Source organism: Pholcus phalangioides, unplaced genomic scaffold (assembly GCF_987345545.1).
Source record: "Pholcus phalangioides strain wild (caught in Gottingen) unplaced genomic scaffold, Ppha-v1.0 ptg000017l_1, whole genome shotgun sequence".
Classification (NCBI taxonomy): Eukaryota; Metazoa; Arthropoda; class Arachnida; order Araneae; family Pholcidae; genus Pholcus; species Pholcus phalangioides.
The window spans coordinates 37,182,717-37,254,805 of NW_028301610.1; the positions used below are offsets into that span (position 1 = coordinate 37,182,717).

A 72,089-nucleotide genomic window follows, 5' to 3' on the forward strand; every position below is an offset into this window, starting at 1 on the left:
GCAGTGAAACCTGAATATACAGTGCACGTTAAATTATGAAATTATTTTCCGTTCCAGACAGATTTCCGTTTTATAGAGATGCATATAAAAATATATGCAGTGATAGAACCAGTTCAGATAGACAATAAGCATTCATCGTTTTCCCAAGAAGTGAAAGAGTTCGCCTAACAAGAGGGAGATCAGAACGACTTAACTCTTTCCTCCCTTAAATGTCCTCCAAAGGACAAAAATTTGCACCCGGCCAAAATTTCTTTCCGTTTTAGCAGGTTTTGTGTCAACAAATAGAATAAATATGTCTTCCGTTTTCGCGTTCATTCTCGAAAATCATAGTACCGAAATTCATTATCACGAGGCCTTTTCATTATCAGTGCCCCGTGTACTTGAAGGCACTCGGACCATGCTCGGTTGAGCCTATGTGATTGATCATGTCAAAGCAGTGATGTTCTGTGAATCCTATTTTGCAAATTTCTGCAGTTTTCACGAATTTTTGTATTTCTTTCAAACTTTTCTCGAAGTCTGGAACTCCTACGCAAGACAGGCTGTTCAAAATGTTATTCATCTCATAAACTACTGCTTTCACATCCAGAAATAGATTGGCATTGAGGTCTCAAGAAAGCAGAGGAACAGTCACACAGAGTCAGGTCTGGACTGTAATGCGTGCGTTTTAAACAACACATTACTTGAACTAGCTAAAAAAAATTGAAATTTCTACTACAGACGTGATGCAAAAACAGCTCACATGGAACCTGACTCACTCCGTTCCTCACAAAATTTGTTGAATGCTCTGTTGAATTCTGTTTTTGGGCAGTAATTGCCCAAAATTATTTCTGAAGCAACAGCAGACAAAATTACCGGTATCTAAAGCTCATAAAAACTGAACCAAGCAGAATGGTGTTTCCAGAGCCACCCTTACTAGTTGCGAGGACCGGGGGGCGCGTAATTACAATTCCTACTTTCTTAGTAACACAGGAAGCATTAGCACGCCGGTGATTAGTTACTGCGAGCAAAAAAGCTAGCAAGACGTCACGAGAGGCGGAGTTTTGGGCGAAACTGAATTTGAAAGTTCATTGACGAAAAATGAAAGCATTTTTTATTGAATCAGTAAATGATATAGTTGGGAGCTCACTTCGCGAGCCGTCATCACTGTCTTCTTGATACACGTGAACCGCATTTGATTAAATCAGAAACAAAAGTGGAAACATTTTTTAGTAAATCAATAAATGACAGCAAAGATGGGGGAAAAAAAAAAAGTTGGGTTTCAGATCGAATCGAACGTACAATGTTCGGTACCTGAGACTCATACTATAACCATTACTCCAATGGTGGATGTTGGATTCCAGCACTATTAAATGTATCTATTGTTAAACATCGCCAGCAAAAATTTCACCAGGAGTGTGATGTAAAATGGTTCATCACTCATTTCGGCCAATCACGATGCGCTAAATTTCTACAATATAGCTAGAAATATAGGGATTGTTTATAAGCGACCGGGACCAACACCTCCTAGAGATAGAAAGCCTCCGCAGTCTGCTTGTGACTTCAGTAAGTAGTCCATTTTCCCTCAGAATATTCAGGGGAAAAAATTCCCTGCTCGTGCCAGTATCATCGTTGTGAGGAAAAGAAATGATCGGGCTCAGAATTGGCGATTTCTATGCCCCACATCCAATCACTATGCGGCATTTGTGAGTCAATCAAGAAGATTCTACGCCAAAATAAGAAGAAACGAAATAGGATACTGTGTTTCAAAATGTGGCAAACTTGCTAGGTAGTCTGAATGACGTTTATGGCAAACAGAGCAGAGGCCTTCTATCTCTAGGAGGTGCTGCTGGGACGCGTATAAACAAACTCTACATTCCTAGCTACATTATATAAATTTAGCGTATCGTGATTGGTCGAAATGAGTGATGAACCATTACGTCACTCGGAGTGAAATACTTGGTGAAATTTAGATTTGGCGAAGTTGAGTGTGGTGTATTTTTTTTCTCAATCATTTTATTTTTCGAAAAGTCCTTGCACAGGTAGTTTTCTCGATTCTTGCTCTAAATTCTATTGTTTTCAAAAATAACTTTTTTAGGGCCAAATAACTTTTTTCAGTGATCCTTTTCTGAGAGTTTATCAAGCAATCTTCAATTTTAAAAAATTTCTTTGAGAAACGAAATTTCCTAATTTTTTTCCTCTCAGACTTGTTTTTTCAGCAGCAATTCACGTGGTCATCACCGACAGTTGTGCAACTTCGAATTTTAATGGAACTGTTATTTACTCCGAATAATCCGCGGTGTCATAAATATCGGAGATACAAATGGCTATTTCATGAACCGGTTGGTTTTAGAGACAACTTTCAATTAGTAAAACTGTTTTAAGCCATAGAATCCGTCATCTCTTAAATGCCGTTCAAAGAAAAAAAAATTATTAATAAAAAGCTACAAAATTTAAATTTTTATACGTGGTTCCCCCTGTCCTCTAACTTCCTTACCTGCGTGCTAATGCCTCTTGTGTTACTGAGAATGTAGGGATTGTAATTACGCGACCGGGACGTCTCAACAGTTTCGGGACAGATATTCTATAGTCAACGTGACCTGTTGTTCCAAACGAAAGAGGGGTCATAGACGAGTTCAAGTGAAACGTGAAACACCCTACCAATCCTGTCTCGAACCGTTTTCGAGTTATCGTAGACATTCGATTATGGAAGAAAAATGTGTCGGGTCTGGAAATACTTGAAGTTGTGAAGTTTCTGCAAGACTTACATGCAAACTAAGCTCATGTTTGGAAAGAGCAGAAAAAATCCTATAAGGTGACACAATTTTCATTAGAATATCTGAATTTAAGGGCTAGCTACAAACGTTGTAAGGTTGAGGAAGTTCAAAATAGAATTGTTGCCAAAATTTTAAATCGCCATATCGTTAATTCCGCAAATACTCTTCTAGCTAAAACCGGTCAAATTTGTCAAAAACTTGTACATTTCACCAGCTTTCGACAGAGAATACAATAAACCATATCAGTGATCTGGTTAAGGAAAATTTTTGTTTTTTGTTTCCAATACATCACTGAAATCAGCGTTGTCGAAGTAAAAATTTTAGTAGATTTTGGCGGCAGTTGGACTTTACTTCGCCCTCTCAGCGCTTGTAGCTCGCCATTTAATCCAGATATCCTGATCGGGATGGGGGGGGGGGGGTTCCAACATCTTCTATAGTAGAAAGCCTCAGCGTGAAGCTTTGCCGTCACTGAAATCGTCTCACCTGTAGCCATTGAATATAGCAGTCTGACGTATGCGAAATCTTTACCTTTTTTTGCGGTATATCCAACGACTATAGGTGAAATGGACAACTTCAGTGACGTCACGAGCCTCTCGCGGAGGCTTTTTGCTATAGAAGGTGTTGGGGTGCGACCTAATAGGATTTTTTTTTTTTTGCAAAATTAAACTGTCGCCAAAATCTGTAACCTCCAATCTCCTATTTAATTCGTGGCCTCAGATTCCTTTGATCTACAACTGAAAATGATTTTATTCACCCTGGGCCGTAGAGTCCCCTTCGCGAAACGAATAAGTTTCGCCTAAAGCCGGATCCACAACAGAACTCTGCAGCGCAAAAATCGGTTTTGAGCTGTGGCTAGCACAGAGTGCTGTGGTTGAGGTGTGGGTGATTTAAATGGTCGATTTTGCGTAGCCATACCACAAAGAATCACACCTCAACCGGTTTTTTTAAATGTTTTTTTTAATATTCATTTTCTTAATCAGACACCTTGCCTAACAAACTACAAAAAAAATGATATACAGGGTGATTATAGTTAAAGTTCGTTTTTGAAAAGGCTGTAAAACAAGAACCATTGGTCAGAATGACTTTATATTTCACCTGAATATACATGAAGCAATGGGATTTTGTTCACAAGCAAAAGGAAACAATAGTTCAAAAATTGGCCAATAGATGGCGCTGTACTCGTCATAAGATGCAAATTAAAAGACGTGACCGTAAGAAAAATCGCAGAAAAGCAAACAGTGATTGAAACCATCAGGAAAAGGATGTGGTAAATAAGCTGCTACTCAAGAAATGTTCAATATGCTGTCCACCGTTTTCTCTTATGACCCGAAAGCGCACAACAGCATGTTCCACAACAGATCGAAGTGTATCAGGGGTGATGTTGTGAATTGTGGTGCGTAATGCGGTTTTTCAACTCAGCTAAGTTCGCAATCGGACCACTATACACAACATTTTTTAGATGCCCACAGGCAGAAAATTTAAAAAAAATTTAGGGACTTAGGTTTAGAGCCAAAATAATTTGAATAATTTAAACCTTATGTATAGGCAAATGAACTTCCCTGCGTAACTTTTGTTTCTTAAACCGTACCGTTTTGGTGCATAGACTTTTATGGTAACTTTTAAGCATATGGCAATGCTGTTAACAAGCTCTTTTTTATTAATGGGAGCCATAAAATCATCTGTTTCTATCTCTCAAACTTTTCCACAGTGACGAGTAAACGAGGGTTTAATAACATTCTTGTCTATGAAAGCTGGAAGAGCCTGAAGAAAAACGACGACTTAACGAGGTTTTACTGTGTATATATGTATATAAACTGACCTTCGGCACAGGAGACACGCGAAGTATTGACCATCATGTCACTACAGTGGGTGTGGGGGGGGGGGGGGTTTCACGATGCATTGACTTCCACTGTAATGGGTCCACGATATCAAAAAGGTTGGACACATTGGCTTAAGCCAATTAATTTCGGAACTTTGATTTTGGTCTCAATCTGATAATATAATTTTTGTTATTTTCTTCAATTTCATCGCTACTGGATTTGATGAAAAGTGAATACTCAACAGATAAAACAAAAACTACCGACTTTTGATAAGAAGAAACCTCGTGTCTCGTTTCCAATTTGTTTATTTTTCTCTCAGAGAGATATCCATTTCGTCTATGGTTGATTATTCGAACTTGGATCTATAAAACACCGGGTGTCTAATAAATTCGTAAATAGTTTAAAAATTCATAATAATCGAAGAAATTTGTGTATTTGAATGCGTGTCATTCTCACAAAGAGGGATCCCTTTTTTTGTGAAGAAAACGTTCAAATTTTTGTCGATAGATAGCGCTGTACGAAAAATCACAGAATCCAGGGAAAACTACATTTATCTGCAATCAGGCATAGTTTACAAGCATATCACAGCACTAGAGTACAGGGTGCCCCAAAAATTCGTAAATACTTTAAAAGTTTACAAAATGGAAGGAATCGGTATTCAGTGAGACCTCGCTATTATAACGGTACCCTGCGGACAGTGAAAAAAATATCGTTGTAGAGGGATTGTATCGAGGGGCAGCAGTTTAACATTAGAGTATAGACATTTCCATACAAGACTTCAAAAAATATCGTTGTAGAGGCATTTATCGTGATATGGAGTATCGTTGTAACGAGGTTTCACTGTATTTGAATGCGGTAACAGGATAATTCAGAAATGAGCTATTTTAATCGTACACCCTGCATTTTAAGGGCATATTTCGAGTTATTCGCTTTCATGCAGCGCTCTCAACCAACAGAAATTTGAATGAATTTTTTTAATCGTTGCCTGGCAATACTGTATTTTGGTGAAAAACCACTCTTTTTCATGTCAATTGATTGACTTTTTTATTAATTTTTAAAATCTGTCCCGGACAATTCGCCCACCCTGTGTGTCATTTTTTTTAGAGATCATGTCAATATGACACACGCTGTATTACGGTAAAATAACCACTTTAATACATCGTATAATAATGTATTTTTAATAAGTGTCTTCAAAACATCAACTCGCTTAAACGTACATCCCGGTTACAAGGACACGATTCGGCTGAACCTTTTAATGCCGTTATAACCGAGTTTTACTATAAAAAATATGTGCTTAGTTTACATTCTTAGTTTTATACAGTGAAACCTCGCTACAACGATACTCGATATAACGATAAATCCCTCTGCAACGACGTCAGTTCAAATCTTACTTGGAATCACCTATAGTCTAATGTTAACCTTCTCTCGATATAACAATATCCTTTGCAACGATAAATCACTATATAACTATATTTTTAGAGAAGATTTCGAAACCACACACATACAACAACACTACCACGATATTTTTTTTACATTTCACTCAAAAAATATCCTTTAATATATTTTTAAACTCGTCACATATTTTATTTCTTCCGGGTGCGTCTGAAAGAATCGGGATTTGGTACCGATGTGTGTTGATAATGTTTCGGTATCGCTACTTTTTGTGTGATACACTTAAATGTGTGTTGCGATAAACCTCTTTTTACAGGGGCACAATACATCTAACTGAATTGTATTCCATTTAAATAATCGTTTACTTATTTGTTTCGTATACAAACCTGTGAAAGGCCGGTGAGATCTAACTTCACTACGTGCACAATTAAATCAGTGAAATTGGAAGGAAAAAGCGGGGATATCAGAGTAAGAGAACTATAATTGCACACGCGAACATATGCTAAAGGGGAGGGGGAATGCGTAAAAGATGGCACTAATAAATTAGGTTAAAAAATCCCCGAACACATACAACAAACAATAAAACAAACATGTAAGCACAAATAAAATTCAATACATGATGCCTCGGCTACCGAAGATGATTCGTTCCAGAATCATGTTCGTTAACCGAAATCTTCGTTAGCCGGAATATGCTTTCCCATACGAAAAAACCGTTTTACCCGCATTTAATGCTGTTTTTTTCCCCGTTATTTTCCTCCGTTTTTTGAATTCGAATATCTCAATGAATATTGCACTTCAAAACGTGGAATTTTGTTTAGTTGTAGTTTAGTTGTAGAGAGAAAGGGAAACTACTCCTCTCTAATTGGGTTTTTTAAAAATGTATATAATTTTTTTTTTATAACTATACAACCCCTTGCACAATGAATGAAATATCTGAGTACTACACTCTATTTAGATACTTTTTCTAATTGGAAGTATGCTTTTAGGATCAATGGTTTCGCGGTAAAATGCCATACGCCCTGTTAGTTACCTATGCACCCTGTATATAACGACGGAATTCGTTGGATTCGATGATGTTGCTGAGACAAATATGAGAGAAATTCTCAGATACAACTCACCAGAGGCCCCTGATGGACAATGTTTGGTAACACATGGACAATACCATGAGAAATTTAATCGAAAAAAAAAGCGCTCCCAATGAAACTAGAATTTTCATATTCGCTAGAAATATGCAGAATTCTCTGGCTTTGCTGATAAATTTTTTTATAAGGGGACGAAAAATGCTGCTTGTCAATTGAATCTCGATTGTTTCATTAAAAAGTGTTATCAGCCTACCACACCAGGCTCTTCAGGAAAAGAGAACATCTACTATCACTAGAATCAATCAGTAGTATTGAAGACAGAAAAAGTATTAAAATTTAATTCATTAATATTGCCTAAATCTATATGATTTATTCATAAGTTGTAATAATTAATTCATTAAAAAAGAAGTTCCTTTGCTGTTGGATAAAAGTTTTTTTAATCCTTCTAAAGAAAACCAACCCCCTATCCCTATCTTTCCCATGTTAAATTCAACTGACTTTACACGATTTCTTCTTATACGCGACTATTTTGCGGAACCAATTAATCGCGTAAAGCGAGGTGCGCTTGTACGTGCTTCGTGGTCATATTGAGCAGCGGCGGATGTTTATTACGTTGAAAAAAAAAAAAAGGCGATAAATTCGGATGCTTGTCATGTCTCTGAAAAGCAACTGACCAACAGATGTTCTTCCATCATCGGGAAAAACTCATTGAAATGATTACAAAAACCCTCCATGTTCGCAGAATACAAATTAAAGAAAGAAGTTTGATGGTGGGCGTCGCGATTCTTCAAGCCATCTGGCGCTTATTTGTTATCGAATCCGAGACAAAAATAAGTTAGCGGTAGTTCTGTTTCATAAATCGGGAATTCAAATTAAAAGAAACACTCGTGACGTCACTAAAGTCGTCCACTTCACCTCTGTGTAAAAATGATATTGTTGTTAATTTTTCACATTTGAAACGGTCGAGAGCATCCGGAGGGTTTGAAGGCGAAAAATATTTATAAAAACGCATACATGAATCTGAGAATAGAAACTACAACTATAGTGTGTTGAATCACCGGCAGGCAGCTTTTTGGTGGTACGCATCAACTGTCTAACTGTATATGTTTTTTACTAGAATTTCTAAAAAAATATCCTAAAACTTACTCGGCAAGAATACAGCTGTTGGAATTATTTACTCTGGAAAAATACGGGAAATCCCAGGCCTAAGTGGACCACGTGTTTTTTAAAATTTATGTGTTTATCCACTGCAAAACTAACTAGGTTTTCATGGTTTCCACCAGAAAAACTGCCAGCCTCCAACGCAATTTTAAAATTTGTCCTCGAGATTCTTTCTGGTAAAAATTTGTTGACGTGCACGGGTCTCCCGGCTTGGTTATTTTGGGATCTGAACGTAGTTCTGTTCTGAAAGTACAGTAGGCTCTCGATCCCGTGCGATAATCCGACGTTTTTCAGGTGGATTTTCTTAGAACATAAAAGAGGAAAACATGTCATTGTATGTCTGTGCGCATAAGTTTATATTCTTTAAATGGACTATTTTTTCAATTGACTTCCAGTAATCCGGCGATTTCGATAATCCGGCATACCCTGATCTGATATGTGCCGGATTAGTTAGAGATCTCTGTCGGATTAGTTAGAGAGAATCTTCCCTGTAATCTCGTTTTTTTCCTCCATGTTTCACTTGAATGCTCTAACATAGCGGTTCTCAAACTTCTGTCATCCGTATCTCCTTCGCCCAATTCATGGTTCCCCAGTGGCTCCCCAGAATAATTTAGTAGATATTTTTACCTTATAAAAGGACACTTCAAAGCATAGATAGGGTACACAAATCAATATCTCCAGCTCACGTCGACGCCCTTAACAAAGGTTGGCGACGCCCCTAGGAGCTGCGAAGCCCACTTTGAGACACACTGCTCTAACCTACTTGTCATGGCGCTGCCTTCGCTTTATTTTCTTAGAATATCTGCCAGCCTCTACCTGACTAGAAACATATTAGTCTGCCATTTCGAAAACTTATTAGTTGCTTTCGAAAATCATAGTAGTACCAGATCTCATTTTGATGGGGGAATCCTGAACGCACTTGAATTATAATACGATTAACGGGTTCCATGGTACATTTAAATCGGTGCCCGTCTCGAGAATATTATGGGCCCACATAAGAAATTATGTTCAGAGGCCTCTATACCAACCTACCAACATGAGCGGATAAAGCATCCAGAACAGGGTGGGGGAGGGCGAATCATCAAAATTATGCATAGTGAACCACCATAGTGATGTCCACTTTCACCCTCCCTCCTATGCCCATAATACAATTTTTCACTGAACGGTGGGGGGGGGGGGGACAACCCTACTTCTGTATCTTACTGTGCCTACTAATTTGCATATTTATTCCCGAAAAATCATGGTACCACATATTATTATTATGAGGTCTCCGGGTAAAGCCAGGTCCACACCGACCGCATAGCTTTATGCCGAACCAAGCAAAGTCTGGTACGATGCGGGAGCTCAGCAAAGCGTTCACAAACGCGCGTGGGCCACATTCTTAGACATACCAACATTGATGGGATCTGGTTCTTCTGGGCCCAATGCATAATGTTGTAATAACAGGTTCGCGAAGGTAAGAAAAAGTTGGAGGGCACGTTGAGTTACAAGTTATAGAGCCCTGTTAGACCTTCTCAATGGCCAGACTCTTACGGGGTACCAGCATAAGAATACGGGGGGGGGGTGGAAGCTTATTGTTTTTCAAACTATAAATTTTTCATTGAGAGGCCCGTGAGTAATCTTAGCCCGGAAGCACATTAGAACTACGGGCCTGTGGGATTTATGGCTCTTAGGTGTATGGTTATTTAATATATTGGGGGAGATCCCTTTAGCAGAGCCACATCAAGAAATTAAAATTTACTCAGTCATACGAGGCAAGTGTCCATTTTGACGCCCCTCTTATTTTGATTGGAAAAACAGTAAATTCAGCGCCTTTTCTGATCAAGAACCCAGGGCACAAACCTTCCCCCCTCCACCCCGCCCTCAAGCCCAATATTTCTTAGGTATTATCACGGCCGTAACGAGAGGGTGTGTTTGTCTCTCCCGAAATGTGAGAACATAATTGATATATATAGAATGACTATCTCATTACATCACCTAAAGGATTCCACGGATCAAGTTTCTATTGGCCGGACTGCGACAAGACCTAAAACCATGTGCAGTACCACAAATGCGCATTGAGATGCAACACATGCTTTGACGACACATGTACGGTTGGGACATCTCAAACCTGCGATGACTGTCTCAGGATATGCCGATCCGCCGAATGCTTTGCAAGACATGAGAGTCTTGGGAGCAAAAACACCACGTACTGCCAGCAATTCTACGAGTGCCCGTCTTGCAAGAAATTTCTTGTACAAAAAGAGCGGCCACGAGGCAAACACGTATGTGGCGAGAAGTATTGCAGCAACTGCAAAAAATTTCCATCTAGACGAGCATCATCTCTGCTCCCTCAAGAAGAAAGCGGTGAAGAACCCCCTCCTACAAGCTCGTCTTCTACGATTTGGAGACGGATCAATCTTCCGCAGAGCACGTGATCAACTCTGCGGTTGCTCAATATTAGGACGGGGCGGAATTCGTCTTTCTCGAGGGTATAATGCCGTCAACGAATTATGCGCCTGTCTCTTCCGCAAGGAACATAAAGGTTTCATCGCCATCGCACACAACATGAAGGGGTTCGATGGCCAATTTTTGCTCAAGTAAGTTTTTTTTTTTTTCAATATTTTGAAAAAAATTTTAGACGTGCATAAATACCATTTTTTTAATGTGTTATTTTTTTTCTTTATAGATAGCTCCTACAACAAGGAGTCAAACCGTCCAGAACGTCCGAAAGCTGCGCAAGTGTTGACCATTCTAATTCTAATCAAAAATAAGACAGCACGAGGAGATCGTCAAGCAAACAGCCATAAGGAAAGAATTGCGAGTGAGATTCCCTGACCAGTCTTTTGAAAAGAGTCACGTGACTCCGATCCTTTTCTTCCCATCCGCAAAAACACTCATATCAATGAAAAGATATATATTTCAGTGTGGAAGAAAACTTCCTCAGAAAAAAAAAATACAAATATTTTTGAAACCTGAAAGGAGGACAAATGGACGAATTTTTCGAAGCGTAGGAGGACACTCGAAATGACAAAAAAAGAGGACTTCTGGTAACCCTTTGCAGGTATGTGTTTACAAGCGTATCACAGCAGTCGGTGATTCCCCTTGAACCTTCACTCGTTTAACGGTTCAACAGCTCATACCCACTTCATTATCGCTCTGCCAATTAAATGCAGTAGTGCATTGAAGCCACGGTTGGTATAAGAGAATAGGGATGATGACAATTTAAGAGTCATCTCACGCCATCTCTAAGATGGCGAAATATTCAGAAATGTGGCTGGAAGTATATCTTAACCTCGGGAATTGACAGCCACCTCCACAGGAACAGTTGATGCTAACTAATTATATGAGATAATATGATGTAATCTGAATAAATGACAATGAAGTCACCATACGATGAGTAAGATGCTGGAGATTCAACATGTTAATATTGATGTAATTAGTGATGCATTCATATAATAACGTAGATAAAAATAATAATTTTTTATTTCGGTTATTTTTCCTGTTTTTATGAATTTTTTAAGTTTCTACTGACTTTTTGCCCACCCTGTATTAGGATTTCTAGCATACATCCAGGCGGGAGCTGCGTAAAGTAACGTAGGACGTATGATCAATTTATACAAAATGAGTTTGTTTGATAGAAAGAGGGTCATATTTTGCCTGCAAATTTTCCTAAGGGCCTCCCTGGCTTGTTTGGCTTTTTGAATTTCTGGCTTATTTATTTTCTCCAATTTGAGCAAGAGATGGCGCCACTATTCTTCTTTAAAAACCCAGCACCACAATTTTTCCCAACTAAAACAGAACCACTATATATAAGGGAAATTTGCTAAATCCGGTTATCATATGCATAATTACTGGCTATTATGCATAGTTACCAACAATTTTTGTAAGTTTAATAAAAAATATCGCATTTACCGGTGATTATGTGTAATCCTCAGCTCGTATTAGTAAATATGATAAATCCTGACTAAAGTATTTCAATTTACTGGATATTTTGCTCAAATTTCAGTCTAAGATGATCGATTCGACCAGTGATGTTGCTTATGTTTAAGAATTGCTGATAAATGTGAAGAAAGTTAACATTACAATGAGCTGATAATAATTTATACGTTTTTTATTCTCATATAATACTTATTTTCATTTAATTTAGTTTTCATTTCAAAATATGTGTAGAGTGCACCCATCACGTACGGGTGAAACTGACAAGTGATTGAATGTCAGTGATACTGTGACCAGGGCCGCAACTGGGGGGGGGGTGGGGCTGCAGGTGGGTCTCGTGCCCCGGACGCTAGACCCGAGGGGGGCGCAAATTTCATTCAGAAATCTCTCCAACATTATAACATTATAAGGAGGGGCGTCAAAATGCACGCTTGCCCCGGGTGATCAAGCATCTAGTATTCGTCTGGGAATTCCGAGGGCGTTGGTCGAATCGCTGCAAAAATATGTGGGGAAAAAAACACACGCAAACACTCACGTCAATGAAGAGATATGTGTTTCAGAGTGACAAGAATACTATGAAAGAAAATTGTTCGGAAACCTGAAAAGGAAGACAAAAGGATGAATTTTCTAAAACGTAGGAGGACGCTTGAAATGACACCAAAAAGGAGGACGTCCGGTAACCTTATTTGTGGGGCCATGTAAGGGGGCCTTAATCGTTAAGACGTTACCTGTGAACACTAGGATAGGTCAAAGCAGATGAGCTGGAGAAAAACTGCTTCGGTGTATGTTTTGATATATGAACCTAGATGGCAGCATGTAATCAGAGAAAAGAGTGTTTTTGTTATTGCCCCGGTGTAGGGTAGGGTTATATACCAAGTCTCTTTTAGGAGGACATGTCCTCCTTTTTGATAACATTTCAAGCGTCCTCCTACGTTTTGGAAAATTTGTCCTTTTGCCCTCATTTTCAGGTTTCCGGAATTATTTGTCTTTTTTTCTGGGGGAAATTTTTTCTCCACTTGTGAAACACATTTCCCCATTGATATGCTATGATATGAGTATTTTCGTGTTTTTTCCCCCCACACACGCATTCACCAATAGCTAATATCAATGAAAAAATACATATTTCAAAGTGGAGAAAGAAAAATTTTTACCCCAGCGAAAAAAAAACCCCGTGAACCTGAAAAGGACAAAAAGTTGATTTTTCCGATAACATAGGAGGACGCTCGAAATGATATCAAAAAGGGGACGGTTGGTAACCCTATCCGGTTGTCAAACAAGGACGTTAGAAACTACTAAAAAAGTCAGCGTTTCTCCACCTTTTGAACCTAAGGTCTGAAGTAAAATGTCTGAAACAATTTGACGGACCACTGTGTCCTGAAAATCGGGACATTCCTTTAGTTTTGATTTTATTCCGATTTTTTTATACAATACATATTACATTTGTAATATTTACTAAAGTCATGAATGCACAGCGTTTTCATAATGTGCTGTTAAGTTTTATATCAATGTTTCTCAACCTTTCTAAACCCAAGGACCAGTAAAATGTCTGGAAACAATCCGACGGACCACTTGCGTCCCGTATTACGGGACATTTCTGTATTTTCGGTTGTTCTGAATTTCTTTTTATGCATTTATCCCGTTTCTTTTCCAATGATGTTCGCTTAAATTTATAACGTTCACTAAAATCCTTAATAAACAGAGTTTTTATAACTTATGATAATGTTGGGTATAAATACAAATATTCATCTCACATTGCCAAGTTAAACTGGTTTTCCTCGATTTTTCAGCAATTTTAACTACAATTGGGGATTTTGCTGACTTATGGCAACGTTTTTAAAGACAATTGGTAACGTCCCGTATTTTACAGTAATCGGGTAATTTTTCTGTCAAATTTTTGTTTACTACGATTTGTAGCAAACTTCTATTTCCTCACCCTTAATCTCTTTCTCGCAGTAATTAGCAAATTTGTCTGAAATTTCATTTTTGGGCTGCAAATTAGTGATAACCCGTATTCAGGATGGCAATTTCCCGCAATTTTTCTTAATGAACCTAAATATGAAGGTACAGTTTTTATTTGTGAATCCATATGGATATTACTATAATATCTATTACAACAATTGAATAATTTTCCATTCAATTAGAATTGAATTATCAAGACCGCCTGCGAACCATCTCTGGTCTTCAGACCATAGGTCCAGAAACACGGAGTTATATTATGATAGTGACAATAAATATTTATCTCACATATTTTTAAGGTTCAAAAAAAATTTTTTTCGGAATTTTTCAGCAATTTTAATAACAGTTGGTGATTTAGGGTCATTCAAGGATTACTTCAGCATCGATGGGGGTGGGGGGGGGGGTGTCGGGCATGATATTCTACTATGTCACAAAAAAATGTAAAAAAAAATTGCCAATCGGTATATGTGATGCAAAAACAGTGTGTTCAGTTAGTAATATGAGTAATGTGTCCCCTGGATGCCCGTGAACCTGGAAACAGAGAAAAGAGGAAGAAGTGACAATGACAATATATATATATATAAAGGAAGTTGGCCAAAGATCGTTATAGGGTTGAAAATAATAAAAAAGCAATATTTATTATGACTTTTCTCACAAAAATGATCATAAAACAAATGCATACATTTAGATCAACTGATTAGATTTTGCATAGGATTCATGACTTGCGTGTGAACATGTTTTGTAATTTGCACATGTAAAATAGTATAAAAACTATGCCTTCTATATTTTTGAGTTATTTAAATAATTGTGCTCTGCTCTATCAATGTATAAAAACAAAATATCTCCCTCTAAGTGTTTGTCGGTCTTTGCCTACAAAAAGCGAAGCTATTTTTAGCATCCGCCTATTCTTCCAAAAAATCCAACACCTCCAGAAAACAATACCAAACGCGACTTTGTGACGGCGGTCGTCAAACATGCACGCACTAGCGAAGAACCAACGCAGATTACACCAAAAAACGTTGGTTTGAACTGGATGAAACCAGCAAGTGCTAGAGATAGAAGGCCTCCGCAGTCTGCTTGTGACGGCAGTAAGTAGTCCATTTTCCCTCAGAATATTCAGGGAAAAAAATTCCCTGCTCGTGCCAGTATCATCGTTGTGAGGAAAAGAAATGATCGGGCTCAGAACTGGCGATTTCTATGCCCCACATCCAATCACTATGCGGCAGAAACGAAATAGGATACTGTGTTTCAAAATGTGGCAAACTTGCTAGGTAGTCTGAATGACGTTTATGGAAAACAGTGCAAATGAATGAATGAACGCCAGGGTCTCTGCCACCGGACTTATCCCGTTGCCGAGATCTCTTCCAGCCCAACTTCGTGGCAGAGTCTGGAACAAAGTGAGTGTGTACACCTAACAGTCTGAGTGTGTAGTTAGTGTTGTGTATGATATTTCAGTGCTGCCATCTATACTTCAAATTGTGAGTGAAGTGTAATGATTGAATATTTGTAACGTTGTAGGCCTGTTGCTCTCTGTGGCGAGACTTTTTAACGGGGAGATCGGCTCGCATTTGCACCTTGAAGTTGGGAACCACAGAAAACCAACTTCAGCCGACCACCACTATGGGGTTCGAACCCGTATCCTAGGGTTCAGTGCAGGAAAACAGTGCAGAGGCCTTCTATCTCTAGGAGGTTGCTGATGAAACTCACCTCTCATATACACAAGGTCATGCATGGCGCAAACTGGCGAGAAAAAAAAATGCATCTAAAATATCCGAAGTGTGAATTATCGAGCTTTGCTTGGCATCGAGAAAAAGGACAGTCAACATGTGATTCCGAAAGTAAAAAGAACCGTTCTTGGGCCTCCAAGTCAAATACCTTTTTCATATTTTTCTGATATATGTAAAACAAATTTGGAAATCAACGAACATCACGTGTTCATCTAAGTGGGGCTACAAAAAAAAAAAAATGATCTAGTAATTTCCGTGTGAACGATTCTTCGTACAATCATGTGGAAGGTTTCAGAGTGTGCAGCACATCATCTTCATCATCATCAAAAATCAAAGAACTTTCGCCTCCTCTACAACGCTTAATCGACGGTGTAAAGGACATCATCCACCTTGTTGCGACCGACTGCAAACATCAATCCGACAAGTGACTGACATATCATCCACGTCCGAACATCCTGCCGCCGCAAACTTGTGAGGAATTTTTTATTTCAGCGCTAGTTTTTATTATTGTGCACAATAACTTTTTTTTATGATCCCATTGATAGAGCAAAGCACAATTATTTAAATAACTAAAAAATATAGAAGGCATAGTTTTTATAATATTTTACACGGTGCAAATTACAAAACTTGTTTACACGCATAAGTCATGAATCCTATTCAAAATCTATCAGTTGATCTAAATGTAAGCATTTGTTTTATGATAATTTTCGTGAGCAAAGTCATAATGAAAATATTGTTTTCTATTTTGTTTTACTCTAACGATCTTTGACCAACTACCATTTTTTTATTTGTGTTCATATTGTCACTTCTTCCTCTTTCCCCTGTTTAAAGGTTCTCACGGGCATCCAAATGATATATCACTCAATCATTACGCTAACTAAACATACTAATTTTATGACACAACGTTCAATATTAGATTTTCCGCATTATTTATTGTACGATTTTTTTTAGTCAACAACTCAAGCATGTACAAGCAAGGCAACAGTATAGTAAAAGCCGGGTTTTCCTAGGAGCAGGTTTCCTGTGCCGCGCGCAACGTGATTCGCCCAGCGCGAGACGCCGTCCACTCACCAGAATGAAAAGCAGCATGACTGTTTTCCTACAGAGCGCAATACGCCTGACGACAGCACATTACGTCGGGCGTGATTGGCCGACTGCTTCTGGGGGAGTCAAATGCGTCGTGCACCAAGGTTTTGCCGATATTTCCTTCACTCTTGTGTGTTTTCTTTTCCTTCAACCGGAGCATGCAGACGACAGACTAATACAAATACAAATACAAATACAAATACAACGCCACAACAGGCAAAATGCCCAACGAGGTGGCTGATAAAAAGATGCCCATAAAAATATGGTTGTCATATGTTTCAAAAATACAGCAACCCAATTAAAAATGCAATTAACACAAATTACAAACAATATATACACATGATAAAATATTATACGATGCCCATAAAGATTACTTATGGTTGTCTTATTCTAAGAATGGATAGCTTCTCGATTTACCCCAACATGTTTATCGTATTTCTTTTTAAACGTGTCAATTGTGTTACAATTTACTACCTCCGGGGGTAAGCTATTCCATTTATTAACAACCCTATTGGAGAAAAATTCCCTGCGACACCATAACCTTGCATTGTCCCTCACCAATCGATACTGGTGTCCCCTTGTAAAAGCAGTCGATTGGCGGTGTACTAAAAGTTCATGGTCCATCCTATCCATCCCATTGAAAATTTTGAACACTTCGATCATATCTCCTCGACACCTGCGTTCATCCAATGTAAACATATTCAAAAAATGAAGTCTTTCTTCATAACTCAAGCCCTGTGTGCCAATAAGGACACGCGTAGCTCTTCTCTGCACCCCTTCAACCAAGTCTATGTCCCTCTGTAGGTATGGTCTCCAAAACCTTACAGCATACTCCAGTCCAGGACGAACTAAGCCTCGAAAAAGAGGAAGAATGACTTTAGGAGAACGCGAAGAGACCTTTTTGAAAATGAGACCAAGCATTCTATTCGATTTTTTGACAACCGCTGAACAATGTTCAGAAAACTTAAGTCGCTCGTCAATGAGAATTCCCAAATCGGTGACTCTAGTTGCATCCGGGATAGTGACACCATTCAACTCGTAAGAGAACCGTGGGTTGTTCGAACCAAAATGAGCGACCATGCACTTATCTACGCTAAACGTCATGCTCCATTCATTTGCCCATGCTGCAATCTTGTTTAAGTTGGTCTGGAGCAACTCCCTATCGCTTTCATTCCCGATTACCCCCATTAGCTTCACATCATCTGCGAATTTGCTAGTAATTCCATCGATACCCTGATCGAGTTTATCGATAAAAAGTGAAAAAAGTATGGGGCCAAGGACACTTCCCTGAGGAACTCCACTTGTGACGTCTGTCCAACCAGAGAATTCCCCGTTCACCATAACTCGTTGCGACCTATCTCTTAACCACGATTCTATCCAATTCAGCAAGTTGCCCCCTATTCCAATCTCGTGTAAACGCTTCAAGAGTTTGCCATGTTGGACCCGATCGAATGCCTTCTGGAAATCAAGGTAAACAACGTCGACATTTTTGCTCTTACCCAAAGCCTTAGTCACGTAATCATAGAAGCAAAGGAGGTTAGTTACACATGACTTCCCCTTCCTGAACCCATGCTGATTATCCGACAATACATTATTCTCGTCTATCCACTTCACAAACTGCCTTTTGATGATAATTTCCAAAATTTTCGAGAGGGAGCTCGTCAAACTCACTGGACGATAATTAGACACCACTTCTCTACTACCCTTCTTAAATATCGGAACAACGTTAGCCAGTTTCCAATCTCTCGGGACGATACCCTCAGCAACACTACTCCTGTATATCTGTGCGACTGGCCCCAACAATTCATTAGCACCTTCCCTGAGAACCCTGGGATAGATATCATCTGGTCCTGGTGCTTTGCTTGCACATACATTTCTTAGAAGATTTAGGACCTCCACGTCTTCCACTTGAATATCGTTGAGCGTTTTATTACCCCATGCAACACCCGTATATCGAATATCATTATCTCCATTAAAAACCGACGCGAAAAAGTCATTGAAAGCACTACACATGCCTACATTGCTCTCTACTTTTGAGCCTCCTATCGAGAGGGGGCCAACTGTCCCCTTACATCCATTATTGACGTATCGAAAAAATGATTTTGGGTCAGAGCCAATGTTATCTGCCAACCTAGATTCAACTTGCTTTTTACTATCCCTTATCGCTTTCTTCAACAGTCTTCTTTTATCAGTAAACAATGATAGGTCACCTCGTCCACTTTTATACTCTCTGAATGCTCTTTTCTTTTCAAGATAAAGGTTCCGCACGCTATCCGTGAACCATTGAGGGTGTGATGTACAAACACGCTTTTTTCGAACAAAGGGTATGACGTCGTGCAAAACAGAGGACAGCTTCGTACTAAATTCTTCCCATTGACTTACCACCCCTACTGATTCCAACCGGTCTTTGAAAACTTCCGCTAACCTTCTTCGCAAAACATCAAAGTTAGTTCTCCGAAAACAAGGAACCAGTCTTTTGTTATCAACCTTACCCGAGGAAAAGTTACAGAGAAATCTGACGATACGATGATCACTGGAAGAAAACTCTTCCCCCACCGAAACATGTTCAACTAGATCCTCAGAACTAGTAAGAACTAAATCCAAAATAGCAGTACCCCTAGTGGCTTCTGATACATGCTGATACAAAAAATTTTCGAGCACCAACTTAAGAAAGTCTCTTTCATACTGATTTCCAGATGAAAGGTTCTCCCAATCAATACCCGGGTAATTGAAATCCCCTAGTATGAGAACCCTCTTTCGCTTACACATGTAGGAAATTTCATCGTGCATTTTGGCGATGTAGTTTTGATCCCTATTCGGTGGATTGTAACAAACCCCAACAATAAGCTTATGACGTCTTTTGTTCTCAAGTTCAACCCATATGGTTTCAATATCACTTCTCTGTACGTTACACTCTCTAGCCTTCAAACATGATTTCACGTATATCAACACTCCACCCCCTTTCCTATCAGATCTATTTCTCAAAAAAGTATCGTATCCGGAGATGTGTAAGAAAGATTCATCCCCATCGTTTGCCCAAGATTCTGTAATGGCTATAAGATCCAAGTCCTCCACAACTATCATAGTTTCTAAAAAATCTTTCTTGTTACCCAAGCTCCTGGCATTTATTAACACACATTTTAATTTGCCCGGTGGTTTGTTGTCAATCGAGAAGCCATCCAAGTCAGAGGTGGGTAATTCCCCGTCAGTACTGTTGTGATTATCATTAACTAACCCGCATTCCCGACTACGTGGTCTGGGAGTAAAAAACCTGACCTAAGACTATCGTAAACCTCCCAGACCCCTCTCTTATTTAGATGGATCCCATCCGAACGAAGCCACCTATCGGTAAATGCGGGAAGCTCCAAGAACGTGACCCCAAGTGAGGAGCAAATGTCCTTCAGACCTATATTGAATTGGTGGATCCTACTCCTATATCCCCTACTACCCCTTGGCAGCACTGGAATCACTGCCACATCTGAACCCCCCTCCCTAGCGGATAATAGTAAATCCCGGTACTCTGACAGAGACTCACTAATATTCGCTCCTACCTGATTTGTTCCCACCCACAGAATCACCCGCAAGGGCAACTTTCGGCGATGAAAAACGTCTCGAACGTTGCCAATCTTCCCCCCAGGAAGACAACAGCGCTCGAAACCCCGAAAATCCCTACACACTCGGTTCCCAAGTTCCCTAACCATAGAATCGCCGATGATTAAACCCCTATCACTATCCCCCTCTACCTCATCCACGACCACCCATTCGCCCTCTAAAATGTCGTTGTTCGTGGAGATTGCTTCTTCATCAACAGGTGGCTCGACGACCAGAGGGTCCGTTATAACCGGACCCTCTAGCACCCTAACTTTTTCCCGTAAAGCTTCGACCTCGTGTTCCAGCCTTTTTCTATCCAAGCACCCCTTACAATTGAAACTATCAGCTACTATACCCCTAGACCAGGGAAACCTCCCGTCGCAAGCTCTACACAACACTAGTCGAGGTCGAGGCATACTAACACTATTGCTAAAGCTAGATAATAATAATAATACTTAACAATACGAAAATGAGAAACGTTAACTGGAAATTAAAATAATGTAAAATACATTACTATGCAAAATATACGTAAGAGATTATACGAAAAAATTACGTAAAGTAGAATGCTCAGCACTAAATCACGAAGAATAAAATAAATATGTATATAAAGAATACAACACCCTCTAAAAAAAGTATTAAGCTACGAAGTACAATTTATACTTATTAGAATTACAACTCTAACTAACTATCGACTCTAACTAACTAACAACTTAGCTAACTATCTCAAAACACTAACACTACAACAATAGGCCCAAATGGAAGGAAAACAACGTTATTGAGAGTACCAAAACCTACGAACTTATATCAAAGAAGCGAGCGAACCTGGCGAAAAAACAACGAAAATGAAATGCGAACGAGAAAAATAAATATAAGTCGATCGAAAATACACAACGAAAATTTAAAAAAAAATGAGAGCAATATAAAAAAAAAAAAAAAAAAAACCACTTATCTCACAATCCAACGTGCGCTAAAAAAAAAAAGAAAATCACCGCAGAATATGACCCAAAAATAAACAACACGCTAAGTAAAACTCACGAGAACGAAGAAAAACACAAAGAAAGACACAAAATGGCGCACTGGCGTGTCGGTGAGCGGAGCGCGATAATAGCACGTCCGTTCCCAACGACGGCGAAGACGATTCCAAAGCGACTAGCTGATGCCAAAGATATATACGTACTTCATATAGCCGCTATGATCTGATGCGCCTCCCTAGAAAAACACAAACGCGTAGCGTGATTATGTAACACGTTTCTATCTGCGCGAAATACTCTAATTCGGTTCACGCTGCGCAAAAAACCTATTCCTAGGAAAACCTGGCTTAACAGATGAAAGTGTTTAAAATTAACAAAAACGGGCACTCGGGATTGAACCGAGGACACCGCGATCTGCAGTCGAATGCCCTACCACTGACCTACACCGCCGACGTACGCCGCTTTAGATATTCCGGATAATTTATTATACGATTTTTTTAGTCAACGGAGGATACGTACCGCTCACTACGTAAGCAAGGCAACAGTATTTATTTAACAAGAGAGACATTCCAAAACCTAACAACGAAGGGGGTACTCGGTTTTGAACAGAGAACCTCCCGATTTGCAGTACATCGCTCTACCTGTGGGCTACATAAATGACGAATGCCTCGTTAGGTTTCCCGGATGATATATTATATGATTTTTTTTAGTCAACGGAGGATGTGTTCCGCTCACTACGTGAGCAAGGCAACCGTATATGCAACAAAAAAAAAACATTCAAAAACCGTACTCAAGGGATCACAACGAAGGGGGCACTCGGGATTGAACCGAGGACCTCTCGATCTGCAGTCGAATGCTCTACCACTGAGCTACACCCCCGATGTACACCGCGTTAGATTTTCCGGACGATTTATTATATTATTTTTTTTAGTCAACGGAGGATGTGTTCCGCTCACTACGTGAGCAAGGCAACCGTAGATGTAACAAAAAAAAAACATTCAGAAACCGTACTCAAGGGATCACAAAGAAGGGGGCACTCGGGATTGAACCGAGGACCTCCCGATCTGCAGTCGAATGCGCTACCGCTGAGCTACACCCCCGATGCACACCGCGTTAGATTTTCCGGGTGATTTATTATATGATTTTTTTTAGTCAACGGAGGATGTGTTTCGCTCACTACGTGAGCAAGGCAACCGTATATGTAACAAAAAAAAAACATTCAAAAACCGTACTCAAGGGATCACAAAGAAGGGGGCACTCGGGATTGAACCGAGGACCTCCCGATCTGCAGTCGAATGCGCTACCGCTGAGCTACACCCCCGATGCACACCGCGTTAGATTTTCCGGGTGATTTATTATATGATTTTTTTTAGTCAACGGAGGATGTGTTCCGCTCACTACGTGAGCAAGGCAACCGTATATGTAACAAAAAAAAAACATTCAAAAACCGTACTCAAGGGATCACAAAGAAGGGGGCACTCGGGATTGAACCGAGGACCTCCCGATCTGCAGTCGAATGCGCTACCGCTGAGCTACACCCCCGATGCACACCGCGTTAGATTTTCCGGGTGATTTATTATATGATTTTTTTTAGTCAACGGAGGATGTGTTTCGCTCACTACGTGAGCAAGGCAACCGTATATGTAACAAAAAAAAACCGTACTCAAGGGATAACAACGAAGGGGGCACTCGGGATTGAACCGAGGACCTCTGCAGTCGAATGCTCTACCACTGAGCTACACCCCCGATGCACACCGCGTTAGATTTTCCGGACGATTTATTATATTATTTTTTTTAGTCAACGGAGGATGTGTTCCGCTCACTACGTGAGCAAGGCAACCGTATATGTAACAAAAAAAAAAACCATTCCAAAACAGTACTCAAGGGACAACAACGAAGGAGGTACTCGGGATTGAACCGAGAATCTCCCGATCTGCAGTCGAATGCTCTACCGCTGAGCTACACCCCCGATGCACACCGCGTTAGATTTTCCGGGTGATTTATTATATGATTTTTTTATTCAACGGAGGATGTGTTCCGCTCACTACGTGAGCAAGGCAACCGTATATGTAACAAAAAAAAAACCGTACTCAAGGGATAACAACGAAGGGGGCACTCGGGATTGAACCGAGGACCTCTCGGACTGCAGTCGAATGCTCTACCACTGAGCTACACCCCCGTTGCACACCGCGTTAGATTTTCCGGACAATTTATTATATTATTTTTTTTAGTCAACGGAGGATGTGTTCCGCTCACTACGTGAGCAAGGCAACCGTATATGTAACAAAAAAAAAACATTCCAAAACCGTACTCAAGGGATAACAACGAAGGGGGCACTCGGGATTGAACCGAGGACCTCTCGATCTGCAGTCGAATGCTCTACCACTGAGCTACACCCCCGATGCACACCGCGTTAGATTTTCCGGACGATTTATTATATTATTTTTTTTAGTCAACGGAGGATGTGTTCCGCTCACTACGTGAGCAAGGCAACCGTAGATGTAACAAAAAAAAAAAACATTCAAAAACCGTACTCAAGGGATCACAACGAAGGGGGCACTCGGGATTGAACCGAGGACCTCTCGATCTGCAGTCGAATGCTCTACCACTGAGCTACACCCCCGATGCACACCGCGTTAGATTTCCCGGACGATTTATTATATTATTTTTTTTAGTCAACGGAGGATGTGTTCCGCTCACTACGTGAGCAAGGCAACCGTATATGTAACAAAAAAAAAACATACCAAAACCGTACTCAAGGGATAACAACGAAGGGGGCACTCGGGATTGAACCGAGGACCTCCCGATCTGCAGTCGAATGCTCTACCACTGAGCTACACCCCCGATGCACACCGCGTTAGATTTTCCGGGTGATTTATTATATGATTTTTTTATTCAACGGAGGATGTGTTCCGCTCGCTACGTGAGCAAGGCAACCGTATATGTAACAAAAAAAAAACATTTAAAAACCGTACTCAAGGGATAACAACGAAGGGGGTACTCGGGATTGAACCGAGGACCTCTCGAACTGCAGTCGAATGCTCTACCACTGAGCTACACCCCCGATGCACACCGCGTTAGATTTTCCGGACGATTTATTATATTATTTTTTTTAGTCAACGGAGGATGTGTTCCGCTCACTACGTGAGCAAGGCAACCGTATATGTAACAAAAAAAAAACCATTCCAAAACCGTACTCAAGGGACAACAACGAAGGGGGTACTCGGGATTGAACCGAGAATCTCCCGATCTGCAGTCGAATGCTCTACCACTGAGCTACACCCCCGATGCGCGTCGCGTTAGATTTTCCGGGTGATTTATTATATGATTTTTTTATTCAACGGAGGATGTGTTCCGCTCACTACGTGAGCAAGGCAACCGTATATGTAACAAAAAAAAAAAAAACCGTACTCAAGGGATAACAACGAAGGGGGCACTCGGGATTGAACCGAGGACCTCTCGAACTGCAGTCGAATGCTCTACCACTGAGCTACACCCCCGATGCACACCGCGTTAGATTTTCCGGACGATTTATTATATTATTTTTTTTAGTCAACGGAGGATGTGTTCCGCTCACTACGTGAGCAAGGCAACCGTATATGTAACAAAAAAAAAACCATTCCAAAACCGTACTCAAGGGACAACAACGAAGGGGGTACTCGGGATTGAACCGAGAATCTCCCGATCTGCAGTCGAATGCTCTACCACTGAGCTACACCCCCGATGCGCGTCGCGTTAGATTTTCCGGGTGATTTATTATATGATTTTTTTATTCAACGGAGGATGTGTTTCGCTCGCTACGTGAGCAAGGCAACCGTATATGTAACAAAAAAAAAACATTTAAAAACCGTACTCAAGGGATAACAACGAAGGGGGCACTTGGGATTGAATCGAGTACCTCTCGATCTGCAGTCGAATGCTTTACCACTGAGCTAAATCCCCGATGTACGCTGCGTTAGATTTTCCGGGTGATTTATCATATGATTTTTTTTAGTCAACGGAGGATGCGTTCCGCTCACTACTTGAGCAAGGCAACCGTATATGCAACAAAAAAAAAACCATTCCAAAACCGTACTCAAGGGACAACAACGAAGGGGGTACTCGGGATTGAACCAAGGACCTCCCGATCTGCAGTCGAATGCTCTACCACTGAGCTACACCCCCGATGCATTCCGCGTTAGATTTTCCGTATGATTTATTATGTTTTTTTTTGGTCAACAAAGGATGTGTTAGGCTCACTACGTGAGCAAGGCAACCGTATATTTAACAAAAAAAAAAAAAAAAGATTCGAAACTTTACCCAATTGATAACAACGAAGGGTTCACTCGGGATTGAACCGAGGACCTCTGGATTTGCAGTCGAATGCTCTAACACTGAGCTACACCCCCGATGCTTGCAGCGTTAGATTTTCTGGATGATTTATTATACGAGTTTTTAGTCAACGGAGGATGCGTTCGGCTCAGTACTGGCTACAGAATTTTCGAAAAAAAACAATTTTATTATTTATTAATTTATTCAATAAGCATGTTTTAAAAATTGGAAATAGATCTGGGGAAGAGAAAGTTGATGTTGATGTAAAGTCGCTGCTAAAAAGGTTAAGAACATCTGATTTAGATTTGATAGTATAAATATGACTAAAATCGGAAAAAACTTTAAAAGGGATTTATTGTGGTGGAAAAAACTTTTCCATTATCTGAATGTCTGAATGTTAATAATGAAGGTGTTTAAAAAGAAGCACCCTATTAATTAGATCCAGTTGGAACCCCTTTATACACGCGTATATGAAGGCGTCTTAGATCCAGCCAACTCTGCATTAATAGCAGGTGTTCGGTGGACAATCTGTTGTACTTTTCATAAGATCACATAAGATGTCCAAGGGATGTCCAAAATACCAAGTAAAAGGGATGTTTCGTGTTATAAGATTATCACCGATTTCATTTAACCCGAAAAACCATTAAATATCATGAATGATATCCAACTAAAAACGTATTGCTATTCGAACTTTTAATTTTATTGCTGTCATAGCATGACACACAACGGAATGTTTTACACGGGTAAGAATACGTGTATAGAGTTGTAAAAATTTGAAAAAAAATTATGCTTCAATTTATTTGTTATTTTTTGTGTTGTTATGAACTGCTTATGCTCGACAACATTAAACTGAAATGATTTTTGAGGATATGAATAAAACCGATAGAAATTTATCAAGAATTTCTTAAAAATATCTGAAATAAACCCCTACAAAAGAACACCATAATTTCAAAAAAGTGCAGTGAAACCTCGATATAACGATACTCAGCGGACCAAGGAAAAAATATCGTTGTTGAAGGATTATCGTTATATCGGGAGGCAGCAGTTTAACATTAGAATATAGACATTTCCAAGCAAGATTTGAAGAGATATCGTTCTAGAAGAATCTATCATTATATCGAGAATCGTTGTAGCGAGGTTTCAATGTAATGCTTTTCATCCATTTTTCTGGCTGAGTATAAAAAAAACATCGGCTGACTACATACCGTGTCAATAATTGATGGAAAAATCTGATTTTTTCTTGTTTCGGTAAAATTATAATTTTAGGTATAACCGATTAAATTCAAAAATGTAGTGAAGAGCTAATGACAGAAATTAAAGTCGAACAAACAAATGAATGCCGAATCGGAACAATAAAAATTGGAAATTTACGATCACAGAAATTTTATTTCTCAATTTCTTATCAATCGCATAAAAAATTACCATAAATTTTTAACATTAATTTCAATTAATAATTATTGAAATTATTTTTAAAAACGAATAATCCACGTAGTACTAATAAGCTTTTGAAATCGATATTTTTTCCGCACAAACGTCAGCCGATTTCGATCTGCCAACAGGGAAAAAACTTTGGCCAGGAACGTGGAGTTTTGTGCTTCCCCGAAAGTCCACACGCTACGCAAAATCGTATGAATTTCGCCATTCACTTCCCTTTACACACGCAATTCTGAACGGGGCCTTCTTTCGTGCAGGTGAGAGAGCGCGCAAGAGAGAATGTGTCTCTTTTTAACAACGCGCTCTTGAACGCCGCGTTCCTAACCGCCCTCCAATCCTTCGCGCAAGAACGTCCCGCTCCGGGTGTGCGGGGAAGACTGTACGTGTAAAGGGGCTTTTAAATGTACATAGTAGAAAATCACATTATACGTGTGGAACAAAAAATGCATTAACAGCGCTATAGAAAGAAAGGAGGGAAAGAAAAAGAATCTTCCGTACATAATAGGGTTACTATAAAGCTTTGCGATGATGAAGACAGAGGAAAGAAAACATAGAGAACGTGTTTGAATTTATTCCACTGGTGTTTGGACGTAATATTACGCCCGTGATCGCAACGAGGTTAAATATATGTTCAAATATTTTACAGCTGTTTACGATTATTGACATGCAAGATATATTTTTTCATACTATAATTTTTCCGTTTATTTCAATTTGCTATACAAAAATGCATTGATAAATTGAATAAATATTTTACTAAAATTTACAAAGATTTCTATTACATTTTCAGAAATTTTAAATCGTGATCCACCTATAGCTGTTCGAATATTTCAGTTTGTAATCTCAGTGTATAAATTTGTTGGTTTAAAATATAAAATCGTTCCTATTGCATTGAAACTAACACGATTGCACATTTGAAATGTCTCGCGGAACAGCGCTAAAAATATCTACTGCTGTTCGGCAATCAGGTACGGAAAAGAAGATATCGTAGAGTTACGCGAATTATCGTAGAGGCTGAAGCAACGTGATTGGCTGCATGTAATAAATTACGAAAACAATCGTACAATCGTGGAATAGCGGTGCACTTGAAAAATATGCGTCCGGGGAGGCCTTGATTGCCGATTCATCAGTCAAGTCCAGCCAGAAAAAAATTGATCTGGAGTTGTGGAAATTTCAGTGTGCCAAGGTGCTGCTTGTGTACCATAATATATTCCCAAGAAGTTTTAAATTAATTTCTCCCAAAATATTTATCACTAGCTATAATACCCGGCGCTTGCCCGGGTTTTTTTCAATTACTGAGAGGATTGAAATAGTGACAAACCATTTTAAAAGCATATAAACTATTATACATAATACTGGCGACATTGAAGAAATGGCAACCCAAAACCATATACACGTCTGAAACGCATTGCTAGGGAACCACGGTAACCAAAGTAAACATTCCGAAAGTGATTGTTGAGGCCGAGAAACCAATGTTATGGGGCAGTTTTTCGCCCATCTATGACAAACTTTTAAAGTAGCCTATCGTTCAAGTTGGGTCCCATTTGGTGTATGTGTAAAATTTGGCGACGATAGATTTAAAATTGTAGATTTGTACGGAGAACATACACACACACAGAAAATCAATTTTTTATATGTAGATCGTTTAACTAACTCGGGAAATACCGAAGCATGAGAAAGCACGCCTGTTCACTGCAAGGTCCTATTCACTTCTGCTAAGTACTATCTTACTCATCTCTTCTGTCTATTATATAAATGTTTTACCTAGTTAAAATATCAAAATTTTCAGTTGTAGCTGAAATCACATAATATGCTATATTAATAATTATATGTTATTTGTTTACCCAGTATTTTCAATATTTCCTGCAGACTGACTGATGATTCCATAATATTGAATAAGAAACTAGGTGACAGATCAAGTTGTTTCTCTGTTCAGATGGCGATACATGAAAAATCTCATCTTTATCACGTATCCTGTGTAATTGGATTGAAAAATCTCAGAAAATATACGTACTGGAAAAATATTATTTTATAATTGGAAAGTATCAAAATACATTCGAGGTTCGATATACAGTCAAACCTCGTTAATGAGTCACTCTTGGGAGAGCAAAAATATGACTTAGTAAGCGGAGTGACTCGTTAAACGGAGTAAGCCATAGCTTGCCAACTCCTGCGCGCTAACGAGGTTTGACTGTATTCTGTCACTAGAGAGATCAAGTAGTTTTTATTCATCAATCGGCACTTAAATATTGTACCGTTGACCATTTTGGAGCTTGAGCGTTTTAAGTGTCAAAAACCAAAACGTTCATGGGGAAAATTCATCGGGATTACCATAAAATCTCAGCTAAAACAGTATCAATGTGTTTTGGCGACACTCCAGCCCATTATTAGCAGTACATCACACCGTTTGCAGAAGTCGAAAATAGTCGACGGCATAATACGTTAGTACCGATAAATCTAATGAAGAGAAAAATGACTGATAAAAACACAATAAACAGGCAAGCACGGTTATAACGACCTCTGTTATCACCAGCACTTAGTATATAACGTCCATAAATGGTGTTTCTAGCCCAATTCCCATGGAAGAGCAGCGCTTCTCACACTTTTGTGACCCACGGCTTCCTTATAACCTAGTCATAATTCCCCAGAATATTCCAGTAGATATTTTCCTTCATAAAAGAATCACTTCAAAGCACTGAGAACAAGAGTACATTTTTTTGGTCACCCACTTCTTGGACGAACTTTTCACCATTGCCTTCAGAGCAGAAATTGTCATCACTCCTTTTTCAATTTTAACGCCCTGCATTGTTCGACAGGAACACAAAGTTAAACTTGCAGATTCGCCGTTTTTATAAAACAGTTTAACTAATAACGCTTTTTCTCGCAAAGATAACGTACCCACAGATTAAATTGTATCGAACTTTTGAACAGAAACGTTTCTCACAGCAAAATCGTAGTCTAAAAAATAAATTTGAGCAAAACATCCTTGCTCGGATGTTACGCAATGAACTAATTTGCTTATGAAATGAGTTAGATACATTTTCACATTATATAATAGCGCTATCTGGTGAACACAAAGGTAACTGTTGGGAGTAACTAATTAAGGTCATTCTGACCAATGGTTCTTTTTTTACAGCCTTTTCAAAAACGAACTTTAATTATAATCACCCTGTATGTCTGTGAAAACTGCATCTCTAGTGTGCATATTTAAAAAGCTATCAAGTTTCAAGGTGCACCCTGTAGTTTTTGATTGGCATCTGATAAATTTTGGAAACTTATCAGTTATCACAAAACATGACATACAACGACGTGCATACATTTTTGGAAACGTTAGTAAATTTTTTAAGTTTATGTGGTTAACGGTGTTTACTGGGAAAGACAGTATTGTATAGAATTTATTCAGAAAAAAACCAGCCCATGTTCACATAAATTTTACACGTCACCAATCAATACTTTTGAATTGGCATAGCTTTTCAATCGGAAGTGGTTTGATAATTTACAATAGGTATTTCTTTGTCACTGTCATCTAATAGGTGATAAAAAGTAACAAAAAAAGTAAAAAAAATCAATAATTTCAGAAGCATAGATGATGCAGTTTGCGCAAAAATTTTCATTGTAAAGATAATTACTTTTATTGTCAACGAGATGACAGTAATCTAAATTTAATGTTTGCACTGCCATCTGTTGTTGATAAATGTAACTATTTGAGCAATATAATTTCTTGTCATTGAAGAAATTCACGTCTTTTGTAAGAAAACATCCAGACATCATTCGCATACATTGCATGTTGCACTAAGTTTCTGGCTTCATTTTTTGCTTGCAGTATCCGAATTGTTTTCTAGGTTAAGATAATGTTTTTCTACGTTATGTCCACAGTGTATGTTTCAAGCGAGGTATGTAATATTGGAGGTAAAAATACATTGCAGTGAATGGACCTAAATTCTGGGATTACCAAATCGTATGTTATATCCACGTCGTTCCAGGGTATGTTATAAGTGTACTCGACTGTATATGCGAGGTCTTGAAATTAGCTTGCGTAGCAATAACATATATGCAGAAAATGCATTATTGAGATAATCGTGGACAAAATAAGCTTATGCAGCACATAATTGAAATGTAATATAGCATGAATATAGTTTTTCATAATTATCTGAAAAGTGAATATTTATTGGAAAACAACAAGATATACAGCAAAAGTTGTAGACGACACATACATCCTGTGAGGGGATAAAGGAAGCGTCTTTCAGAAAAATGGCAAGAAATAAGAAGGATGGATACAGATGTAAACAATGTGAAAATAAACAAATAGGTCAAGAAACAACAACTGAGGGAACTGCAAGGTTAGCTGATCATAACATCACACTGGGAGAGATGGAAAGTATCATCAGAAAATTGAAAAATGAGATGGAAGAGGTATTTCAAGTAGCCATAAATAATGTAATCCAAAAGCAGAATCACCTTACAACAGAAATTCAAGAAGCAGTAAAGGCAATAGAATTTAATTCTAAACAGATGGAAGATTTTGGGAAAAAACTAGAAAATATGAAGGAACTAGTGGAACAGGTGAATAAAGAAAATGAAGAAATAAAGATCGAGAATATGCATCTAAAGGAGGAGATAACAGATCTGAAATACAGAATGAACGATTTCGAAACAATAAGCAGGGAAAACAATATAGAAATCAGTGGAATCCCAGAAATGAGGAATGAAAATATGTTTGAAATAATAGAAACAGTACGGGGCCATCTGAGGATTCAAGAAACAACCGAAATAGCGAGTGCACGCCGGGTTCCCACGAAAAGCAGCAACAAACCAAGGCCTATAATAGTGCGATTTGAAAAGGAAAAATCAAAGAGCATTTGGATACAAAACGCCAAAAAGCAACGTATCACAGCTGGAAAACTGAATCCAGATTTTCAAAATGCCAAAATATATATAAATGAACATTTAACACCAGAGAACAAGAAATTGTTTTATATGATGAGACAAACTAAAGAAAGGATTGCATACAAATTCGCCTGGGTGAAAGAAGGCAAGCTATTCCTCCGAAAAGATGAAAACTCCAAAATAATAAGGATAACCACCGAAGAACAACTCCAAAAGCTTGAGTTTAATGCAAGCAACAACAGACACCGTAGACTATGAAAGCTCTACACAGAGCCCTTACCCACTAGAGGAAATTGAAGAAGTAAGAAGAATTCTCAGTATTCCTAAGGCAGGAAATAAAACACAGACTTTTCTGGTTTTAAATATCCAAAGTTTACGAACTAATTTTGACAATTTTTTGATTTTCCTAAGAACTTTAAATAAACAAATTGATGTGATATGCTTAACTGAAATATGGATGGAAAAAGAAGAAAAATTTAATTTTGAAATCGTAAATTATAAAGGCATAAGTGAATATTATTCATATATTAATTGTAGAACATACAATAGATCAGGTGGTGTAATGATGTATATAAATAATGATATTGTATCAAACAAAAAAGAAAAGGAGTCAACTTAATTACGACTGAAGAACTACCTATAAATTTCGCAGAATATAACTTAGATGTTTTGCTCTTGTATCGATCTCATTCATATACTGGTACTCAATTCAAATACAAATACAAATACAACGCCACAACAGGCAAATTGCCCAACGAGGTGGCTGACTTAAGAACATCATGGATCCCCGAGCCATTTTTCGGAGGCCCTACCTACTACTGCTACACCACACCTGCACCCCGCCCACACACCCCCCTCCCAAGAAACCCCCAACGAATCGGTACATGCGGGAATGTGCGTGTACGTGTAGTGAAACCTGACGTGAAGTTTTTTTTTGTTTCTCTGTAATGCTTGTTATGTGTAGTGCTGCCATCTGCCACCAGTTTTCAATGAAGAACTGGAATTATATTTAAAAAATGTGAACACAAATTTATTAATTGTACTAGACAAACAGACATAACACAAACATGTATTGATCATGTTTTTTATAGAAATAAACAAAACTGTGCTCATGAATTTACTGTTTTTAAAACCCAAATTACAGATCACTATCCTGTATTGGGATACATAGACTTTCTGCAGAAAAGAATGAGTAGTATAAATGAGGAAAGTAAATATATGAAAATCATAAATTATGAAAAATTTGAAACTTTTATCCCGAAACTGAATCTCAAGAATGTCATTGAAGATGATAATGCTCATAATAAATATAAGCGATTTATGGATATTTTAATGTTGAATTCAAATTTATGGACCAGAACAGTAAAACAAAAGCCTAAAAAAGATAAGAAAAACTGGATAAATGAAGATATATTAAAAAGAATAAATTATAAAGAAAAACTCTACAAAAAATACAAAAAGAATCGTCAAGTGGTCTCGTACAAATTGGAATACAAGGAATATGAAACAAATTTGAAAAAACATATAAAAAAAAAATTTTAAAAAATTAAACAAAGATACAAAGATACAAGATACAAATACAACACCACAACAGGCAAAATGCCCAACGAGGTGGCTGAGAAAAAGATGAAAAAAAGATAAACAAGAGTATATTAAAAACAACTTTAAAGAAATTGGAAAAGATAAACGCAGGCAATAGAAATACATAAGTGAAAATATTTTAAACAAAAATATTGGACACAACGTACTTCCAAACTTTCAAGATCCAATGGATTTGGCCATTAAATTCAATAATGACTTTATTACGAGGAATTTAAATACTAATGAACAAAATAATTTTTGTTCCCATTGTTTGGAACAAAATAATGCTACTAGCAATTCAATCAATTCCATGTTTTATACTGATATAGATCAAGAACAGTTAAAACATGTTATAAGGGATTTAAAGGAAAATAAAGCAAGTGGTTATGATGGATTGACCCCTAAAATGATTAAAATAATTGTAAAATACCACTTAAGTACAATAAAAAATTTAATTGATCATTCTGTATTGAATGGAATATTCTACCATGATTTGAAATACTCTCTAGTCCATCCCATATATAAAGCAGGAGATAGTAATGATTTCACAAATTACAGACCAATATCAATACTTCCCGTCTTCTCAAAAATAATTGAAAAATGTATAAAAAACCAACTACTTGACTTCCTAAATAGACAAAAAATATTCTCAACTAACCAATATGGATTTCAAAAAAATAAAAATACAGAAATGGCGATACTTGATCTAACTAACTATTTAAACAATGGATTCAACAATAATAAATGTTCCATAACTGTGTTCCTAGATTTGAAAAGAGCATTCGATTTTGTGGATTTGGACATTTTAACAAATAAACTATTTGAAATAGGAGTGAGAGGAAACATACTTGAATGATTTAAATCATACTATTGCAACAGGAAACAAGCAGTTGTTATTCAAAAAGAAGTCAGTACTTTTCAAGAAGTGAAAAAGGGGGTACCTCAGGGTTCTGTTTTGGGTCCGATATTATTTTTGATATATATAAATGATTTATGTAACTTGAGATTGAATGGAAAAATTATAACATTTGCCGATGATACAGTGCTTTATGTAGAAGATACTGATACAGCAAATTTAATTCGAAAAGTAGAAGATGATCTAACAAATATTAATATCTGGTTAATTAAACATAAATTAAAACTTAACACTCAAAAAACAAAATTTATTTATATGAAGACAAGAAATATAAATTATAACACAAACATACATCTAAGAATACATAATCATTGTCAGTGCCTGGAGAACAATGAATGTCATTGCCAAGAAATAGATATTGTTCGGGAATACAATTATTTAGGTATCACAATACAGAATGATCTTAAATGGAACACACACTGTGATATTTTAATAAAAAAGATTAGGAAATATGCAGTGCTCATTTACAAAATGAAAAACTTGATTGATGAACATTTTTTGAAAGATTTATCCTATGCATGGATATATTCAATTGTCAATTATGCGATCAGTGCTTGGGGAGGAGCATATTACGAGAATGTTCGGAAATTAGATAATATATATAACAGAACAAGATCTCAAATATTAATCGATACTTCTAAAATACAATGCCATACTCTAACTTTGAGACAAAACTTTTTGTACAGAGTTATCAAATTTTCACGATTAAATGAAAATTACTTAACGAAAAATCAAAATAGAACTACAAATAGATATAATCGAGTTTATCAAGTACCAAAACCAAATAAAACATTATATAAAAAGAGCTTTTCCTTCATTGCCCCTAAGATATTGAACATTTTTCACACTGAAAATCAATTCAATAATAATAAAAACATAAATCATGAGATTTTTGATTTCGTCAGACGCATAGATTACGAAACCATTCGGATGAAAGTATTGAAAGAGCAAAAGAGTATAATAATAAATAAGAGAAGTGGTGTACGATGGTTGTACTATATTGAGCTTCACGAAAAACAACTTAATTGTGAACATTATTCAGATATATATAGATAAGCGAAAATACATTTGTGAACACATATCTAATAGATATAATAATGCTGTTGCAAAAGAAAGAAAAGATATTCTATAGCTTATTCTTTTAGGCCTGCTGGAAGGACTTTTCAGTCTCTTGAGGCTACAAAGTGTTTGTTTTTAATATGTGTGCATCCATTTTTTTTTTTTTTGTGTATTATATATTTGTATTTGTGTAACACATTTCTAGATTTGTGTACTACATACTTGTATTCGTGTAACACATGTCTGAATTTGTGTATTACATGTTTGTATTTGTGAAATTAAAAAAAAAAAAACATACAGGCATTTTTGGAGATGTTAAAGATTTTTTGAGTTTATGCCAAGTTTCCCTTCGAAGTGTGGATAGTGTTGTACAATTTATCCAGAAAAAAAACACTGTTGTGTAAAAAATTTACATACACGTCCAGACCAGACCAGAATTGAACTTTAAGCCGATTTCCAGCCCGCGAGGGCCAACTGCCGGCATAAAAACTGGCCAAGAAGGCCTGTGAAGAAGAAAATGTGTACATGTTTGTAGATAGATATGTGTTTGCATGAATGTGTAGTGTATGTAAAAAGAACTGGTCAAATTGGTGAAAAGTCATGATCTGGCTATAAGCAGGCAAATGTCATCACAGTTCACAGAAGCAGGTCACACAATCTGCAGCTAGCAACATCTATTCGAAGTGGAATGGGGGAAAAACATCACATGGGAGTCGTGACGCAAAAACCCCAGCTGTAACATCAAAAATGCAATACAGGTAATAAAGTTCTGTTTCAACTCAGTGCATCAGAAATTAATGGGGATTTACTATTGACAAATTTTATGTAAGCAAAACAATCCAAAGTTCAAAAAGAGTCTTCTCGCTCTTTTTTTTTACACCTTTTTCAAATGAACATCATATGCAGGTCAAGTTCAATATGCAAGTTCAATTGGGAAATAAATATGTTTATATAAAAATTCAATAATGAGAAGATACAGAGTATGTAAGTGGAATGTGAGAACATACAATTGAATGAGAGAATTTATATATTAAAATAAATAATAAAATAGTATGAAATGCATAATACATATCAGAAATGAATGGGGATTTACTATTGACAAATTTTATGTATAAGCAAAACAATCCAAAGTTCAAAAAGAGTCTTCTCGTTTTTTTACACCTTTTTCAAATGAACATCATACGCAGGTCAAGTTCAATATGCAAGTTCAATTGGGAAATATATGTGTATATACAAAATTCAATAATGAGAAGATACAAATCGAATAGATGCGAATAAATGTCAAAAGTGGATAGATACATAGTATGCAAGTAATGTGAGTATATACAATTGAATGAGAGAATTTATGTATTAAAATAGTATGTATACAATGAGATTTGTAGAAGAAAGCATCTTTACAAATTCTCCCATGTAAGGCGCCCAATTTGTTTGGGCCTCCTATATTTCCTTAAGCAGTCAGCATCATAGACAACAATTTCCCTCAGATGTTCGAATTGGGAACTACACATTCGCTCGAATTGATCATTGTTTAATTTCTTAATGTATGTGAATATGTGAGGTATGTCCAAGTCTTGTCTGATGTTAATTCCACGAACAAACCAAGGGGCTCCAACAAATCTTCTGAGTATTTTGTTCTGCATAGTCTGTAGTTTTTTGATATTCGTTTTACAAGCATGCGCCCAAGCTGGCGAAGCATAGAGTAGAGTAGGTCTTATTATGGATTTAAAAAGAATAATTTTGTTCTTTAATGAAAGTTTTGCCTGTGGAAATGTGATGCGATTGAGCATACCCATACATACACGTAACCAACCAATAACACATTTGAATTAGCATAGCTTTTCAACAGTCAGCGAGTTGATTTACAACAATTTTTTTTTTCACCGCCATCCATAAAGTAATCACAAAGTAAAAAAAAAAGTAAAAATTCAATAATTCGAAAAGCATAGACGATGCAGTTTGCACAGAAAGACGGGATTTTATTAAATGTCAAAAATTTTATTGTCAAAATAGTTGAATTTATCATCGACAGGTGACACTAAAGTCGAAAAATGCTTTTAGTGTCACCTGTCGATGAGAAATGTAACTATTTCGGTAATTAATTTCTCGTTTATTGAAAAGAATTGGGTCTTTTTGTGAGAAAACTTCAAGCTGTATTACTCACATACAATGAATGTTGCACAAAATAGTCGGTTTTTTACTATATTTTTATACTTTTGGTATGTTATATTCACAGTGTATGTTTTAAGCAGGGTATGTTATAATGGTGGTAAAAATATATAGAGACGTGAATGGCCCAAATTTCAAGGATTAGACAATTGTATTTAAGAGGGAACAAAAGATGCAGATCCACGGTGACTGACCCGTAGATTAATAAAATTCATGAGATCGTAATATTTCAATATATTTTTCAAATACTTTCATTCGCTTCCGTAATTATTGAATAAGTTCCAAATGGGAAATGAGCCAAAGGAAAAACTTCAAAAAAATGCAACCTCTGATTACCGAATTGTGTCCACAGATGGCGTTAGTTCTCCGGGAGAAGAGCAAAATAAGAGAGATGACGTTCATGGGGGGGGGGGGGGGGACCCTCATCCAACCAATAGGAATCCGTGGGTGGAAGTTAAACGAACGAAAGTTCGCCCCCCCCCCCCTTTTTGCGTGTAACGAAGTATGATAGCTTGAATTCAATGAGAAAAATATGTGAAGCGCCGGGGTTTTCAGCTAAAACTGTGGGGAAACATTTAACGCTCTACTTAGGATCTGAAAATGATCACGGAGCAGTAATCAGTGGCGTCGGAGCCGGGGGTGCTGTGGGTGCTCAAGCAGCCACGGTAATTTGTGACATGGATTCGAGCACCCCCAGAATTGATCCAGAAATTAAAATTTCCGATATAAAACTAAAGACGAGCACCCACAGTTTCGAAACACTTCCGACGCCCTTGGGGAACAGATGCAGTATGGTCCGCCACGACTTTGGCGACTTTTTTCTCGCGATAAGTCGCCAAGACCGTCATAATGCTTCTCTGGGTTGCCGTATTTTTTAACACTTTTCCGGTTTCGTTGGGTGATACTAGATGGCGCTAGCTTCAACAAACAGGATTTTTCTTTTGTTCACCGCGTTTTTTCAAAAATTCTAAGCAGCCGTTGTTCCATTTCCAGCGCGTCTCTCTCTCTCTCATTATTATTCCTCCCTTCTGTAGCTCTAGTTATTTGGATTATCTACTGCTCAGGTTGTATCATACCATTTTATTATTTCGTTGTATTTATTAGTTATTCATCCATTGCCATGCCTTCTGTTTTATCGGTTTATTATTTAAAATGAACCTACAGAATTTTTCATGCCCGGACCCGTTTACTTAAAGAAAAGGGTCCGGGTTTTAATTTTAATGCATAAATATTTATTTATTCAACATGCCCGGATCCGTTTATTTAAAAAAAAGGGTCCGGGTTTTAGTTTTAATGCATAGAATATTTATTTATTTATTCAACATGCCCGGATCCGTTTATTTAAAAAAAAGGGTCCGGGTTTTAGTTTTAATGCATGGAATATTTATGCCCGGAATTCCTTATGCCCCGATCTTTTTATTATTAAAAAAATGGGCCAGGTGTAATTTTTTTTTAACTGATATTTTTTTATATTTTTATGCTTGGTGGTTTCTATTATGTTTTGCACGCTTTTTTTTCGGCGTCCGTAGTGTCTGACGGCCTTGGCGACTCTTCGTCGGGCCATCAGACATGTGTGGCGCCAAATAATCGCCAAGTGGCGGACCATACGACAGCTGTTCCGGAATTTATACTTTTGCCTATCTGGCTAGTGGAATTGCCACGTACAAACAAATCTATCAGCTTGAACACCTCAATTTCTTGCGAATCATGGTTGAATTCTACAGAAAAAGAATGGGTGTAGTTCATAGTTTCCCAACCTTTTTTTTTATCCCATCGCCCCCTTCTTCAGAAATTTTTTTCCTCTCAGCGCTCCCCAACGCAATCTAACCCATAGAATCCTATGCTATACCCGTAGCTTCTACCGCCCCCCTGGAACATTCCATCGCCCCCCCCCCAGGAGGCCAGCCCAACGCCCACGTTGGGAATCACTGGTGTAGTTCAATGCTATAATTGCCAATTTTATCGACCCACGGCGAAAAACTTCCGCCAGATGTGCGCGCTGTGTAAAGTGTATGAGGCTTTTTGGATCACGTGATATTTCCCTTTTTTTCTGAAGGACATACAAGGTAACCAATATGGCGACTTCCTGTGCGATTCATGAAAGAAACAAATCTAAATTAAAGAAACATAGAAATGAATCGTTTTTTCTTCTTTTTAATGGAAGCTAGAAATTTCGATTTTTTTTTTAACTTCAAGTTATCGATCTGCCTGTTTTTCCTTCAAAAAATGCTTGATTAAAGCTGCGGAATTTCTTCGATGTAATTTATATGGGCCCATAATTAATTTAAAAACATCCTAAACTATATGGATTGAGATGCGATTTGATAATATAAGACAAACGGAGACATTAATTCTCATTTTCACGCTTGAGAAGATATAAATAAAAATTTAAAATCAATGTTATTGCATGAATATCCACCTCAAAAGTCGGTCTGGCTCATTATTTTATATTTAATTTTCTAGGCTTCGTATCTAAGTGAGCTCAATATTTCGAAAACCAAAAATTCAATTCAATTTTTAAAATTATCGATGTGACGGGTAAATCCCGCAAAATTTCCGCATTTCTGAGCTAAAATCGGCAATTTTAACATTGATCTCTATGGGGATCATTCAGTGTATGTCCCTCAGGAGTGATGCTGGTGATGATTATGAATAAAGCCTCATTGGGTCACACCACACATCTGAATCAAGGGCGTAGCCGGGGGGGGGGACTTGGGGGTCTGGTCCCCCCCCCGAAATGTGAGAAAATGACCGAAAAAAGGGAAAAAGATGGCCAAATCCATTGTTCTGTCACTTTGGTCCCCCCCCCCCCGAAATGAAAGTGGTCCCCCCCCCGAACGAAATTTCTGGCTACGCCCCTGATCTGAATGTACATCTAAAAACAGGATTAACCCTGTACAGTCTATGAACTGCTTAAAAAATCATCCAGCGAATTTTCGTGGGTACGAAAAATGGCCCAGAAATAACTGATTTAGAATACAATTTAGATCTCAACACAGCAATGAAAACAAAATTTTCCCAGCAGTATTGAAGACGGGACCTCTGATCTAAAAGTGCCTGGCTGTAGCCATGAAGGTACACTTGAACGACCCGCCGCAGTCATCAAATAGGGAAAATAAGAGGGATAAAACAAAGACGATTAAGAAAAAAGCGGTGCCAAATGGGGAAAAAAGTGGTAAACAGTCACAAAAAAGTGACTCCCTTACACCCTCGGCGCCTACTTTTCCCAATCAAAAGGAGCCGAGAATTACAAAACACAGATAATAACACCTCAAGAGAGGTCTTGGTAAAAAATACCAACATATCACGATGCAACAAAATGTCTGTTGATACAAATAAAAATAACAATACTACGATATTACGGTGCTAAATGTAGGTGAGGTTACTGCTACCGAAAAAAGGGCTGCAAGTAAAAATAGTGTGAACAAGAGGAATATTTTCCAATTTGTGAACTTATGAACATTGTGGCTGATTGTATGATAAAAATCCTGAAAGCGAATACTAGGGATGAAAAAAGTGAAATATTTTTCAATGATTTTATGAAGTCAGCACAAAAGCTGCTTTTTAATGGCGAAACAGTATAGGGAAACAGTATAATAGCAAGAACAAAAAACTTTATTTCTTGAATATTAAAATTATTTTTTTCCCGAATTCCTTCAAATATATATACATATTTATAATTGCATATAGAGGATTATTATATAGTTACACTCATTACAATTTACTCAATACACTTTTTGCAGTTCACCACTTTTTCTACGATGGAAATTCATTTCCCGCACACATATTTTTCGCACATTGAGCATATATCAATTGTTTTGTTTTCATTGCGTCGACCGACCTGACACTATCGTCGTTTTCTAGAGACAGTCACACTTGTAGTTGGCATCGACATAGCCACACTAGGTTTCGACCTTTGATCCACATAAGGTTCTCTAAGTTCATCGGCTAGTTTTAAAAGGAAATTGTGTCTGGAAATGACGCTTCCATTTATGCTTTTGTAAATCAACCAGGCATTTATTGATGCCAAATCTAGGATATTGTAAAAAACATGTACTGGCCACCTTCTTGACGAAGCTCTGACGGAATACTTTCGAGCTATTTGATCTACACCACACTTGGTTTTGTTGTAAAACCTCGCGGTTTCTGGAAGTTTTTTTTTACTCTGGTGATCTATTTCAATACCTTGGTGCATTGAACTTAGTATGACAACATTTTTAGCTTTCTTTCCTTGGTATACACTCAAAGTAAAGTCTCCATGTTTGAGAAAACAAGTTTCATGTATATTGGTCCTTGATTGTTGTATTTCTCGAGGAATTTCTTTACGTTTTTTTCTAATTGTTCCCACTAAGTTTGTATTATTAAGTGATAAAGAGGTGAAATAATTGTCAGGGGTCACATTTCTACCTGCTTTCATATAAGGTTCAGCAAGTCACGTGACAACATATTCAGGAAAACTTTCTTTTTCATTTCTCGACTCATCTTTTCCAAAATATGGAAAGGCATTGCACATAAATTTGATCATGAGTTCTGATCATAGAGTTCATTGATCATAGAGTTATGAGTCTCATTAGGTAGGAGATGCAGATAAAAATTGGGATTTGATTGTAATGCTGTATATTGAGCATTGAGTAAATGAACAAAAATATTTTTAAAACATTTGATGACCTACAATGTTCTTGTAGAAATAGATACTGGGAAGGCACGATCCCACATTGTCATGGCTATCATAGTGAACCTTAAATTTTTATAAGCCCTTTGGTTGTGAGCTTTGAAAAAATGGAGAAGCAAAACTTAATAAATCTACAAAAAAGTCATGGCTTCAATAGCATATTTGCACCTGTTCATGTAGGCTAGATAGGGAGGGTATGTAATGCGAACGCCGCATTGTGGTACCTCAACAAATCAAGGATGGTTCGAAATCATTTTATAGATTCTAGGGAATAAATAGGTAGAGTTGATTTTGGCAGAAGAACGAAAGGTGTTCAGAGGTAAAGAATGTTGTTTTTTAAATGAAATAACTATTGATTTCCACGTGTATATATTGTTTATAATTTTTATTAATTGCATTTTTAATTGGTTTGCTGTATTTTTGAAATATATGACATCCATATTTTTATGGGCATTTTTTTCTCAGCCACCTCGTTCGGCATTTTGCCTGTTGTGGCGTTGTATTTGTATTTGATTTAAAGAAATAGAGATGTCGAAGTGGTAATATATATTTAGAGAATGGAAAAGTTTTCTAATGAGGGAGTACTATAAATCGTTAATTATCAGTCTAATTATTCTTTTGTGCAAAAAAATTTGTTCCACTTAATCCGTCTATTGTTTTAATTATCGTTTATAATAACTGCATTAGTATCAAAGTTAGATTAATTTCAAGCCCGAAATAAAATGTTACTAGACCCTCTGGGTTAGGCCAATACCAGGGCCACCATTACCAGAAGCGGAGTCAGTAGAGAAAATGATCTTTGGTTGATCCCTCGAGTTGCGAATAATTCTCGTTTATTTGTTGTATTATTTGGAATAATCATTATGATTTCTATAGTTGAAACATGGCTATCTTGTTCTATTTTCGTAAGAAAAAAACGATGTGAGAGTTTTTCGTGGTTTTTTCCATTGACGATAGCCGTCGAAAATCCCAGAATTATTTCTGTTTTTGCGGTTCTTTTTTAGTTGGGAAAATTTTTTGTTGTATCCTATTTTATTGGTCAGAATAGTGGCGACGGCCACTGTAGCCCTCGGAGTATCAATCTCACATAACGTATGGATTATGTTTTGTGCATTTTGACTTTAACTGCTAAACAAAATTGTAATAAATTATCATGGCTTAAAATTATCTATTTGCGGCGGCTCACCAAAGACTGTGGCCAACAGTCGCCAAGTACGAAGACTGCGCGAGACGATGACTTGACTCTCCAGACCGGAGCAGAATGCTCAATCGACGTGTTGTGCGTGATTTGAAGCTAATATGTTTTATATCATAAAAGAAATATTATATAAGAAAATTCTGTTTATATATATATATATATATATATAAATATATAAAGTAACAAATTAAAAATATGTGACTTGAGGTTACTACACACTACTCTGACGTGACGTGATCCCGCGTCACGTGATGACCTTGGATGACTTTGGATCGTCAATCCATGACTTTGGATGGAAGCTTGATTTTTACCAGAACCCCGGCTAAGATTCTTTGTGTACTCCTCATATCGATTTTCAGTTTCGTTTAGAGAATTAAAATACAAAAGTCCAGTCACACTGGTGGCCCTAGGCTAAAATCCTATCAAGCTCTCAATTAGGTTAATTAAGTCATGGTCTTAATTAACACCATGAAGATACCATGGGCGGCTCGAAAAACATGGGGGCGTGCGGGACCAATTTTTGGCTTTCCCCGACCACGTTTTTTTTTGGTCGACAAAGCTTTTTTTGCCCTTTCAACTCAGATTTGGCGCCCCTCCTAGAGTAGCACCCAGTGCAGCAGCGCGGGTCGCCCCGGGTGATATCCTGGGCAAAGTGATTCTCTAGGACCCTTTCTAACAGATTTGAAGCCAGAGGCGTCGAAAGTATTATAGATATGTGGGTGTTCGACTTGATCTATGGTTTCTGGATTAATACTGAGGGTGCTCATACCGATGCTACAAAATACTGTGGGATCTTGAGTACCCACTGCAATCGTGGTTCCGATGCCATTGGTTGAAGCTCCAGTTATACCAATCCAGAAACTTCGACGATAACATTTTTTTTAGCTTTTTAGCCTCGTTAATACGAGGCCCTCCTCCTTATGCACCTGCACTATCTTGAAGGCCTATGCGTTGAGACGACCTGAAATGCAAAAAACCTCCTAAGACAGCGTTTTTGACGGGTCTCCAAGCTAAGAATTCTAGCAGGGCTCCCATAAACTAATTTTCGGTATATTTTTAAAACTAAGATGAAAAACAGAAAATCAACCCCAGCCCTATGGACTAGAACAACTGTCGCAAACCATTGTTGGGAGGGAGGGAAGGGGGGGGGGCACATATACAGTGTCGTTTTAACGCATCGGCCCACCTGGGCATGGCCCGCGGGCCTAAAGTGCACATCATGAAAATGAGATCTGGTCAATTTTTTTCTGCAGTATGTAAATTGAGTAACAGGTAATTCTAGCCAGGTAGGGGCCCCCCAGAAAACTCACTTTGCTTGAGGGCCTGTGATGCTGTTAAGAAGGTCCTGATATGTAGATATTGTAGAGGACCGCAAAACTGTTTTCGCAAATGAGAGAATGAGATTAGAACTATAAATATGTCTCTCACAATTTTCGAGGCACTCCGGTGTCAGCCTAAAGTGCATCAGTGCCGTGGCACACTGGTTGGGAATCGCCTGCCTATCCCTACTTTCAGTATAATTTCGTACCGCCGGCACTCTAACGTTTTACTTTGTTCGGAATCATTAATGGTTGAGACTGTTTATACAGAACCTTCGATTGTTATGCGAGACTGTTCTACGGAACCCAAGTAACATGAATATTTCTCCAATATTGATACTTCCATCGCAACATCAGTGAAAACATTTACAGCTTTCGATGCAGTGGAATCCCCGAAAAGCTCTAGTGGATCCCCAGAGTTCCATGCCACGCCAATTAGGGAACCACCAATGCTCTATACCAGTGGTCGGCAAACTCATTAGTCAACAGAGTCAAATATCAACAGTACAAGGACTGAAATTTGTTTTGAGAGCTAAATTTTTCAAACTTAAACTATATAGGTAGGTACATTATTATTAACTTAATTAAGGTACTCCTCTGCTGGCCTTTGCTAAAAACGTTCTCCATCTGATTGAGGTACGTTCGCTGAGGTAGACCCCTTCAAACACTCCCATCCACACTCGTCTTGTATACTTTGTTTCGTCTTTTTCTTTTCGTGCATCCTCTCTATATACAGTCGAATCCCGTTATAACGAACGCCAAGAGACCGGATTAATCACTTCGTTAAAACGAAATTTCGTTATAAAGGAACTCCAGGTTACCTAGCATCGTACCTATGTAAACTTATTTGGTGGATTAGAAAAGTGTTCGTAAAAACGAGATTTTTGCTGTAACGGTATTCGTTAAAACGGGATTCGACTGTATATCCAAACCATCTCAACATAACTTTTTCAATATCCTCGACACACTACATCTTATTTCACTCCACAACGCTCTCCCTAACTTAACCTCCTTAACTTAATAAACTTTACTTAAAGTTTATTAAGTTATTATTTTACTTGTTGTCTTACGGATATCTGGCTCCCTTCTCCGGGAAATGTGTGGAAGACGGGTTCACTGTAAGCTCGTCCGACGAGATGTTAGCCGGAGGACGTCGTCGATGAAAGCCCAAGACGGGCCCATCTTGTGGGGCAGAGGCCCCAGGAGCATCGTCTTCGGATGGTCGCCCCTGGCGGATTGCTTTAGCAGCGAGGACCGATGTTGGATGCAGATGGGGAGAGAGGTGGCCACGGGAGAGTCGTCGTGAGAGGTGGTGGCCCAGGAGCGTCTTCATCAGAGGTGTGGCCCCTGGTGGATGGCTCCTAGCACTGTTGACTGATGTTGGATGGGTGAGAGGTGGCAACGGGAGAGCCGTCATGAGAGGTGGTAAGGTGGTGGTGCAGGAGCGTCGTCTTCAGATGTGTGGTGGATCGCTTCTAGCAGCGTTGACCGATGTTGGATGGAGAGAGAAGGCCTCGGGAGAGCCGTCATGAGAGGTGGTGGCCCAGGAGCATCGTCTTCTATGATCTGGCAAGGTAGAGGTTTACGTTCCTTAGTATGGAAAACATTGCATGCCGCCCCCTCTTCATGTTCTGAGAGAAGACTCGTCTTTAGCGTCTATCTACCCCGAGTACCCCGACGAAAAACGTCTCGTTTTCGACAAGTTTTTCGCGAACTTCCCAGTTTCGACCCAAAATCCAGTTTTGATTGGTCGCGGAAGTGTCACGTGAGAGCAGCGTCAGGCTTTCACTCTTTTTTTCGGCAAAAACCCGTGAAAAAGATGACTCGATTGGGAGGGGAGGGAGCAAGAACAAAATGCGTGTCTAAACATGATTTTCCAAAAATCTGGAATTTTTGTGCTCCCGCCTGTGGTATTTTGTGAAAGAGCCACACTGAAGGGGCCAAAGAGCCGCGGTTTGCCGACCACTGCTCTATACCAGTGATGCGCGAACCGCTTCGCGCTTCGAGAAAAGTTTGCGCATTAGTGCTCTATACCAGTGGTTCTCAACCTGGGGCCATATGGCCCCCTTGCGGTATTAGGCTATTCTAGGGGGGCCACGTGAGAAAATCAGAAGAAAGGTGATCCACGACAGGTGGTGAAGGGAGTCAGAGAGCTGTTAAGAGAAAAGCTTTAAAAGTGAAACATGGTTGAAAAATATTACTACTTTCAGAATTCATCAGATCCGTCCATACAACCAGGAGCATCTTAACACTTGGGTCTATGTGGGGCACGACCCGGGTCTTCATGTCTATAATGGAGGTAGGGGGACTGCACTATATATGGGATCTGGTACTATGATTTCCATATGTAAGCTGTTACTTCCAGCTAAGTATGGAGGGTCGCCAGAGAGAGAGCAACGGTTGATGCGTTGAGAGGGTCGATTTATCGTGCATGTTCGTTAGATCGTCCTATATTTTACACAGACCGTTTTTTGCAATATCATTTGACTCCTGGGAGAGATGATAATCCACCATTTGAATCCGTGCCTAGCCAGGATTCCAGAGATTGATCTCATTTATTAAAATTTCATTCATAATAAAAAAAATAGAAAGTATCTCACTTTTGGATGAGGATAGAGGGGACCCTGGATAGGACAGGGAAGCCACGAGAAAAAAATGTGATCCGTAGGGGGCCATGAGCTGAAAAAGGTTAAGAAACACTGCTCTATACGATGCTCTGTGGAGCTATTGCGGACTCTGTGTGCCCTTCCCAGGGGCTCCGCGACCTCTCGAGGAGAATAAAATCAAACCTTTAACTATGATAAATAAATAAAACGAGAGGCCTTCGGCGCTCCGCCACAGAAATTATTTACTAAAAAGAGCTCCTCCCCCCCGCGTGTGAAAATATTGAGAATCACTGGTCTATAGTATCGACTCTTGCTCTCCAGTATAGTTCTTCTGGCTTTGGTATCCCGGGCCTTAGTTCACACCATTTTAGTTTTTTTTGAAGGGTCCTGTTTTTGTGAAAATTTCCCTTATTATTGTGAAAAATAAGTAATTTTGTGTGAAAAATAAGTAATTTTGTGTGAAAAATAAGTAATTTTGTGTGAAAAATAAGCAATTTTGTGAAAAAAATGTAATTTTGTGTGAAACATAAGTAATTTTGTGAAAAATAAGTAATTTTGCGAGAAGCGAAGTAATCTAGTTTATCTACACAAAAGAAATGAAATTCCAAATTTATGGTTTCATTAATGTTTATTTCATGAACTTTCAGGTTTTTCAGGTCAAGAATTTGGTGAAGGGTCCGTTTTAAGATCCGGAATTTTGCGGAAAACGTGCCTAAATTTTCGCTGGGCTCAGACCCCTGATATTTGAAGGAGAGTATGAATTTTCACACAATTTGCAAAAACCATTGCCGATGACAACTGCTAAACTTAAATGATAATTTTCAACGTTGTTTTGAGATATCGATTAAACTCGCTGCGCAAACTATTTACGTAAATGTTGCGTTGGCAGGGCATTATTAATTTTATTCTTCATAGATACACAGATAATAATATGAAAACAAAAATAAAAGTTTCCAATGTAGTGCAATAGTTTACTAATTGTAAATAGTACATGTACTCACGGCCGGAACCAGAGGGGGGCAGGGAGGGCGATTGCCCCGGGTGGAAAAATTTAGAGGGCGGCAAGTTTTCGGGAGAAACAAAGAACACCCATTACATAAAAATATCGAATTTTATATTGGTGGAGGCGGCAAAATCATGTTTTCCCCGGGCGACAAAAATCGTAGTTACGGCCCTGCATGCATTTGACTACATTTCATCACCGATAGATGGCGATATATTTTCGGAACTTCGGGGCCCCCCCCCCTCCCCCCAAAAATATCCGACCACGAGCCGATACTGTTATTGATGCTGTTTAAACACCGGTGGGGCAGTGAAACGATATCTAGAAATTGATTTTAAGATGAATTAAACGATATCGTGAAAATTTTGTCTCGATCCCTCCCCCCGTGTCTATGGTTGCATAACGTCGAGTCCTTCTAAAGCCTCATCTATATCCGCAATGCTACACAGCTCCAAGAAGAGAAAAAACTGTTTTTTGACGAAAAAATCACCTATATACAAGGATGATTCACACACAATGTTAAAAGATGGAGAGTTTTGACAACACAGAGATTGAGGATTTTTTTAGTAGTGATTGACAGGTAGGGTCACCATACGTCCCGTATTTCCCGGGACAGTCCCGGTTTCTTTTCTTTTTTTTTTGGCTGTCCCGACTTTTTACCGAAAGTGTACCGGTTTTTCCCGTTTTTTACACGAAGCTTACCTGAATTTTTATTCATTATTGAAACCAAAGAACCAAATTATTTTCCCACTCATAAATTAGATTACGGTAATTACAATTATAAATAAGAATATTTATCTCTCACATTTGTCATGGTGAACGTTTCATTTAGTGGAATTTAATTAAACCCGCTGCAATTCGCAGTAATGCTTTATTTACCGATATTTCGATTTTTACGTAATTTCCCCAATATTTGGCAACTTTGTTTACTTTCGGCGTCATTTTTAGCAATAATTGGCAATGTCCCGTATTTTGCCGTATTTCTTTCGATGATATATGGCCAGCCTATGGACAGGGCATCAACTAGGGGGAGCGGGTAGGTCCTTCAACATTACAAGAGGGCATCAAAATGCGTGCTTGCCTCTTTTGGCTGACCAAGCGTCTCCACAACGGTGGTGAAAGGCAACAAAAGATATAATGACGTCATAATAAAATGCGTCATAGTAAGATATGAGAATCTACTGGATATAAAAGGGTCAAGACTTCTGAACAGCCAATCAAATTCACGATAGATTATCGCACGCCTTTCGTGACGAGTACGATGAACAAATCAACATCCTGTCGTTTGGGCGGTAGTTCGGCCAGGATACACTATAAAAGTAAAATTGCTTTTATAAAATTTGAAAAATACAACTAATAATTTGATCGTTCGCATTTGCTCGAATGTAACCGATCAGCTTATTGGTTGCATTTTTCAAGTTTTTTAACTTTTATTAAACATATAAAGTGTAATCCCGGCCTTCGTGTTTTATTGAATTTTGTTTTATAATTTTTGAATTCCGTGGCTTCTTGGTGTCTAACACCCTTTCAATTAATACAGTAGAACAGCGGTTCTCAAAATTTTTGATAAAACATTTCTATGGTGGAGTCCCGTAGGATTATTTTTTATGTATTCGCCAAGGATACTGATTTATTCTTATTATTTAAAAATATTTATATATATATATATATATATATTTTTTTTTTTTTTTTCAAATTTACTTTTTTTTTATTTTGCTCGAGTGGCTGCGGAGTCCCTGGAAAGTGCACACGGAGCACCAGTTGAGAACCGCTGCAGTAGAAAAATCGCAATATTATTCATGGCTTCCGTCGTCACACGTTGACCACGATATTTCCAGAAATATTTTGGCCAACATCGACAAAAATAGACTACCAACCATCGATCAAATCGGTCCCATTGGTGGAGGAGGAAACATCACCGTATTCACAGATTATTTGCCCACCAATGACGCGTGTTTACGTCATTGAGTTAATATCGGTAGTACCGCATATTCTTTTTGAGTCACGTGAGCGAATCGGACGCGTATCAAAACAATATTAGGAGCGACGGAGGCAGCTTGTCCCAAATCTTTTTACGAAGAGTTCGGTGGAAGAATAATATTCTTTGCGGACTGATATAATTTGCTTTGTGAGATTAAGTTTGTCGTTTATTGCGTTTATTGTTTATTGTGCCGTTTTAAAAACTGAAATTAATTCCCCCTCTGTTTCGACTGTGTTGGTGATAGTGTCGTCAATCCAGTCTTTATAAATTGTGAGTATTATTTCACATTTGCTCGAGTTCTTTTCCAATAACATTCAAATTTCGTGGTTAGGCCGTAATTTCTTTTAAAATATATTCATAATCGGCTATGATTTGTTTACGTCAGTAAGACATGTGACTATTTCTTCTATCTCTTCATATTTGTCGAGTTGTTGCACAGCCCTAGAGCCGCCCCGGATATAATTTCCAATAATCTTAAATATAGTGGAACCTCCCATAACGGACACTCCCCGTTAACGAACACCTCTCGTTAACGGATACTTTTTTTGAATCAGGCCGACCGGCCTCAATTTATTTTACTATCCATCAAGAAGCCACTTCTCAACTGCCACTTCTCGTTAGCGGACAAAATGTTCTTCCCACATGGGTGTCCGTTACAGGGAGGTTCCACTGTATTTCAACATGATTCCAACACTTACTTCTTTTTATTGTGCTTATATATGAGAAAAAATTGATTTCACAGATTGTGTGTAATTGTCCTCTTCTCAACGGGGTCGGGTTACTAGGGGCTCAAACAATTTCTGTGGGTCTCTTTCAGGTCCGATTACGTATATTTTGGAAGAAAGCAAAATTCCGGTATTCAAAAAAAAAGAAAAAATCATACATGTACTTGGAAAATACAGAAAAGTCGAAAACATATGTGATCACTGGGAAAAAATTGAGAACGAGTGAAATTCAATACCCATGATTTCTTGGTCAACTCGGTGGCCCCGTTGGCTTACCCGTTGAGACGCCACTTGCTTGTATATTATGGCTGATATGTTGCCGTGCCTTTAAGAAACATATGACGTCGCTCGTTAAGCTAATATTATGTCAGAAGCCAGGGCCTCAACTGGAAATAAAAGGTGACTTGGTCCAGGGGCGTAGCCAGAAATTTCGTTCGGGGGGGGGGGACCAAAGTGACAGAACAATGGATTTGGCCATCTTTTTCCCTTTTTTCGGTCATTTTCTCACATTTCGGGGGGGGGGGGGACCAGACCCCCAAGTCCCCCCCCCCTGGCTACGCCCTTGACTTGGTCGACCGGAAGAAGTATGTATTTTGGCGCCTCCCCTTCTCGTAATTTTTAATGATTAACAAAACTGAACTTTGTGCCCTTCCTGGTTGAGTGCCCAGCCCCCCTGCCCAAGCCCTAATCGCAGCCCTGTCTGAAACTATATTTGTGTTACATATTCAACATTTTTTTTAATCATTTTCATGATTGTTTTCTTGAAAAAGTTTAAATAAAATATGATGATGACTCTTTACACCGTCTGTATAAAAAGTCCTCGGGCTATACTCATAGATGGATATAGGTTCCTCGATTCGGGGGGGGGGCGAATGTCTACCTCTGCCTTCCCGTCTATGCCAATAACAATACACTTTTTCACTGAATGGAGGGCTGACAAAAATTAGAACCGGTTCAAATTTTCGAGGGCGTCAGAAAAATCACTTGGCCCGGAGGCCCATGATGCTCTTAAGACGGCCCTGGGGGGGAACGATAGCCCCATTACTCCCCTCTGTATTTCGCCTATGACTTTACTTTTCACATTGCCTACGTGCTAAATATGGCGGTAAATGCTGTGAAGTGTTATTTAGCCCACCCCCCCCCCCCCCAATTTTTTTTTCATTTCTTCCGTGGTAAGTCATTTATTCCTATTTTCTTTCTTAGTCACCATTTTGATATGAGCAGAGAGGAACGGGAATGGACTTGGATATGCCAAGTCACGTAATACCAAACGGGGGTGACCATAAGTCCCGTATTTTAACGTAATTTTTTCCGTCCGACTTTTTTATATAACGTTCCAGGTTTATCACGTATTTTCCCCGAAGCCACTTGAATTTTTATTCATTGAAAAGAAGGATTGTAATTATTTTTGCACTCTCAAATTATACTACGATAGTTACGATTATAAATAATAAATTCATTTTACATGTTCGTCATATTCTTTGAACATTTTATTTCATGGAATTCATCCTATAATTTACTGCAATTTGCAGTAGTGCTTCGTTTCCCGCCGTTGGTTTTTTTTCATTAATTCATGCAAGAGTTGGCAGCTTTACCGACCTTTGCTCCATTTTTGGCGATAACTGGCAAAGTTCGCGTGTTTCCGTTTTCGAATTCCGATTTCCCGTATTTTTTTCGAGGAAATATGGTCAGCCCAAGTATAGCGGTCTTTTAAAATCGGTTTAGCAATTACGCATCAAAAATTTTCCCGTTTGGTGTCTTCTGCACTATTTTGGCATTCTGTAAAATTGGCTTCAAGTGCCCAAGGCAGAACGAAATTGAGATCACCGTCGCAGTGAAATCGCCTTGGCGATGCCAACCAATTTGCATCGTGACAGTATACTTAGCAACTCCGGATGGAATTCTACGTTTCTCTCTGCGACTATGTAAATGAAGCGTGTTTCCAAGGAGCGTTCCGATGACTCATTATTGTTGTTGGTGATTTTAATTTCATGAAATATCTTGACAATTTGAACCCTAGTCAAAGCTGGATAGCTCAGAAGTGCTGAGAAGCTGGATTGCTCAGACAGTAATGGCTCAGTACTCACCATAACTGTTGTTATTAACAAAAGTAGAGCCGATGCAAAATTTTTGGACGGGCTTGGGGCTAGCACTGGCACACTCGTGTGTATTTGTGGTGCAATTCCTCATCAAACAATATGACAGTGTACCCCACGCAGCCTATTCGTCAGACTTATAACTTGCAGACAAGTCGGGAGTGTCCGGGAACTTTTCGTACAGATGGTGCATGAGGTGAATCTTTCGTATTTTTAATCACATCACATGGTCGTGAACATTCTTCAGAGTGTGTATGGAGCTCTTTGAAATACCAAGCTGACTCATCTGCCATCTTCGAGCAAAAGTATGACGTCGGTGTTATAGCTATAGCCAATCGTTGTTTCCTATCCTGATTTTGTTTAACGATTTCCGAGATATCACTTGGAGCGGTAAATATGTTCTTTGCGCGAAGATGGACGATGAGTCTCGTCTACTTTATAGGCGCCTTAGGAGCGTGTTTATTGAAGGTGCCAGGCCACATGTTTTTCACGTTACTGTTACACAATCTGTTTAGTATTAACCTTTGAATTCTGTGTCCAATAATGTGATTCAGTATCCAATTGATTCATAGATATGGTTCAGCTCTTCTCAATTACTTCACTGTAGACTCATGGGTGATTAATAGTGTGCACCATAGCCCTGCATAAAAGACTGTGTGTTATTAATGAAGACTTTTCTTCGGCGATTTCGATGGTCTGATCTCGAACGTTGTTGATACCCTTCAAAATTTATGCAAATTCGTGTTGGGAAGCAGGATTCTTCAACCTTTATCAAGTTATGAGCGCAAATGCTAGTCGGTCTCGCTACAGACAGCAACAGACCTTACAACTGCACAAATATTCAATCATTACACTTCCTTATCCATTCAAGCGGCATTGACGAGATATCTCGCTTCCTTAAAAGCCTCTTATTTCAGCATTGACATTGTTAAATTGATTCCCCAATGAAACACTTTTCCTTATATCCATTTTTGGACCCGCTGAAAATTGGAAAAAGGGTACGTCATTAAAAAATATATGTCATTTTGAAGCAGGTTTGGGATTTCTGCTGTGCCGCTTAAGGGTTAAGAATTTTTAACATATATGGGGCAGCACTCACGATTCCGGCACAACGCACCCCTGAAAGGTAATAAAGTGGTAGTAAGATCTGGACAAGCCACACGTGGCCTAGACCAACATGACCTAGAGCTATCTGTACCACTTCTACATGGATTTCCATACCTCAAGAACAAATTATAGAAATCAGTGAAGCAGAAAATGAAAGGCATATCTGTGGCCCTCTGGGCAAGCAATACATTGGGAGCCAACACAATTGATGTGAAAGGGTAGCCGGGTGTGTATGGGGGAGTATTCCCGGATGAGTATGCGCTAACATAGCCCTGAAGCAACCTAAACAAGTGACTTTATTCCTATATTAGTCGATAGTAGTGGTTGGTGAAGAGAATCATCCCCCTAGCGATCTATTAATTTTAATTTTCCATCTTATTGCAGGTGCCAGTGAGGCCGAGACTCGTAGTATAGGAAGAAGAGACATGGCGTGTGCACCAGACAAAAACGTAGATATTAAAGTTGCTGAGGAGATAAAGATATGCAGCGTGGTGGTCCCCACTATAAACGACCTTCTTCGTCGGAAGAAACGAATAACTTCAGCCAAGAAACTAAAGAACGAGCTCTTCTGGAAACAATTCCTCAAACACGACAATTCTGCTGCTAGTTTGGCAGCCATGAAAAAATTCCTGCTTGATCAGGAGCAATATTACGTGATCTACAACGAAGAAATGGACGAAGACGTGGTCTGTCTCGCTGGGAGGTACAGTGAATCCGATACCGAAGAGGAAGAATACATGTTGAAGTTCCTCCCTCGCCTTGAATGTCATAGGAACAATCTTCAGTCGATTTCCTGTTACTTGCTTTTTGGTTTGTGCTCGGACAGTTACAGATCCCGGCTCTTGCTGAACCTTCCGAAACCCCTATTTGAGGCTCTCATTCTCACAGTCGTGGAGATCGTGGAATTGCGATACCTGAATGAGATTTCCCGACTCATCAAGACGAATGCGAAAAGCTTCTTCAGCCGTAGTGATGATTACATACCATTCACAGAGTTTTGTGAATATGAAAAAGAAGATATCTCGTGCCAGAGCTCCGAAGAGATCGCGGCCCGTTCGTGCCATTTTGCTCGCTGTAATTCGAGGTCAGCAAACCTAATCGTGGGCAGCTCTGAGTTAAGTTGCATAGATCTGTATCGTTCCAGGGCCGATAACATACGTGACCAGTTGAGGGGCGAGAGCAGAATCCGAACAGAGTTTCTATGCTTGCTGTGTTCGTTGCTGCGAGTTATGCAAAACTACTTTGATGCCCAAGAGTGTTTACCGACCGGACTACAAGGAGCGGTAATGGTTCAAGATTACGAGGATGCTCGAAGGAAGATGCTGGAATTTCATAAACTGGCATGCCCCAGCGTTAAAGAACTGTTCGAGGTATTTTACCGATTCGAAGGGAAAATGAGAACCGGCGAAGTCAGTCGAAACTACGCTTCTGTCGAGGACCACTTCCAAACGAGTCGTGAAGAGTATTTAGAAGACTTTCTCGAAAAATCAGTTGCTAGTGCTGTGTCAAAGCTCGTCAGCGATTGGTCCACCTGGATGCTGTTTAAGCTGGCCAAAAACATCCTCATGTCAAATCGGGTTGATCCCTCCAACCTCATCGCCATACGCAGAGCTATGTTCGAAGGAGACGAGTCTTGTTACGAGCTATGCTTGAGGTTCGTCGCCATTTTCGGTGGGCTTAAACTAAACTTCGTCAAAGAATTTTTGGGCTGTATGAGTAAGGTTCTGGTGCGGAATGACCACAGCTGCAAACTGAAAAGGCATTTCATTGGTCCCCAGTTGCAGGCATTGACTGTGGACTGGTGGGTGCAGCGGTTACGCCGGATCGCTTCGTTCTACGACTCTGCGCCAGTGAAAGCTAGTGACCTGATGACTCTGGGTCGCATGGGATCAGAAGCTTTCTCCGACTGCGATCCTGAACAAATTGAAGATCTTATAAAGAGACACACATCACTGTTTTATTTTCTAGGTGACGGATCGTTCCGTCTGATACCGGAACTCGTCCTATCGAACAAGGATTTCCTCGGCGAAGTCTGCTCGGAGATCGTGAATGTGGTCAAGAAGTTCAACATATACGACTGCCGCAAAATTGCCTCCCATTTCCAGAACAGCGAGAACACGTTTCCGGACGGCGTCGATGAAAACAATTTCGTGCAGCAAGCCCTATCCGTCAAGAAAAGGGTCTTCGATTACGAGAACGGCCATCTTCGTGTCGCTGAGACGTATGATTTCGTGAGCAGCTGGAAGAGCAACTCTGATTTTTCGGAAAGCTCTGAAAAGACGTGCATGAACGTCTGTACCTGTCCGACCACAGTCAAAGTGGATACGTGTTCTATGCGTGAAAGGAACTCGCACGAGCTGCAGAAACACCCGTTCCGGATGAAAGAGGTCGAGGACACACTTTCAAGCCTCTTTCAGGCGTCTTGTACTTTAAACAGTCCTGCAAAAGAAACGGCGATTCCAAGTTCTGGACTGCTCAAAAAGCACGTTCCCCGAAGAGCCGAATCAAGGCCTAGAAATAGCTCTGGGATCAGATGTCTGGATCGGAAATTATTCACGCTGAAGCGCGCCAACACCATAGCCGATCTCGATCCATTGGATTCAGAATCGGATCAGCAAGAGCCTCATGAGCACCAGCTGATGTACAATCATTCCGATCTTCACACAGACTCATCGGAATATAAAAGTGACAACGAAGATGACGGTGGAGATTGGATACAACGCACTCACAGGAGGTGTAGGTTGCGTTGTAAGTGTTCATCGCCTCTTCCGGGGGAAGGCGTTAGAATGCTTCAGAATTCGAGTTCAAATCCTTCAGAAGGAACCATGTCCAGAGGAACACGAAATGGAAAGAATCGTGTCAAAGCCACTGCAATAACGAGACGATTTCCCCAACATTTCGACAGGAGTCTCCTTGAAAGGTTATTGTCGATAAATTTACCATGCGAACACGGCGACGTCCCGATAACCATTGGAAAGAAACTGGATTCTAAGCGTTTCTCGCTGAGGGTCATGGAAAGAACAACTATTTCCTATAACGGATCTCATGGAATCCTGTTGAATCCCGGTGAGAGAGTCGTCCAGAAGATCAGATGCGATTGCGGTGCGATGACCTACGTCACCTACAAAGGCGATCGCGGCGATTACATCAAGTAGAGGATCGATAGTGTTGAACGCAACACCACTCGTCCGGTGCAGGAACAAGAACCACCACTACAAAAATGTATGAGAAACAAAATAAAGACAATGACTGTTACTTTATGATTCATAGCAAATGCTTGTGCATAGTGGAATTTCCATAACGGACAGTCCCCATTATGGACACTTTTGTGAAATCCCGAGGAATAGGACTTCGATGTATTTGACTGACTATTAATGGACGCATCCTTTTTAACGAACAAATTTTTGGTTCCCATGGCATCTGTTATCGAGAGGTTCCACTGTAGTTTGATTAAGACTTGTTGCGACTGTTGGTGTTCTAAAAAGGACTCCCTAACTTTGAGATGACACAACTTGTGTGTGTGTTGCACTAAATTTCATTTCTTTAAGCGATTTGAAATGCGTGATTTAATGTTTTTCTCCTCAAGTGTAATTGAAATATGTCCTTTTAATAAGATTTGGAGATGCAATTAATATGATATGCAATACATTGAATTTTATAAATATTTTGTAAGCCTGTGTGTGTGTGTATCACATGTCAGATCAGATAAAATGGCTTATGACCATTGTAATTTGCTGCCATAGGACTTAAGGAATGACTTTGCATATTAGCGATAATACTGCGCCCGGTGTGTTTGGTGTTATTTGGAATTTTATGCTCTACGCATTCTTTGTAATACCCGATCTTTGTAATTCTCATTGTACTTTGCCCTGATATACCATGACATTTTAAGAAAATTCGGAAATTTTCAAACGTTTCAAATTCACAGCCTTGTATCTTATCAAGTTTTCAAGATACAGACTTGAAACCCAAAATGGGTTTAGTTCACTCGAATCGAATTGTTATTCTTTGACATATGATTTATAGACACGTGTCGAATCCGAAAAGTTAAAAATCATGGGCTCACTTTGTAAGAACGAATTCCGCGCGATGTCTGGCTACCACGTATGCCAATGTAGTACTGATACAAACACTCATCTTTTAGGCTCCTTTCACACGGAACGGATGCGGACGCGGGTCCGCATACCCTTTCAAACGAGCACTGAAGATACGGACGAATCGCCCGCATCTTTAGTTTGAAATTCGTGCATAAAAACTGTTTTTTCGCAATTTTTGTAATTATTTTTCTCCCTCACCCCTGATTCAGTGCCCATAGGCAGCCTAGAGGCATTCTTTGGTGGTTTAATCTAGAGCCACAAAGAATATGGGAATAAAGATGTCTTCATTCAGAACCTCACAAGTAGTCGATAGGAGAAAATGTCTTCAAATATTTTCAAAATATTTTGAAAAAAAAAAATCCGTCTTTTCGGAAAAATATGAAAGAAACATTTTCTCCAAAAACATCCAATGTTCGAGAAATCAAATCCAAAAACATCCAAAACATTCGATGTTCCAAAAAAAAGAAAAAAAAATTCAGGAGATATCAAAGAATTTGCAAGTAGAAATGGGGGGGGGGGGGAGGGGTAGAGACTTTCAAAATGCCTGTGCTTAGAAATATTCACATCACAATTCTGTCTTAGGCCGGGATTACACTATAAAAGTTCGTTTATAAAACTTGAAAAATGCAACCAATAGGCGGACCAGTTAAGTTCTCTCGAATGTAACAGATGTGTTTATTGGTCACATTTTTCAAGTTTTATAAAATAACTTTCATAAATCTTTTAGAGTGAAATCCCATCCTTAGATTAGTCTCACTTCTGAAATATAAAATTTCATTTTTTTAAGTTTATAGACTGAATATCGAGTAAAATATACTTGTAGGTATCGGGGGAACCACCAAAAATATTCAAGTGCTAGGGTCTTCAAACGACTTAATCCGGCCCTGAGTGAACACCGTACGTGGATAGCGTTGTTTAATACAAGTATTTTTTTTTAAAGTTTAAAAAAATTAACAGATTAAAAATTTAAAAAAATAGCAAATATTTAAAATAATAATTCAGATATTTATATTTTCAAATAATTTTAAAAATTTAAAAAGAAAAAAATTGAAATTTTTAAATTAAATTTAAAAGTTATTAAAGTATGTAGTCAATTAAATACTCGTAATGAACAGAACGGCTTATAATTTTGGTCCCGTCAGTGGCCGTTGTTGACAGGTTTTATTGTATAAAATTGTGAAATATGGACAAAAGGCAGTAAAAGTTGCTATATCTCCATCTCAGAAGAAAACGGAGGGATAGACGTATGTAGGTACATTATATTAATGAGCAGGGACCATCATATGGTGTTTTTAAGGGTATTTATGGCAAATAATTAAAAAAATTCCGTGAAAAATCACCTTCAAAAAGTAGCCAAAGATGCGAACGAATTCGCTCCGCATCCGCATCGTGTGAATAGCTCCGAATAAACCTATTGTCAAAACTTCTATGTGCGGATGCGGAACCCGCAGTTAGGTTTTGACACATGCGGACGACGTCCGGACCCGCATGAACATTTCCTAGGTGCGGAGATTTTTCGGCTCGTCTGAAAGGCGCAGTATATTCCAATTGTTAAAACTTCTTCCGGACCCGCATCCGCTCCGTGTGAAAGGGGCCTTATCTTCAAGTCGAGACGAAGATGGTTTTGCTTGGTCTATTTCTTTATTGAAGTTCAAAATTACTTCGAGAGAAACTTTCGCTCTATTAGGCACCGCATCTGGTACCGATTTCAAAGACGTTTTCACGTCAAAAACGCCGTTATGAAATCATCGAATTTTACTGCGGCTTTTGGGCAACCCTGTCAACTTTCTAGTACTCGCTCACCCCACGGTAAAGTACGGATGAGGATTCTAAAATAACAGAAGCAATTGAAATCCAAAGAATCCTAATGGCATAAAAAACGAATATTATGAAAATTATAATCTTTGTGAAATACCGATCGATGAATTTATCAAGACTTGAAAAAAAAATTAACTCTCTCCGGACGACTCTCTCATCAAATTGGAACTGCTACAGCCCGTGGAAAAACACGAAATAATTAAATGTACAGACCCGTTAAGAAAAATAAAAAACGACAACACTCTAGGTTAGTTATTCATAATTTATTTTTTGATATAATATTTATCATATTCAGCCCATGGAAATCATATGGCGTAAATTAGCTTAGAAACGAATTTTGCAAAAAAAAGGGTAATTCTATAGAAAATGAGAGAGAGAGGTAGATGATTTCTTAGTATCTGAAATGAAATAGGGCTTCACAAGCTCTCATAACGACCATGGCTAGACCAAGTAGTTGGTCTTTCAGTCATGAAGTAAATCTTTTCACCAAATTTCATGAATTTCAGTGGTTTCGACGTGATTTGTTTAATTTACATTTGAAACCCTCTTATGACCCCTTAGGGGTCCAATTTCAAGTAACCCTTACTTATTGAGTTCTTACGTCATGAAATAACGTCATGAAATGGGTGTGGGCGGGGTGCATGTGTGGTGTAGCAGTAGTAGGTAGGGCCTCCAAAAAATGGCTCGGGGATCCATGATGTTCTAAGTCAGCCACCTCGTTGGGCAATTTGCCTGTTGTGGCGTTGTATTTGTATTGTATAGTACTAGAACCTTGTACTAGACACTTGGTCCCATATAAAGCCTCCCCCCTCCTCTGATTTAGGGCCAACCACGATCATCGCCAGAAATGTTTAGTGAACAAATCTGCCACACATGGCACTTACTATGGGATTAATACGGCATTTAATTTAATATGTCTACATTCAATTTTAAATAATTAAAATTGAATTCAATTGAGGTAAATCTAGTCATGCCAAACCTAGAAGTTTCACTTCTGTCGCGAGAGATTCTCACGCAGATTTTATGTATGGAGTAACGCTAAAAAATTGTTGCTTGGGACACACTTCACCTTAATCTTGAGAATTTGTTTCATACTCGTCGTTTATTTTTAAATTTCATTTTTATTTCTTTTTCCTGAGTTCAGTTCATAATTTTAATGATAGACGATGCTAACCACAAAATTAGAGTAAAAATTTTACCGCTTTAATCTCTTTTCACATAATTTTGCCAAACTTGTTAATTAAAATTTTACAGGATGTGTGACAAGGAATCAAAAACGAGAAGAGATTACCACCTTGATGTCTCGAGGAAAAACACTAGGACTCACAGATGTGTGGTCAAACGCTGCGTGGACATTATATCGGGTGCTTGATAATGGAAATTGAGCGGTCATGTGACGTGAGCGAAAGATTTGACGTTAAAACTATCATGCGCGACTGAAGCAAATGAATAATTTCAGTTATCCTCCTATGAAGTACCACTGATAAGACCAGTAGAACGGCCTAAAAATAAGTTCCGTGGGACTGGCGAAAAAATCTCACGTCAGGTCAGGTCAAGAAAATGAATAAAAAATTAAAATAGAGATCAGTATTAGTACCCTCATGTCGTAGAGCTTTTTGCTTTTTAGGATTTTCATCTCCTTTCAACCAGCAGCATTTGGCAGTGTTGCTCTCAAGAGCAGCACGAGTTTCTTATATTTTTCAAATAAAGACAAACAATGATAGAAAAGTAATTTTGCAAAGATTAAATGATATTTTTATGCTATTAAAATCTATTTAACTCATATAAATACAGTGTGCTACCTTAAGTGAGACATCCCATATTTTTTTAAATATTGATTATTCATAATACTTTTTTTTTGTCATGTAATAGCATACAGGGTACCTCATTTGCTTAATATGATCTCTCAAAATTTTTCTACTCTTGAGATGTTTCAATTCTTGTCAATTAAAACGGTTAATTAATCGTGGAACTGAACATTTCTTTTTCCTTTGCTGTGTTTTGCCAATTCGTGGCCTGTCTTTATTTTTTTAATATCAGCGGAACCTTTTCAATGTACCAAATTCTCGTTTCATGTACCAAACTGCTGTGTTTTTCACTCGACGACTGCCGTAATATTACAAACAGGCTCTCTTCTGCCTGGCTCTCACATATGGACAAAATTCCAGTAGTGAAACATGATCCCCGGCAATTAAAAAAAAACAATTTAGGAAGAATTACGTTACTATTTTATCACTAAACTTACTCACGAAAAATGGTTATACTAAGAACTTTGTCAAGAAAACAATAACAGCTTCAACACAGGATAAAATATCGATACCGAATACATACGCTTATATAAAATTCTGGATTTGTGAATGTAATTTTGAGGGAATTTGTATAAATTTTTACACAAAAAGCTTTGAAAGTGCTTTGAAAAACTTTTACATAATGTGACTTGCACAATATTTGCTTTACTTTCATTTAAAACCCTATTGATTTTCCATTGAAGGCAACTCCAGTTTGGTGTCTTAATGCATTTTTTTATATTTTTTATTGCGTTTTTTATTGATGGCAATTACCAGGCATCATCTTGCATGATCTCACAACACATTCCAGTCTGGCTACGTACGTCGACCGACATGTACAGTCGGCCCCCCCCCCCGTATTCGCGGGGGTTACGTTCCGGGGGTGACCGCGAATACGGAAATCCCCGAATAACCGAAACCATAGGTTTTTTTTTCTATATCTCGTTTATTGAACATCATGAGAAGAGCATAGTGTAGAAGGGAATGTAAAAGAGGGCGCAGCGATTGTTGGCGATGTTTTCTGAAAGAACATTGTGATTTCTGTTTGCCGTTTCTTCTTCTTCATATCATCAAGTATGTTGGAGTGTTGACGAGGCTTCCTCTACAAATTTTTCTACATGTGAAGAAAAATTGGTCATGTCATTGGTTCATCTATGGCTGAACCGGCTGAAGTTGGTTTTCTGTGGATCCCAACTTCAAGGCGCAAATGCGAGCCGATCTCCCCGTTAAAAAGTCTCGCCACAGAGAGCAACAGTCCTACAACGATAAATCATTCAATCATAACACTTCACTCATAGTTAGAAAAACTGGTGGCAGATGGCAGCACTACACATAACAAGCATTACAGAGAAACAAAAGCTTCACGTCAGGTTTCACTACACGTACACGCACATTCCCGCATGTACCGATTCGTTGGGGGTTCCGCGGGGGGGGGGTGTAGCAGTAGTAAGTAGGGCCTCCAAAAAATGACTCGGGGATCCATGATGTTCTTAAGTCAGCCACCTCGTTGGGCAATTTGCCTGTTGTGGCGTTGTATTTGTATTTGTATTTGTATGTCATTGTTAACGGGCGTATGATTGTTTTTATTGTAAACGGGTGTGACCCTACTGCAACATTGATTCTATTCATCCCGCTAATGTAAACATCCCAAATGCCGTGATCGAATTTTATTCATAATCTTACGAATTTTGTGCTCCATAGATATCATTGCGCTGTGAAACTAAGTTAATAACCACAGGCCCGTGTAAATGACAAGTCCAAGGAAACAAAGATAAAACAGTTAATTATTCTTTAATTATTAGGCTACTATAAATAAGGGCATTAAATATACGATTTACAAATAGAAGCTAGGATAGTGCATTACATATTTTCAATTTACATGGAGAGTGATAAATGGTTCGTAAAATCGGAAGTGTGACTTACCCCAAATCCGGTGAAGATCAACTTCACTCCTTCGTTGGTGCCCATCTCACACTTATCTTGTGGACTTCCACAACCTCTCTCTCTCACTCACTCAGTCTCTGTATATCTCTCTCTGACTCTCTCAAACTTCATATATATATTTTTCTTTGGCTATCCGCCTACTCCTACCTATATTCCATAAACTTCATCTCATTCGCTAATTCCGATTTTCTTTCCTAAATTCTTTTTACCGAACTGCTCTTCACTTTACATTATTGGATAACATTTTCCTATGGACATGCGTTTCATTGGCTACTGCTATCCCTTTGGTTCGGTTGACGTTCCTGTGGGAACTATTCCCGGAATTCGCAAATCTCCTTTCACCTAATACCATCTGCTCTAACCCTGGACTTTCTCACGCTTTTACATGTATACAAAATTCTGACCAGCTGCAAATATCATTGAAATATGAGCACGGCCGCTGAATTTTATTACCATATTCTTCTTATACAACTTTACAACAACAACTTTTACAACAACTATACAACAACCTGCACCCTTTATGCGATTCATTTCAGTCCCCATATTTATAGATCTGTTTATCGCTACTTTTTATACTACTTCTTCGATTCTGTATTCCTTACGTGCTACGCGCCAAATTTATAGTTTTCTTTCATGATCCATATTCTTTGGGACTCTAACTCCTAACACCTGGATAACACCTGGCTGGTATGGCTTTGAAATACATAATTTCAAAGTCTATCCTTTCATACCATTATTCCTCGAACGATACTATTATTTAACTTTGCTAATTCCTTTTCAGTGTAACATCATCAAAATAATCTATTGCTGATTTGAGCTTGTGAAGCCCTTCCACTATATTACTTGTGGTGCACTTGCCTTCTATTTATTTATCTTGATCGTCTTCATCTGGTTCTTCATCTTCAGTTTCAAGACCAGTCAGCTGCACTAATTCCTCCTCGGTCAGTCTAGTATCAAAAGAACTTTGAATAGCATGTATTCACTCTCAAGGTGCCTCCTGACTTCCGGAACGAAACACCGTTTAAACCAATCCAGGAAAAACGTTTTCGTAGGCCAAGCCTTTTTATTGTTCATCCAAAATACTGGGAGCTTTGGCTTATCCTTCCCTTCAATGCTCATGGATTCGCAGATTTGAAAATGATGGTGGGCTTTATCATGTACCCATACGCATCAGCGACAGAGCCTGTGCGTGCTCGGTTCTATACTATACCCATACGCATTTGCGCAAAACAACATAGTAAGTCTATCTCTACTTGTCTTAAAACCGGGAGCTCGCTTTTCTTCTCTTGCTTAACTTCGTTGCGGCATTTTCCTCCAAAATAGTGTAGTTTCGTCAGCGTTAAACACCTGCTGAGGTGTATAACTCTTCTCTTCAATAATTTTCTACAAAGCCTTTAGAAATCCTCTAGTTGCCTCCTGGTCGGCAGAGACATGATCGCCGGTGATTTTTACATAGCGTGATCCGAATCGTTTCTTAAACCTATGAAACCAACCTTTACTTGCATAAAATTCTGATGAAATAGACGTTTCGCCAGCCCTTTTCTTATGGAAGAGTTACATTTTTCGCCTTTTGTGTTAAAATATTACAATCAATTGGAATACCTTTTTGTATCAGTCTTGTACCCACAAAACACAGCATTTTCTGTACCTGAAACACATGGATCCTGTAGGCGCTGCAAAGTTTTGACTGCCATGGGTGCAGCTACAGCTACGGCTGAACGAATTTCAGATTCCTTTTTCTTGATATATCTCACCGTAGATTCGTTGATTCCGCAATGGCGGACCACAGCAGGTATTGACTTACTTTCGCTAAGCATAGTTTTCGTCAATATATCCAATTTTTCTTGTCAAGTTCTCACTTATATTTGTCTTTTCAAAGCATTATCAGTAGCACTAGAAGAATGAGCCGTCCTAAACAAGCATAACTCAAATTTTGCGGTCAAAAACAAATTTTCCAATAAAGGAAAAAAAACCGCAAATACGGGGGGGGGGGGGGTGACTGTATAACAAATTTCTCTCTCTGCTGTAGTCTAGTCATATCTTCTATTTCTTTACATTCGATAGTGTAAAAAAATAGAGTTGAGTCATGACTTGAGTTTACATCCAAAACACAAGGCATCACTCACGCGCGTCACTGCAGCCTCTAAACCAAACAAACATCGCTATTAGCTTTACTTCTGTCTAAACACTCTTGGTATATACATCCTTTTATATATATATATATATATATTATATATTATATATTATTATATATATATATTATATATTATTATATATATATATTATATATTATTATATATATATATTATATATTATTATATATATATATTATATATTATTATATATATATATTATATAATATATATATAATATATATATATATATTCAGGGTGCATATAAATAGATAACAGGACGTAAGGCATTTTACTGGAGAATCATAAATCCTAGAGACATACTTCCAATTGGAAAAAGTATCCAAATCACGTGTAGTACTCAGATACGTCATTCATGTTGCAACGGGTTGTATACTTACTAACTCTTACAGCGGCAATCCCGAGATATCTCGTTAAACTGGATCTGCTTTATTTCAGTCACCCCGAAATATCTCGGGTCCTTAACACGCTTTTATTTCCAATCTGGCTGTTATAATGTGGATCAGGAAAATTTTAAAAACCGCTTGAGGGGTTAAAGTAAAAACACGCACACACACATTAACTTTTTTAAAAAAAACTACTCAGAGTACGGGAACTTTAATTATAATCACCCTGCATAAACTTGGCTAATTCCTCTCTATTTATAAATTTATATCAATTCAACTCCATAAATTTATTCAATGCAAAAGACCCACGAGTGGAAAGACCCACGAGAGGCTGAGCCCACGAAAGATAACAGACTAGGGGCATTGCTGCAGGATGTAGGGAGGCCATGATTGTTATGAAAGCTTGTGAAGCCCTATTTCACTTCAGATACTAAGAAATGCTCTACTCAGTTTCTATATAATTACTTTTTTTTTTCAAAATTCGTTTCAGAAGTAATTTACGCCATATAATTTTCCTGGGCTGCATTTATGACACAAATTATAACAAAATAAATTATAAATAACTAACCCTGTGTTGCCGTTTATTATTTTTCTTGCGGAACTGTACATTAAATTATTTCGTATTTTTCCCACGAGCTGTAGTAGTTCCAATTTGATGAGGAAGTCGTCCAATACACTTACTGTAATTTCTTGACTTCAACCTGTTGATATCGTGTCTCTTCCGAGATTCCGATACATTTTGTTTATTAGGTGAATAGCAGCACTTTCAAAAATATTATAAAGAAAAAAATTCATTAGCTCCCACATTTTATTTCATATGGGTGATTTTTTCTTATATGCTTGATAACAATGGTTTTTTTCTGGCACAAAGGTTAATTTTTTTCCCCAATCTTGATAATTTGAACAAATCTTGATAAATTCATCGATCGGTGTGTATTTAGCAAAGATGATATTTTTCATGACATTCGTTTTTATAGCATTACGATTGTTCAGATCCTTACTGCTTGCATTATTTAAGAATCCGTAACAAAGATTCACTTGGTCGAACGGGCGGTCTAGCATAACTTTGCCATTCCCACTACAGCAAAATTCGATGATTTCATAACTGTGTTTATGACATGAACACGCCTTTAAAATCGATGTGGGGAGGCAATCGTACCCAGTATAGTAACAGTTTCTATCGAAATAACTTCAAACTTCAGTAACTCAATAAAAAACAGAAAAACCATCTTCATCTCGATTTAAAGATAAAAGATGAGTGTTTGTATCAATACTACATTGACATCCGTGGCAGCCAGACATCGCAAAATGCGTTCTTGCAAAGTAAACCCACGATTATTAACTTCTCAGATTCGACATGTGTCTATAAACGGGATCATTATCACAAAGAATAACAATTCGATTCCAGTGAACTAAACCCATTTTGGTTTCAAGTCTGTATCTTGAAAACTTGAAAAGATACAAGACTGTGAATTTGGAAAAAGGTTTGAAAATTTTCAGATTTTCTTAAAATGCCGTGGAATATCAAGGCAAAGTGCAACGAGAGTTACAAATATCGGGTACGAATGTGTAGAGCAGAAAATTCCGAAGAGGCAAGAGACGCAAAACACAACGGGCCCGAAACCAAAATCAACGCGCAGTACAACAATCATCGCTGAGCCCAAAGCGTTAGAAGCTATAAATATGAAATTCATTCAGTATTAAATTTTGTAATAAAGAGACTCGCCAAGACGGGATTTCTGGAAATGCAACCCCGAAGGGGGTTATGAGGGATTCAAATGTTATTGAAGGGAATCATCAAACAATTTTCAGATTATCAAATCCAGCTAGTCAGATATAAAGATCGTGAGTGGCACAGGTATTCTGTAATACTTGCCGCTCTTGTCATTCTATAGGCTTCGTAGTGGTGGTGGAGTACCAGGGGAGTACAAACATTTTACGTACACTTCTTATCAAGTTTGGCCTAATGAAGTACTTCTAAAAATAGGGCGTATTTGTTAAACCTAATATCAGACAACTGTTGAAATATCCAACTCTTGGTACCAAGGCGGGTAATCATGAATTATCTGCGCTTGGTCCTCTTTCAAAATAATTGTCACTTGCATTTTTGGCAACAGAAAAAGAAGATAATTGTGTTTCCATTGTGCGTGATTCATTAAACACCAACAAGAACATTTGATGAAAGATGTCACGAAAAATGTACTTTTAAATTCATTTTCCTGAAAGTTTTAGGTGCTTTTAGAGATGAATAACGTGAACACTTGTACAGAGACATTTTCAATATGAAGCATCGTTATCAAAGACATTGGAACCCTTCAATAAAGGGGGATTACTACTGATTTTTGATCAGTGAGACTGAAATACACTTCACAAGAGAAAAGCAGCGCCACTCTATTGTTACTAATCAAATGCACACTAAACTTTGTAAATTTATTGTTCAGGTTCTTCAACGTTCTACGCTCGAGGGCCACATAATAATTTTGCCGCGGCCTCTTTTAATCACAGCAAAAATCGCTCCAGGCGACGATATAGTACAGAAAAGATTGCTATTTTCTTGGCCAGTATTGCGTGTTGTAAGTAAATAAGTATTTATTGATATGACCAGGGTGCCAATCAACGATGGAGAGGAAAAAAAACACACATAAAAAACTAAATTAATTAAATTAATTAATTAAATTCAAACAGTGTGTTATTAGAAGGAGGTCGTCTCTCCGGTGAATAAGTTGTGCACTTGCCCGAAAGACAAGAAGATCCCAATCCGGAATCGATCAGCACTTCCTAGAGATAGAAGGCCTCCGCGGTCTGCTTGTGACGTCAGTAAGTAGTCCATTTTCCCTCAGAATATTCAGGGGAAAAAAATTGCCTGCTCGTGCCAGTATCATCATTGTGAGGAAAAGAAATGATCGCGCTCAGAATTGGCGATTTCTATGCCCTACATCCAATCACTATGAGGTATTTGTGAGCCAATCAGGAAGATTCTACGCCAAAATAAGAAGAAACGAAATAGGATGGCTGTGTTTCAAAATGTGGCAAACTTGCTAGGTAGTCTGAATGACGTTTATGGCAAACAGTGCAGAGACCTTCTATCTCTAGGAAATGCTGGTTCGATTCCTTACGGTTCGTATCGCCATTACGACCAGAAAAACTAGCTTCACAATGCATTACACGCCGGAGAAAATAACATCTTTCAAAATTATAGTTACAATGCAACGAGGCCAGCTCGTTACGGCCTCACGTCAGTACAAAGGAGTTCCACAGAGAAATAAAACACAACTATTTGAATAACATTGTTACATTTATACGTATTTACTTTGTTCAGCAGATATATGTTATTCAGCAGATAAATAAATATATCTGGATGTGATAAATTAAATAAGAATTTTCTTTCAAAAAACTGCTCATGATAAGTCAAGCAAAAAAAAACCAAATTATCATTATCATCTCACTTTTTCTATTCAAATTTGTTAGTAAGACATTGTTCAAATCAAATTCCAGATAGCAGCACATTCTAATATTGGTATAGAAAAATAAAATTCTGAAATGATTGATATCTCAGGGCCAGAACTAGAGGTGGGCAGAGAGGGCAACTGTCCGGGGCAGAAAAATTCATGGGGGCGGCAATTTTAGGTGGGAACAAAGAACACCGTTATAAAATTATCGAATTTTAAAGTTGTGGGGCGGCAAAAATCCTAGTTACGGCCCTGATCATTAGAGTCCATTATTACTCGCATAACTGTCATGGTAATTTACTACGATGCTTCGCATGATATTATGCTATGTAGGAATATAGGACGAACGAAATATCCTCGAAACACTCCAATAAAAGACATTAATGTCGTGGATTGGGGGCACCCAAAGACAATCAAAAACTAAATATATTTTTAAATATTTAATTCAATCAGTTTTAACAAATACTACTTTTTTATGAGTTAAAAAAGAACATTTCAAATTATAGTGTGAAAAAATAAGTTTTTTGCTATATTAATACATTTCTGTTACTTGAAAAGAAAATGCTTTTGAAATTTATTAAATCTAAATTTATCTCAGATATTCCTTGTTCCTGCAATCGGTATCCGGGTGTGGCCCAACCCCCTGCCAAAGGTTGAATCTACGTACGTTCAGATACGGCAAATTAAAATGCGACGCGTACGACATATTTTATGATTACATTGTGTAGCATTTTCGTTTTAAAAATTAAGTTGAATTGGGGTCAGACCAATTATTTTATGCATTTTTTATATTGTATGAAACAAAATGTGAGAACGGCAATTTTTATTTATACATGTATATGTTAAATAAATTAAGAAACAAACAAAAAACATCTTATGTACATTTCTGTGTGGATGTAATTTCTGTCTTAATGAGAAACTTGATATTGTTTTTGTTTAACTAAGGCCGGAATTACACGATATAAAAGTCCTCTTAAAAACTTCAAAACTGCAACTCATAACAGTATCGGCTACATTCGAGCGAATGTAACCAATAAACTTATTGATTGTTTTTTTTTTTGCATGTTTTACAAAATGTCTTTTATCAAACTTTTATAGTGTAATACCGGCCTAAAGCTTCAACGTCAAGTAAAATTTGTGTTCTTGCTATTCGTAAAGTATCCTCCAAATGCCGATCAGTCAGACGTGTTCTAGTTTTTGATTTTGAATTTTTCATTCGACTAAACAATTGTTCATATATGTAAGTGCTGACAATACAGACAATAATTATAGAAGGCATGAACAATACATGCGTACTTCTGGATACTTTTCTTCGGAGACACATACTTAGAATAAAAATCAGTTAATGGACGAATTTCAAAAAATTTGCATTCCACTGCAGAGAGAGAGTCACATTGCAAATCTGCTAATTCTAATTGGAGCTCTAGTGGAATACTTTCGATATCGACCGAGAAAATGGCGAGAACATTTCCATAGCAATTTCATTCTCGCGGAAGTCGGAAAATCTGTATTCTCAGAGTTGAAGTGTACTGTACATAATCACCCGGTTCCCAAATTGTAGATCTATTTCACCAACTCCAGTAATTTAGAAAAATGTATGTAGCTTTTGTTTTGCAATTGACGTTCCCAAAGGACTAATTTGGTTTCGAACGCTTTTACGTAGTCATAAAGATTATGAATATTACCGACAAAGTATATGAATGCTGTTTCCGGCAAAGTATGAAATTCTTCATCTATAAAACAAAAATTGACAAAATTTTCATTATATAAGCTGCAGGATGCCAAATTGCGCCAAAAAATAAGAAATTTTTGTTGAATTGTAAATTTTAATAGATTTTCTGATGGATGATAAATTTTTTTCGCTCCAGAAAAGTTTCCTCTTGGCTCTCGTGAGTCCGGATTTGTTGAGGAGCGAAATAAAATATTAAATTTTCTTCAAA

The 72,089-nt window shown here is 38.3% G+C and overlaps 14 non-coding genes across 14 annotated transcripts; all 14 read right to left on the reverse strand.

Moving 5' to 3' along the window:
• Nucleotides 1–22,264: 22,264 nt before the first annotated feature.
• On the reverse strand, nt 22,265–22,336 carry TRNAC-GCA (transfer RNA cysteine (anticodon GCA)). The gene has a single exon. It is a non-coding gene; the product is annotated as a tRNA-Cys (tRNA).
• A 149-nt stretch (nt 22,337–22,485) lies between these two features.
• Nucleotides 22,486–22,557, reverse strand: TRNAC-GCA (transfer RNA cysteine (anticodon GCA)). Its single transcript has one exon. It is a non-coding gene; the product is annotated as a tRNA-Cys (tRNA).
• Nucleotides 22,558–22,706: 149 nt separating this feature from the next.
• Nucleotides 22,707–22,778, reverse strand: TRNAC-GCA (transfer RNA cysteine (anticodon GCA)). The gene has a single exon. It is a non-coding gene; the product is annotated as a tRNA-Cys (tRNA).
• Nucleotides 22,779–22,927: 149 nt separating this feature from the next.
• TRNAC-GCA (transfer RNA cysteine (anticodon GCA)) lies at nt 22,928–22,999 on the reverse strand. The gene has a single exon. It is a non-coding gene; the product is annotated as a tRNA-Cys (tRNA).
• Nucleotides 23,000–23,354: 355 nt separating this feature from the next.
• Nucleotides 23,355–23,426, reverse strand: TRNAC-GCA (transfer RNA cysteine (anticodon GCA)). Its single transcript has one exon. It is a non-coding gene; the product is annotated as a tRNA-Cys (tRNA).
• Nucleotides 23,427–23,564: 138 nt separating this feature from the next.
• On the reverse strand, nt 23,565–23,636 carry TRNAC-GCA (transfer RNA cysteine (anticodon GCA)). Its single transcript has one exon. It is a non-coding gene; the product is annotated as a tRNA-Cys (tRNA).
• A 149-nt stretch (nt 23,637–23,785) lies between these two features.
• On the reverse strand, nt 23,786–23,857 carry TRNAC-GCA (transfer RNA cysteine (anticodon GCA)). The gene has a single exon. It is a non-coding gene; the product is annotated as a tRNA-Cys (tRNA).
• A 151-nt stretch (nt 23,858–24,008) lies between these two features.
• TRNAC-GCA (transfer RNA cysteine (anticodon GCA)) lies at nt 24,009–24,080 on the reverse strand. Its single transcript has one exon. It is a non-coding gene; the product is annotated as a tRNA-Cys (tRNA).
• Nucleotides 24,081–24,229: 149 nt separating this feature from the next.
• TRNAC-GCA (transfer RNA cysteine (anticodon GCA)) lies at nt 24,230–24,301 on the reverse strand. The gene has a single exon. It is a non-coding gene; the product is annotated as a tRNA-Cys (tRNA).
• A 148-nt stretch (nt 24,302–24,449) lies between these two features.
• TRNAC-GCA (transfer RNA cysteine (anticodon GCA)) lies at nt 24,450–24,521 on the reverse strand. Its single transcript has one exon. It is a non-coding gene; the product is annotated as a tRNA-Cys (tRNA).
• Nucleotides 24,522–24,671: 150 nt separating this feature from the next.
• TRNAC-GCA (transfer RNA cysteine (anticodon GCA)) lies at nt 24,672–24,743 on the reverse strand. Its single transcript has one exon. It is a non-coding gene; the product is annotated as a tRNA-Cys (tRNA).
• A 142-nt stretch (nt 24,744–24,885) lies between these two features.
• Nucleotides 24,886–24,957, reverse strand: TRNAC-GCA (transfer RNA cysteine (anticodon GCA)). The gene has a single exon. It is a non-coding gene; the product is annotated as a tRNA-Cys (tRNA).
• A 150-nt stretch (nt 24,958–25,107) lies between these two features.
• On the reverse strand, nt 25,108–25,179 carry TRNAC-GCA (transfer RNA cysteine (anticodon GCA)). The gene has a single exon. It is a non-coding gene; the product is annotated as a tRNA-Cys (tRNA).
• A 370-nt stretch (nt 25,180–25,549) lies between these two features.
• TRNAC-GCA (transfer RNA cysteine (anticodon GCA)) lies at nt 25,550–25,621 on the reverse strand. Its single transcript has one exon. It is a non-coding gene; the product is annotated as a tRNA-Cys (tRNA).
• Nucleotides 25,622–72,089: the final 46,468 nt, after the last annotated feature.